This window comes from Enhydra lutris, unplaced genomic scaffold (assembly GCF_002288905.1).
Source record: "Enhydra lutris kenyoni isolate GAN:26980312 unplaced genomic scaffold, ASM228890v2 scaffoldscaffold20, whole genome shotgun sequence".
NCBI lineage: Eukaryota > Metazoa > Chordata > Mammalia > Carnivora > Mustelidae > Enhydra > Enhydra lutris.
The window spans coordinates 19,615,864-19,675,020 of record NW_019154104.1 but is presented as its reverse complement, the minus strand read 5'-3'; the positions used below and the strand labels follow the sequence as shown (position 1 = coordinate 19,675,020).

General features: G+C 51.8%; 2 protein-coding genes across 8 annotated transcripts; one reads left to right on the top strand and one right to left on the bottom strand.

Annotated features, from left to right (window-relative positions):
- Positions 1-548: 548 nt before the first annotated feature.
- Positions 549-16,067, top strand: LOC111148775 (visual system homeobox 2). Its single transcript, XM_022505576.1, has 5 exons — positions 549-918; positions 2,225-2,309; positions 6,165-6,288; positions 14,765-14,945; positions 15,742-16,067. The coding sequence occupies exons 1-5, from the start codon at positions 549-551 to the stop codon at positions 16,065-16,067; spliced, it is 1,086 nt and encodes a 361-aa protein (XP_022361284.1).
- Positions 16,068-29,700: 13,633 nt separating this feature from the next.
- Positions 29,701-45,112, bottom strand: LOC111148609 (ATP binding cassette subfamily D member 4). 7 transcript variants are annotated; one of them, XM_022505317.1, is made up of 19 exons: positions 45,019-45,112; positions 42,432-42,550; positions 42,152-42,279; positions 40,686-40,825; positions 39,350-39,466; positions 38,841-38,966; positions 38,185-38,235; positions 36,476-36,570; positions 36,106-36,227; positions 35,922-36,013; positions 35,679-35,768; positions 33,766-33,974; positions 33,136-33,227; positions 32,593-32,629; positions 32,146-32,195; positions 31,452-31,504; positions 31,093-31,169; positions 30,342-30,457; positions 29,701-30,170 (listed from the first exon to the last, which is right to left on the bottom strand). In XM_022505317.1, exons 1-19 carry the CDS (start codon positions 45,054-45,056, stop codon positions 30,102-30,104), a joined length of 1,821 nt encoding a protein of 606 aa, XP_022361025.1. In that variant the 5' UTR covers positions 45,057-45,112; the 3' UTR covers positions 29,701-30,101. The 7 variants fall into 7 exon arrangements, with proteins under 7 accessions (XP_022361025.1, XP_022361030.1, XP_022361028.1 ...); XM_022505322.1 differs by lacking the exon at positions 38,841-38,966 and having other exon boundaries at positions 45,019-45,111; XM_022505321.1 differs by lacking the exon at positions 29,701-30,170 and having other exon boundaries at positions 30,391-30,585.
- Positions 45,113-59,157: the final 14,045 nt, after the last annotated feature.

Genomic DNA, 59,157 nt, shown 5'->3' with positions numbered 1-59,157 from the left:
ACTTGCTCCCTTCCTTGTCTGCCTTTTACACAAGGATCCCATACTTGGTCTTCTTTGACCTTGTCAGTCTGTACTGGATTTAAGGGAGGGAGGACTCCCAGTCTCTAACATTGGCCCTCCGCCCATCCTCCCACCCCACCCCAGGAACATGTCCCAGCCAGGCTCTCCCCAGAATCCCAAGCCACCCAGCCTCCTGGAACAGCTCTGAACCTTGTTGTCTCATTTCAGCCCCTGGGGTCCCTGCCCATGGGCGTCCTGCCGAGTCCACCCTGTGCCCGGTCCCCAGCGCCCTGGCCCCTCGGTGCTGCCTGCGGCGGGAGCTGCCAGCTTTTTGGAATTCCTAATGCTCCTGGCCCCGGTGATTGGCTGCTCAGCTCTGACCCCACTTGGGCTGCCGCCTGGTTGGATAAAAGGGGAATCTCCTTGGGGCTCCAGAGCATTAAACACCGGAGGGGGCACCTGGGACCAACTTCGCAAAGCGGGGAGCCCGGCGGGGGGGTGGGGGGAGCAAAAGACCTGCGGCCTCAGCCCCTCCAAAGAGCCGGGAGATGACGGGGAAAGCGGGGGAAGCGCTGAGCAAGCCCAAATCCGAGACAGTGGCCAAGAGTACCTCGGGGGGCGCCCCGGCCAGGTGCACGGGGTTCGGCATCCAGGAGATCTTGGGTTTGAACAAGGAGCCCCCCAACTCCCACCCTCGGGCTGCCCTCGACGGCCTGGCCCCCGGGCACTTGCTGGCTGCACGCTCTGTGCTCAGTCCCGCAGGAGTGGGCGGCATGGGGCTACTGGGGCCTGGGGGGCTCCCCGGCTTCTACGCGCAGCCCACCTTCCTGGAAGTGCTGTCCGACCCGCAGAGCGTCCACTTGCAGCCGCTGGGGAGAGCGTCGGGGCCGTTGGACACCAGCCAGACGGCCAGCTCGGGTAGGTGAGGGCGAGGCTGCCCGGCTGCCCGGCTGCCCGGCTGCCCCACTGGGGGCGAGAGCCGGAAGCCCCACGCCGTCGGCTTTCGCTTGCACCGCAAGGCCTGCTCCCCGCGCAAAAGTTCGCGCCAAGGCCGAGGGGTCGCAGCTCCGGCCTGGGGCCGGCGCGCCCGGGGCAGGCGCGGGGAGGATGCTCCGGGCTCCCGCCTGGTTTCGGCCCCAGCGTTTCCGGCCTCCGCGCAGTTCTCCGGTCCCCGCGTAGGGCCCCGCTCTGTCGCGGCATACGGCGGGGGCCCCACCGGAAACCCAGCTTGGGATGTCGGAGCCCGTGGCGCGGGCTGGGGGCCCCCAGCTTAGCTGCTCCCCTGCACCCCGGCCTTCCGGAGGACCCGCGGTCCGGGGACCGATTCTGTTCCGTGAGCTGGTCGCCCAGGAAGCGGGTGTCCGCTTCGGCCCAGCCCTGGTATCCAAAGTTGCTGTTCCTCCCTCTTTTCTCCGTTCCACAAAGCCCATGTTGGTCAGCTGGGGTTTATTTTTCACCCCACGAGCTTGGACACCCTGGCCTCTGCGGCGGCAGGAGCGGCCACCATCCGATTCCACCTAAACGCCACAATCTAGCGGATGCCCGTGCCCGGCGGGGCCCCGGGACGACTCCACCGCGCACATCCCGAACTGCTTTGCCGGCCGCGCGTCCCCACCCGCTCGGCCTCCGGCTCGTGCTCGCGCTCGGCAGTTCCCCCGATTTTTCGTTACCTATGTATTTATTTATTTATTTTTATTTGGAGGGACAACGAAAAGTGGCGCGTCGCAGCCTCTCCAGTCTCGAGCGGGGGCGCATTCCGCAGGCACTGAAAAAGGGGCTCTGCCCGGGGAGACCCCACGCTTCCCGGAGCCCGGCTCCCTGAGTCCCGGCTCCTCTCCCGGAGCCAACTTTCGGGGCCCGGGGCGCCGGAGCTGCAGGCTCGGGGCAGGGTGCAGCGCCCGGATCCCCGCCCGCCGGCCCTGCGAGCCCCTGAGGCTGCCTCGCTCCACCGCCGCCCCTGCCCCAAACGCATTGGGGCCTTTGCCTCTCTTACAACGAAATCTGTGCAAAATCTCTGGAATGGGGAGCCGGCGTGGGTAGAGCCGGCCGGGGCTAAGCGATGGAGTCGACCTCTCGGAGGGCTCCCCCGGAGGGCCGAGCAGGTCCCCGCCGCTCCTGCAGTCGGCCCCGGGTGGGGCCCTCGCGGGCTTCTGGCGCCTGACGTCCCCGGGCGCTGCCGAGCGCTCCCCCCATTCTGCCGCATGTGCCTCCGCCCGCTTTTCAGATTCTGAAGATGTTTCCTCCAGCGACCGAAAAATGTCCAAATCGGCTTTAAACCAGACCAAGAAACGGAAGAAGAGGCGACACAGGTAAGGCCCCTGCGGCGCTTTCTGTCACCTCTTCGGCTCACCTACTCCCTTGCCAGATCCTGTTTGGGGGGTGGGTCGTTCCAACCCTCTTCTCACCGACTCCTAAGTTAGAAGTCCAAGGCTGCGCCAGGGCCGGGGACACCGAACGTTGTTTGGGGATATCCGCCCGGGACCCTGGCGTCCAGCCACAACGGGTGAGGATGGTGTGTGGCCGCCGGGGAGGCGGCACCCGCCGGGCTTTTTCCTTCTGCGGGAGAAAGGAAAGGCCAAAGCAAGGCCGAACCGGAGCCAGAAAGGGGCAGGCGGCCCCCAGATTCGATGGGGCAGAGTGACTCACACCTCCCGCCCAAGCTTGCCCCTCTGCCCGCTGTCCCCGGGCCCACATCCCGCTCCCGGCATCCCTGTCCGCTCTGCCACACCCTTGGCCTTCTGCTCCCACCGTGTCAAACACCTTGAGCGCGATATATGCGCTCGGATGGGAATTTTTCGTTAGGCTTCTGCTCTTTTGTGACCCTGAGAGGGTCTCTTTCCCTCCGCGAGCCTCAGTTTCCTTGTCTGTAAAATGGGGAGGGAAGGTGTGTGTACTGGATGACCCCACCAGCACCTTCTGGAGTCGAGTGGGCTGCATGGGGGTACCGGCTACGGAGAGAATTTTTTAAAATGAATCTTCAAATAGGTATTACTGGTACAACTTTAAAATTCAGTAGGTGCTGAAAGGTATATCCTGAAAAGTAACGCCCCACCCCAGATGCACATTCCCTTCCGCATCCGCGCCGCACCTGCTAGTTCCTTGTAGAAATTTCTGGGGGGGGCGGGGGGTTTAAGGAAATAAAGAAGTGAGCTCCCAAAATCTGTCTGACTTTCTGCCAGTGCTGCTTCCAGACTCCTCCCCTGTGCTCACCGGCCAGATCTGTTTCCCCAAATCTCTCCCTGCACCCTAGTCCAGGTGGTGTGTCCACAAGGTTCCTGCTGGCTGGTGAGACATTTCTCCCCTAGGAAGCTCTCCCAGCAGCCGCCCACCCCATCCTCTTCTCCCCAGTTTGTTCCCAGCCTCTTTGCACCCCTTCTCTGGGCACTTTTCTGCATTCCCCTCTTCCTTAGCTAGCTCTTGGAAACTCCAGTATTGGCTCCCACCTTTTGAAATGGCTCTTCCTGTCCTCTAAGCCCCAATAGGTTCGGGCTGGAATGAAGGTAAACTTTGACTTGGTTTCTCAGTGACCTTGTTTATTCATTCCCTTCAGGCAACATTTTTGTTGTGTTTCGCTTTGTTTTATTTTCAACGGAAACATAGATCCTTTTAGGTCCATAGATCCATAGGTCATTTTTTTTACATTCATTCATCCAACAAATATTTATTAGAGCATCTTTTATGCCCCCCATCTCACGCTGATCCCAGGGTGGGTAATCCTGTCAGCTTCCCGGGAGCAAGGGCAGGGGCGGGGACCATAGAGGGAGGATAGGTCAGAGCCACTGGGGCTGAACCGCTTCTGTGCTGGTGCGGAAGTGGGAAGAGGGGTTCACACAGCAAGGAGAGTCCAGGAGAAAGTATTCCCTGGGTACAAGAACAGTGTTTTTGCTCCAGGACGTCTCCTTGTGTGGGCAGTTGGACTGGCTGATCCACAGCCCCAGATCTCTGCGTAAGGCTCCTGACTCCGTCCTCCCCAGATGCTCTCCCCACTGAGGAGACGTTTGGGGGTTCCGGGTGAGACAGCGCAACTCACCACCTGTCCTCGGTTTCAGCGGTTTCTGGTGTACGCAGAGAGCAGATTATTAGAGAGATCAGAATGGCTACTGATGGCTGGTGCAGCTTTTAATTAGTTTTTTTAAAATGCTTTTTTCCTGAGCTTCTCTCATTTTGGGCATTTCAGGTAAGAGCCTCTGGAGTCTAGTAATGAGAGATGGGCATCTCTTTTTCTCCCAGAAATACGCTGGGCTTAGTGGGGGTTGGAGGGGGGGAACAGGGATGGAGCAGCCTCCTTGGGAGTCTGTGGGATTCTGCTCGTCTCTGCACTGGGAAAGCTCAGCTCCTCTGCAGACGGGATGCGGCCGCACCTGAAGAGTCTGGGATTCTGCATTAAGCCAGGAGCAGGGTTTGGATCACATTTGCGGGATGCAGAAGCCTCCCTGGAGAGCACACCAGCATCGACACGAAGATTAGCTCTGAGGCAGGAATGAGGGAAAGTTTGGGGGATTTGAGGTTTGGTTTGGTTTTTTTTTTCAATGAGAGTTCTCCCAGGTGGAGGCAGGCACTTGAATGATTCTAAATAACCTCTCATCCCCTCCCTTCTTTGGCGTTGGCCAAGCCACAATACCTATGTGCCTTGGTTTCCCTAGTTTTGAGAAGACTTAAAGACTTTGATTGTTTATTCTGACAATCTGTTCCGGGGCCCTTCAGTAAGTGGCAAGAGCAAAATAGAAACCAGCAGATCTTCAAAATTCCGAAGAATTCATTTTCTGTATACATAAACATTCCATTCCCTGCCTCCCAAGAGAATAGGAGAAACAATTTAGAATCAAACCAGTCATTTTCTATAAAGGGCAGAATCTTTCTTCCTCACACATCCCCTGCATCTTCCCTCAAGACATTAAAGCCAACAGCAGCACAAGGACCCAAAGGGGCTTCCACTGGGACTTTTTCCTGGTGTTTGGTGGGGGTGAGAATGAGAGCATCAGTGAAGGATTCTAACCCTCTATGCTGGTCCCCAGGGTCAGATCCCAGAGGCTCAGGCAAAGAACATACCATCTTTACAATCTGGGTTTGTGGAATCGGGACTACATTGCCCATTGACTTGATAAGGGTACAAGATAAAGGTTTCACCTAGAAATTAAAGTCTGAATAGAGAAGAACTGGTGCCTGTCAGCGGGTGTGTATGGTTTGTGGGGAAAGGGGGAGGTCTATGAAGCTGTGATAATAGAAGTAAAATTTTGTGTTGGAGAATATTCATTTGGGTGTTGTCCTAGGGCAAAAGGATGTAGCATTTACCAGATTCTTAAAACAGATTAGGACCCGAATAGGTCAATGTAGACTGCTCTGTGGGGAGTGGGGGCTGTGTAGGTAGGTTCTCTCACAGTGACCTGGATGGAACCCTCCTGAATGGGACGCCCCCACCCCCATGAATGGCTGAGCCTGGGTGTTGGAAGGCAGTTGGAAGGTGCCTCCTTGTCTTCTGAGCACTGGAAGTGGAGGGGGGGATCTGCGGGCAACTCTGAGGAGCTACTAGTTCCGAGTTGTGGCAGAGGAAGGGGAGGTGAGGAGGAGAAAATGTTGGGATGCGTGAGGAGGTGGGAGATTCAGTTCTCAGCTGTTCAAACACTAGGGTTGTGGTTGCATTTGACCTTCCAGTGGGACTTTGAACGTGGGTGTCATTGAAAAGATCAACCACTGCCTGCGAGAGGAAACGGGAAAGCAGGTCCCAGAGGGCCTGAGGCATTTATTTATCTGGTGAGTCCCTCACTCTGTGCTTGGAAGGAAGAAGAAGGGCTTTCTACAGCTTTCTAAAATTTCTGTCTGAACATGCTTTCCCCCAAATCAATTCCAGAAAGATTCCCTAGTATGAAGTGTCACCGAAGGCTGAAAGAATGTCCTCCCAAGAAGGACAGTGTGGATCCTCAGACTTGAATGAAGGAGAACCTAGAGTGTTAAGCTACGAGTGTGTGTGAACATATGTGAGTGTGAGTGTGGTGTGTGTGTGAGTGTGGGTGGTGTGAACTCTGGGTTTGAGTTTGTGTCTGATTGTGCTGAGCCAGCCCTGGGTTTGGGGTCTGTCTAGGAGGCTAGAGGAAGGTCATTCTGTTCTCTCTGAAACAGTCTCTTTTAGTTTCTGGGTCCTGAGTGTCTGGTTTTGCTCCCCTCAGGACAATCTTTACTTCCTACCAGCTAGAAGAGCTGGAGAAGGCATTCAATGAGGCCCACTACCCAGATGTCTATGCCCGGGAGATGCTGGCCATGAAAACGGAGCTTCCAGAAGACAGGATACAGGTAACAGAGCCCCAGGTCCTTCTCTCTCCACACTCAATGAGGTATTGTCAGCCTCAGGCTCCTGGATACCTGTGACCCCATCTCCCACCCCCTGCTTGTCCTTGTGAAGAACAGTTCGGTTAAGCTGACAGGTACTTGCTGAACACCTATCATGTGAGGTGGGCACTGTTGTTGGGGGGGGGGGGGGGGACGGGGGTTTGGGGGGGGGGGGGGGGTCATCATGGGTCCTCATGGGTCCTCAAGGGGGGACTCTGTGGTGGCAGGTATCTCTTAGGTACAGCTACATGTCTGCTCCAAGGCCAGAGGTGGGTAGAAGGAGAAAGTGGCTTCTAGTCCTGACCCCATTCTGTTTCCCTTCCTTCCACTCCCCCAACCCATGAAGAAAAGGTCACCTCCTCCCTTTCTCTCTACTCCCCACCACCTCCATCCACCTGAAACTCCTTCCTCTCACAATCAGACAGCTGGCCCTGCCCTGAGCTCCTGCTCAGGTCTGGCCTGGGATGTGGCCGGGGACTCTTGCCTGCAAGTGTGGCTCATTAAGCCCTTTTCCTCTCCTACAGAGTTGTTTTTGTTTTTTAAGATTTTATTTTTAAGTAATCTCTACACCCAACATGGGGCTTGAACTTACAACCCCCAGATCGAGGGTCGCATGTTCCTCTGAATCAATCAGGCACCCCTCTCCTAGAGACTTCTGCGCCATAACTGACCACTGGTCTGGACTGGGATGTTCTCAGCTGTGCTGGCCGCAGAGCTCCCTTTCATCATCAGCAAGACCTTTCCAAGGCCAGAACACACCTCACTAGGCAAGGGTGGGTCTGCTTAATGGTTTCTCTGGGAGATGAAGTCTGATGATTTTCTGGGCAGGGCCTAGAACAGTGGGTAGGAGGAACATTTCCAGAAGATTTGGGTTTGTCTTAACTGGATCACACCCTTGAGTGAAAGCTGTTTTCATCAGTAGAATGGTCCAGAGCAGTTCATAGCTAAGGCTGGGAAAAGTGAGGGGGAGCAGGGATCCCGACTTCCTGAAACCCCTCCCAGTAAAGAAAAGCCCTTGGAGGTAGGATGTGTGTTGGGGGGAAAGGGAACCAGATAAGTTATAGGTTGCTTTGTGTTCTCTCACTGGACAACCAGAGAACTGGAAATGAGACATGAGCTACTTTTCCAGAAGAGTCTTCCTCTCCCCTGGAAATCTATTAGGAATTTCAGCTAGTGGTTTTAGACATTGACACTAACAATAAGCTCAATTATTCATAAGCAGATTATCTGTTTGGTGCCTTATCCGTGGTGGCCTGGATCCATCAGCCCCCTACCCGACTGGGTTCCAGTGGGGTAAGCCTGGGGTGTTGATTCTGAATCCTGTGTTCATTCTGAATCAAGACTGTGTGTCTGTGTGTCAGCCAACGCCAATCCAGTCGAGGTGTCATGGTAACCCCTACCTGGCCTGCGTTTGCACAAAGTTGGCTATTACAAGTGGACAGGGTGGGGTGGAGGGCTGAGAAAGTCTCCTGCTGGGAGGCCTCCCAGCGGCACTACTGACCAGTAGGAAGGAACAGCTGCTGCTTGCATTGAGCTGTCCGAAAATCTGTTCGGCCGTGGCCGTGGTGGCGGTGGGTGGGGGCGCGTGGAGGATTCTGGGGAAGGCTCTCGCTCAGCTGTTACTGCATTGCCACAGACGCCCCAGTAGGCAGATGCCAGGCTTCTCTGAGTTGTCGGGGGGCAGGGGGCAGGCATCTGTCGGGTGGTGTCTGAAGCTACAGGGGCCAGCAAGGAGGAGCTAGGGTGTGGAGTCAGTTGATTGCCCTGGGACTTTGAGGACTCTAGATCTAGGAGAACAGAGCCGAGAATCTCTTAGAGTCTTTGAGCAACACAAGGTTCTTTGGCTAAATGCTGCCTTCCAGAAGGTGTATGTGAGCTGTCACATAGCCTGGCCCAGGTGGCCCAGGCAAAGTCTCCACATGTTTCAGCGATGATCACAGCTATCATTTACGGAGCAGTTTCCATGTGCTAGGTGTTCTGAAAACACAACACCCATGGGAGAGGCAAGGAGGTACAGTGGTTAGGGACGCTGTTTCAAAGCCAGACACATCCTGGCTCCACCGTTCCTGGGACTGAGTGACTGGACAAGTGGACTTCACCCTGCAGAGCCCCTGATTCCTCACCTGTAAGATGGGGGTGACGGTGAGCCCCGCCTTGGGTGCAGGTGCCATAAAGCCTCATGTCATGTATCCTGAGTGATGCCCGGCAGGTGCCCTGGGCTCACTCGACTTCAATGCTGATCTCAGTTAGTTCTGGAGACGACCAAGGAAGCAGAAGGACAGCCCCTGGCCTAAGGCCACACAGCTAGGTGGTGGGGGACACGGGGATCTAACTCAGGTCCGCCTCAAAAGCGCACACATTCACCACCTGCCTCTTGAATCTGAAGCCTGTGTTTTGACTTGAAGCTGGGAGAGCAGAGACGGTTGGAGGTCAGGGGGGGAACCTGTATCAAACCTTCATAAAGATACTTCCTGAGTTCCAGGCATTGTTCTAAAGAAAAAAACCTCAAAAACTCACTCATAAAAAATTATTTTTTGAGTGGGCAAATTCTTGTACCTAAGCTCATGGCCTGGCTCCTCTGACTAGTGTTGTTCACGTTGGCCTCTCTTAAAGGGACACCGGCCCAAGGATAGGGAACGAAGTTTGAAGGGATTCTATTCCAGATGTTAGAGGATATGCAGCCGGTCTCAGCCTGGAGTACTTAGTAGCAACACAGGGCAGCTTGTGAAAAACCCACGCGGGGCCCCCCTGCCCAGCCATTCTGACCTAATTACTTTGGTGTAGAGTCCTTGACATCTGTGTATCTTTAAAACTCTCCAGTGATTGTGGACAGCCGGCATAAAAATCCTGCGTCAGAGACTCTGGAAAGGAGTTTCTGCATTTCATGTGTGTTCCTATGAGTGGAAGGAAGTGTAGTTTGGGGGGGACAAAGCGGGATGAGGGACAAGATGACCTGTCAGGTGTGCCGGGAAGGATGCTGCCTTGGCTGCCAGGAAATGTGGGCAAAGCTGCCCCCTACTGGACATCAGAGGCTGCAGCAAGGCCCGGCTTCTCTGAGCCTGAAGACACTGAAATATGGTGTCAGGAATGCTGACTGCATGTGGAGTGTTAAGTCATTAAGTCACTGCTGCAATGAGCTCAAATTAATCAGCTTCCAGCCGGAGGAGAGAAAGAAAGCTGGGTGAATGTGATGGGACTCGCCACATGGCTGACAGAGCCAGGCCTGATGGTAGGAGGCAAGATCCGAAAGCAGGGCCCGGGGAGGCAAGCGACCAGAATGTACAAAGAGCATTCATCTTACGAGATGTCTTCTTGAGGCTGGCAATCCTGGGACGACCACAGAGGTTCTCCTGGGAGACCTTTGAGAGAAGGAGCCGGGGATATGGTGTCCTGTGGAGATGCCAGGATGGGAGCTTACAGGACAGGAGCTGTGTGATGACAAGAGAGGCCATCTGTGGGCACAACTGTAGCTGTTCTACCCACACCATGAGAGAAATTGCTGGTAGGGTTGCTGGCTCTGCTCCCAGTGTGCTCTATAGCAAGAGAGCACCTGTTTGGCAAGTACCCCTCCCCAGGTCCTGTCTGTCCTTGGAGGCACAATCTCTTGGGACCCTCACTGCCAGCTGTGGAGGCTCCTGTCAGACCCGCTATGGACTGCCAGAAGCATTCTGAGTGCTTCTAGGGCGACACCTCCGAGGGGAAATGCAGGAACACAGACCCTGGGTTCCCAAGCTGGAAGATCTCACCTGGGAGTGCCAGACCCGGTGATGCTTGCTGTCCCTTTTGGGCCCCTTCTCAGGCACTCAGAGCCCTAAGGTGTAAGGCAGAGCTCTGGTCCTCCCTGTGGCCTTGACACAGGTTCTGCTCAGGAGTTCCAGGCCCGACTATCACGTGAGAGGGCAGTCTCCTCTAGAAAGCGGGCAGCCAGAAAAGGGAAGGCGCGAGAGACTGAGAGATCACCAAGACAGTGAGAGGCAGGACAAGGAACTCCAGCCAAGGCCTTCTAGCTCCCGATCACAGCCAGCTCCCAGGGAGTCTTGGGCACTGCGTGGGGTTCTCGTCCATTTGAGCCTCAAGGGCCTGGGAGACATTAGAGATGTGCTAATAGCAGCAGGGGTCTCCGTTGGACCCTCGGGATACCTAAAGGGGAAACAGAGGCTAGCTGTATTAAAATCATACAGCTTAAAGGTTAGTTCTGTCCCTCTGCCCCTCTCCTGGAGTTATTATTGTTTGTCAGTCCAGCCTTGCTAAAGGGCCTGCCGAGGAGGCCAGAGGGACAGGTTGATTAACCTGCCCTTGGTTTTCTTTGCCTCCACTGAAATAATAGTAAGTAGCACTTTTTGAACCTTCTATGTAATAAGCGTGGGTTCTGGGACCATTCTAGGGAAGTTCTAGGGACTTTCTAGGACTTTCACTTATTGCATTAATCCTCAAAACAACCCTGGAAATAGGCATTATTTTATGTTTGAAGAGACAGACTGAGAAAAGGCAAGGAACTTGTTCAAGATCACACAGCAATTTTTTTCACAGCTAGGAATCCAGTTCAGGACTGTCTGACTTCAGTGCTTCTTGTAACCATCAAGTTCTGTGCACATGCTGGTTGCTTCCAGGAAGAGAAGCGAAAGGCGGATATGAGGAGTGGCTAGGGTTAATGCTAATCCCTTGTCCACTTCCCTCCAAGGCATCAAGCCACAGCTTCCCTGCCAACTGTCCTAAAAAGAAATTGTTTTGGCTGTCCGGGTCTCCTCCATAAATTGGAGCAGCATCTGGTCTTTGCAGAGAGCCAAGCATTCCAAGAGCCCATAACCGAGGGTCCGCATGACTCCTGGTTTGAACGACCAGCTGGCACCAGCTCCCCTGGGAATGGCTGCGGGCAAAGTCTGATCTCCAGACCAGTTATTCATGTGCCCAAATTAGGAGACCCAGGAAAATGGTTCTGTTTATAGACCCCAGAGAGCATCCGAATCCCAAGTCTGCACCCCCGTTCTTTAGTGTTCCAGTAAAGATGTGGTTTCCACGTGAGAGCTCTGCCCTCCCCGACCCCACCCTCCCCCGGCCCCAAGCACCAATGCTTATGGAATCCAGGCGAAGCCAGGACAGCGGATCCTCCCAGGCATCCACACTGGGGCGGGTAGGGGATCTCTGCCTTTGTATACTCCGCAATCCAGTGTCCAGAATCCATTGATCTAAACCATGCGGAAAACACAGTTCTTTCCTAAGTGAGTTATCAGAACTCACGAGTGGCCAAACCCAGACCTGACTGTATGGTCTTTATCCCTTTCAATGGGAATATGCATGTTTTGCCTCAAAAATCAAGATGAGTGAGCTTGGCTATGTTGGGCTGCAGCTGCGTGTCACGTAATGTGGTATGCGCATCACCTCTCCCTTCTACAATCCCAACGTTGTGGAGTCTGGTCCCATGGGTTCCAGTTAAGGGGCTGAGGTCTTGCTATTTTACAATGCACTGTTTTCAAGCAGGAAGGTTATTTCCTGACCAGGAAGCAGATGTCTTACTTAGGTTCATAAAGAAAGCCTTCCCAACCCCCTGTGGTCACACTTGGTGCTGGGAATTCCATCCCCAAAAGCTTCACGCTTTTGTATTCTCTGAGAGGTGGATGAAACCAGAAGTCACATAGTTTTTTGTGGATCAGTCCTTCAGATTTTTCCTCTATGGGAGAAGGCAGCTTGTGACAAGTGGGTATTTATAGAGGGCCACCAAGTGCTACTGGGAAGGAAGATGGGATAGGGCAGAGGTCTCAGACAAACCGCAGGCGCTGGGTTTGGAGAGCCTGACGGACAGGCAGGTGGCGCTGGGGAGGGATCTAAACATAGCGCGGAGCCCGGCCGGGGAGATGGGCGAGTTAGCCCGGGCCCGCATCGCTCATCGTCTCTGCTCTGTAGTCCCCAAGGCGCAGCCATCTAGTGGCTTTCAAACTGCATAAACCCTTTCCTTGGCAGGGGTCCCCCGCGGCGGTCTGGGTCCGGACCAGGGAAAGGGCCCTGCACAATGGCTTCGCAGCTCTCCAGGTGGGCCTGAGCCGGAACGGCAGGTGCCAGACCCGGTGGTGGCAAAGGTGCAGCTCGCTGCAGGCGGCGCCACCCAGGGTGGACCGAGCGATCGTTTTCTATCGGAGGTGGCGAGGCCCGGGGAGTCTTGGGGCGCGTCTCTCCCGTTTTTGTGGGTTCCTGGTTATTTACAAATGGAGACATTTCAAAACAGGTATACACACATTTCGATCCATTTAAAGGCGTGCGTGGACCGCGCGGTCTTAACGCAGCCGGGCAGAGCCGGTCTGCGGCCGCGGAGCTCTCCGAGGGTCCTCGGGAGGCGAGGCGGGGCTGCCGGGGCGCCCCCTGCTGGAGGCGTCCGGCCGCGCTCAGTTGTACACTCGGGGTTGCCTGGAGCCGCTGGGGCTCTCACTGCGCCACATAGCGGCAGCGGCGGGAACGGCGGGGGCGCGCGGATCCGAACCCCCGCCCCGGCGTCCCCGCAGCAGAGGCAGCAAAGGGTTAAACTGTCAGCGGCGCGATGTTAAACAGGTGTCAAAGGCGCCCCATATATCTGCAGATTGAAATCAAATTCTTTGCCGTATAAAAAGATAAATTACCCAGGCGCTGCCGCGCGTCCCACTCATCACGCCAGCGCCAGACGGCAAGCAATTTTTTTTTTTAATGTGCTAACGACCTAATCAAGCAATCAAGTCGGAGAAGATTGCAGAGTGACCCGGGCAGCCATCTGCCGGCGAGCCCCGCATTCATTTCCCGCGCCCCCGCACAGGGTGGGGGCCGGAGAGGGAGCTGCCGGGGGGAAGAGGGGGAAAAAATCCTAAACAAATTAACACCCAATTTTCCCCGTCTAATTAGTTAAATGAGAAGTGTTTGGGGTCCCCCGGGGAGGGGGAGCGGCTCGCGGCGCGGCTCGCGCTGCCTCCCCAGCATTAATTAGTGCGGGTCAATGCCGCGGCTCCCGAGAGAACAGCCGCTTTAATTTCCCGTGATATTTCAGTGCCTGAGGCCCATCGATTCAAACAGAAATTAACTTATTTTTCAATCAGCCCAGGGCTGCCCCTGGGGGTGACTCTTCTTTTGCCGCCTCCTGAATAGAGCTGGAGCAATTTTTCATCAAAAGCTGAAACCTCCGCCTCCGGGGGCGGGGGAGGGGCCCAGAGGGAAGGGGGCGGGAGACCCGGCTGAGGCGAGGGAATGGAAATCGCAGAGGAAACTAATAGATTTTCCCCGAACCCGCCTCTGTTCTCCCCCTCATCTCCCTACTTCCCGGGGCGCCTTGGGCGTCTCGCCATTCCGGAGGTCAGGGCCCGGAGGGGCTGCGAGGGGACGGGAGGGGGCCGCTGGTTGGGCCTGGGATCCTTCCAGAGCCCACCGGTTTCTCGAAGGCCTTTCACCTGCCTGGGGACAGTGCAGCTGCCCCTGGCGCTGGCTCCTGTCAGCCGCCGGAAGTCTTAGGAAAGCTGCTTTGGGAGACCGAGAAATCTCCCTTCCCCCAAGCATGACAGGGACCGCTCCGAGCACGGGGCTGGAGCTCTACCGACACCTCCAGGGTACCCCCGTGCCCTGCACCAGTCAGCTTTGGGGCCAGAGAAACATTCTCCAGGGTGTCCCCATGCAGGGGTGCAGGGCCCCCCACTGCACCCTCCTAGGTCCCCATGCCCCTTTCTCTGCACACCAGAAGAATTTTGTCTTCCTTGCCTGACTGAGGGATGGCTGCCCAGCTCCTCTGCATTATCATTCAGGGTTAGGGCCAGAACTGTGGGGAGCTGGTGAATGGAGGGCACTTAGGAGGGCTTAGAAAGGAGGCTGACTTGGGCCTCCTGGGGGTGTCCCCCAGGGTTCCTGCTACCTGGATGCCATGCCCTTTGATGCCTGAGTCCACACCTGCCTGGCTTCAAGGCCGGTTCGGCCCCTGGGGTTCTGGTGGAGAGGGAGACCCGAACAAGATGCATGGCTAGTCCAGCCCCTGGAAGGAATGTGTCCCTCTGCAAGTCAAAAACGGGATTCTGTCTGTACGCTGGAGGTGTGACCACTTTCAAGAGAGCTACCCAGGTGGGGCTTCTCGGCAGCAAACCATTTCCATGCTGGGAACTGCCCATCTCAAGAGCCTGACCCAGAGGCCTCTGCCCGTCATCCTAGAACTGCTTTGATTTAAAAAAGAAAAAGAAAAAAAAGGACCCATTTCACCCATCACGTTCTTATAGGACTGAGTGACCTCCTTCTAGGCATTCTGAGCCTGGAGAATCCCCAGGGGGGTACCATGGAGTGGGGAAAGTTCAATGAAGGCACCCTGCTGGAGAAACTAGCAGTCCTGGGGATGCAGCCCTAGCAATCAAAGGAGTGGGGACCTGCACAGGGGGCCTCCGGGGTAAGGGCCTGGCCTCAGTGCCCCTCAGAACACACCCCTAGCCCTGTTCATCCTCACTTGCAGGTCTGGTTCCAGAACCGCAGGGCCAAGTGGAGGAAACGGGAGAAGTGCTGGGGCCGGAGCAGCGTCATGGCGGAGTACGGGCTCTACGGGGCCATGGTGCGGCACTCTATCCCCCTGCCAGAGTCCATCCTCAAGTCCGCCAAGGACGGCATCATGGACTCCTGTGCCCCGTGGCTGCTGGGTAAGAGCCCGCAACCTCCTTGGGGCCCTGCCCCTGTGGTGAGGAGAGCGGGCTCCCTGGAGGAGGAGGCAGAGCTCTGGAGCAGGGAGACCCGGCCACAACGGGCCACCTAGCAGGACAGACGCACTCCAGAGCAGGTCTCCTAGATCCGCTCAGGAGGCTCAGCGGGGCAGGCTGGGCCCGGGGCTTGCTGTCTATGCCCTGGGCCCCTGGGTTCTTTTGTACTGTGAGAAGGGTATGGCTGTTGGCCCAGGGTCTGTACCCTTCTCTTCACTTGGCCAGAGGTGGGCTTGTGGTGAATGAAACAGCTTCTCTTGGGGCCTGAGGGGACCCCTCGGACCCTCTGGCCACCATTCTGGCTTTGCCCAAAGGACTTCTTCCCCCTGAAATCTCTCCACGTGCCATCTTCCCCCCACCTGCCCTCGGGGCCTATGTCTGGTAGCGGCACCAGCTTATCTTGGGTTTCTATGATCTAGAATCCCAGGAGGGAGGGACGGGGCGCACATGCTACGCTTGGGAAGGGGCAGAGCAGGCGGTGGCCAGGTGCCCAGGGACCTGACTTGAAGAAGCCCTCGGCAGGCCTGGGGCCCAGCTGCTGGTCTGCAGCGCCAGCCCTAGCCCCTGGCCACCCTCCCGCTGCCCCAGCCCCGGCCCCTGGGACTCGCGTGACTGCGGTGTGTGAAGTAAGGCTTTCTGCTCGTCCTTAATTCTGGCCTCTCTCTATCTTTGCCGTTTTCAGTTCAAGATGGCTTTCCCAGGCGCTTTTCTAAACCCGAATACCAACAATTCTTTTTAGGGATGCACAAAAAGTCGCTGGAGGCTGCCGCGGAGTCGGGGAGGAAGCCCGAGGTGGAGCGCCAGGCCCCGCCCAGACTGGACAAGATGGAGCCGGAGGAGCGGGGCCCCGACCCTCCAGCGGCCATGTCCCAGGAGGAACTGAGAGAGAACAGCATTGCCGCGCTCCGAGCCAGAGCTCAGGAGCACAGCACCAAAGTGCTGGGGACTGTGTCTGGGCCCGACAGCCTGGCCCGGAACGCCATGGAGCCCGAGGAGGAGGAGGCCATGGACGAAGACAGGCCCACGGAGAAGCTGAGTCCGCTGCAGCTGGAGGACATGGCTTAGATCAAGGGCTCCCAGATCCCGAGCCCCAGGACTCTGCTCTCCTCGGGGCCTGGGGTGTTGGGAGGTTTTCTTGAGGCAGGGCTCGGGCCTGGCCTCTGCCACCCTCCTCCTGCCCCACTGGGGCCCCCATGACCCCCGGGCTGATTTCAGGCACAACTCAGTTCTGGCCAAGGATTTGGGCCGTGCTGAGACACCCCCTATTTAGTCTTGACCTCTCCGGCATCTTCCTCCTCATCCCAACATTCCTGCCTCAGAAGCCTTCTTGCTGCCCCAAACCATCCCCTCAAGCCACTTTCACTCAACCCCTTGGTGACGCTCAGTGTCCAGATCCACCCCTCACTCTCTGTTCTCTTGCTTGAAAGAGGCCCCCCACCCCCGCTCCCCAGCTCTCTACCCCCTGTGGATTCTGCTCTGCCCAGGCCCAAAGCCCGCTGCTGTCAACCCATTACCTGCCGCAACAGTACCAGGGAACGAGGACCTGCATTCTAGTACCAGTGTCCTGAGCTCCCCAGGCTTCAGCAAAACTGTGCTCCTCGGCCTGTTCCCTCCTGAGGGCCTGGGCCTCCACAGTGTGGATATTACCCCCCCAAACACACACCCATAGGCCCAGGCTCAGCCTCTGCCCCACCCCATCGATGGGGCCCAGATTCCAGGTTAAACTTGGAAGGTGTCCTCCTGAGCCCCTCAGCCCCCCTCCATCTCATGTCCTCTGTAGTCACCCTCGTGAACCTGCCTGCCCTCTCCACACACACCCCCCCGCCGCCTGCCCCACCGCTTTCCCCAGCATGAGGCCACGGACAGTAGTACCTGTAGAGTCCAGGGCCTGTGCCCTGCAGACAGCAGGCACCTGTCACAAATGCTGTGGTCAGGGCACTGTTGGGGAGGCCAGACTCTTACCCAGAGCCTTTGGGCCTGCGTTCTGAAGCATCCTGACCACCCCGCCATATACTACCCACGACTCTGATTTGCTGTGCAAGACACCCTTCTAGAGCTTCTTGCTGTTCATTGGGGCGCGTGTGTCCCGCCTGTCCAACCCGATCTAGCCATTAAATGAACACACGGGAAGCCACAAATCTTGGCTCGACTTGATCCAGGCCATCCCTGGGAGGTGAAGCCTGGAGCGGACTTGGAGTTATTACAGGCATCAAGGAGTGGCCACAAAAAGGGTACGAGAAAGGGCTCAAAGGAGAGCAAGGCAGGAGCCAGGATTAGACTCTAACTAAGCAACAGGTACACGCACCTGCCCGGTGTGTGCTGTGGCATCTGTCTGTAAGAATAGGACGGACACGGTGACCGTGGAGGAATAGGGGACTGGGGGCTTCTTCCTGTCTGGTGATGGGAGGAAATTCCACCTGGGATGTTCTCTCCGAAGCTGCCCCCTCCAACCCCCAGGCCAGGCCTGGGTCACCCTCATGCCCTTGACATTTCCCTCTACCGTTCCACCCACCTTTGCAGGGAATACCTCGCAAGAGAAAGGCCTGAGACAGTGAGTTTGGATTTTAATTCCGTATCAAAAGTTGATTTCTTCCTCATTCTGTTCATGGAACCCCCCTCTTCTCCATGTCTTTGTCCCCTGTTGGTTTGAAGTGTTAGAGACTTTAGCCCCCGGTGTGTAAATACTGTACATAGAAGTGGGAAGAAAGAAACTTGATATTGAAGTGTTTGAAATATGGAAATGTAATAACTCTAGGTATTCTAAACCTGTGATTTCTGTGCCATTTTCTGTAAAGATACAAGTAAGAATAAAATTGATGTAAAAACATCAGGGGAGGGATCCAGGAATCCTCCGTGGGTGAGGACGGTGTATGAATGGGTAGCATAAAAAGTAAATCCATGAAGACATTTTTAAATCAAAATTACCAGATTCCTCTTTTGAAATGACTCCAACTTTAAAGGCATAGGGGCCTGTCTTTCTCCGCTGAGCTGACACCAACTTCCAATGACATTTGTCACTGTGATAGGAGACCCTCCTCCACTGTAGACACAACTGAATTATCCCAGCCATGGAGCCCCTAAGTTATTACCTACGACTCCCCGCTGCTCCCCACACAACGGATTAGCTAACCTTTCCCTCTGGCATAATTTACTTATTAACAACCCTATTTCCTTCATGCCTCATCCCACCTTGGCCCCTGAGAGTCCTGACTCCCTCCTTTTGTGTCCACGTGTGCACTCTAGAATCTTGCCTACAACTCAAACACAACAACAACCAGTGGGAAAGGCAGTGTTATCTGGAACTGAAGTCAAACAGACCTATGCTAAGAGCCTGTTAAAGAGAAGGGAAGTAAACAGGAGAAGGCGCGGGGAAGGACTGCAAGAAATTGCCGGCAGACAGCGGAGACCCATCGGCTCCATGGTGTGTTGGACGGAATTACAAGAGGAGAGGGAGGGAGCAGACCAGATAGGTTATATTTGAGCTTTGGGCTCAAGAAATCTCATAAGATTGTTTCAGATTGCCTCAGATGGGGAACGCCTTCTCAGAAGAGATTTTTCTGGCCGGCCGTCATCGGAGGAGAGTGACAGGTGATCAGCAGTCCCTGTATACTTCATTGGGAGCTGATCTAATCCTTCTGAACCCAGAACCTGGAGGGCCCATGTGGGACATCTCCAAGTGCTATGCGGTGAAAGGACAGGTCCAAGAACCTGGCTTCAAGTCCTGCCCACACACACTCCCGTATGCCTTCCCTGAGCATGTCAGGTCCCCGCAGGTGTCCCTGTTGGCTTAGCAATGCCCTTCCTCCCCACCCTGCCCATGGGCACCCCTCCAGGAGACACACTGACACTTCTCCCTCAAGTCCCTCCTCCCTGGAGCCTTCCTGATCCTCCAGGGAGAGTTTATAACCTCTGTTCTCCCCCAGCACCTGTGACATCCCACCATTATCGCATTGTGTGTGTCATACTGTATGCTTGTAATTTACATGTCCATCTTCCTCATGAGACTGATTTCTTCAGGGGTGGGGATCATATCTTATTCATCTTTTATTCCCAGGAACCATCAAAGGGCCTGACAGTCTACTGTTGAATGAAGGAGTGAATGCTCTTTCTCTAACTTGTCCTTTCAATAATTTAGAAACACTGATTGAGCATCTACTGTGTACCAGGCAGTGAGGCAAGACACTGGGGATACAGTGGTCCCAAAGCATCTCACTTGGAGGGAAAGATAGACAGAATTCAAGTAAGCACACAAGGAAAACACAAAATTGCACGTGTCCTAAGGCCTTGGAGGCATGAGGTAGGGGCCATGAAAGCGTGTCCATGGGACTTGAGTGAAGGTGTTGACCTCTGTGCCTCTCCTGGAAATGATAACATCTGCCCCTCTGGTGTCCTTCCTCCAGAGAGGAAGCAGCAAGGATATTGGCCAAGGAGCCACATGAAGGAAGGTGGCCACACCAACATAAACTTCTCAAATCCGGCAGCCAACTTTGGCATCTGTCCCCCTCAGTTACATCTGGGGGACGACTTGGACACTGAAGGACTTGGGAGATGACAACCACCCCGGGGGTTGACCTTGGGAAGAGGCATGCTGCTTTCTGCTGGGGGACAGGCAAGCAAACCCACAGGTAATCAGTGAAGGGAGAGGTGGGGACACTGCTAAGGGAACACACGGGCCAGGAAAGGAAGGGCTTGGCCAGCTGGGAAATAAACAAAGGGAAATCTCCAGTGCCGCCTGTACCCTGGCAAGGACTTCTCCCCACGGATCTCAGAACTCGGCACCTGGGAGGAGAGCTTTTTCCACACTTCCCAGGCCCAACAGGCTGCCCAGAGAGGGCTACACTCGCCAGGACAAGCAAGAGAGTGATGCAACGGCAGGGGGACTGATATATGTGGACTGCCAGCTGCTTGGAGCTGCTGAGCATGGCCAGGCATGGATAGATGACGAGTCTGCCTGGTGGCAGGAGGTGACAAGGGAGGGCAGGAGATTGGAGGGACCATGGGGATGGGTCCATTCAGCCTCCTCTGTCTCCTGTGCCCCCAGCTCACCAGGATCTCGGAGTCTTCCTCCTGCTCTCACCAGAGGGATAGTCCCATCTCCTCCCCGACTCCCCTGGGGACCTAGGGCTGTGACACCTGGGTCACCAGCGGTAGCAAAGGTACCATACTCGTGGGAGATGTTAATCATAAGGAAACCTGGTGAGGGGCTGATGGGAACTCTGTGCTAGCTTCACGATTTTTCTATAAATCTAAAATTATTGCAAAAAAATTAAGTTTACTTAAAAAAAAAAGATAAACTGGTTTGTTTTTTCGAGGGAAAACTACAGATGGCTTCTTTGGGTTAGAACAAGTGCCAGGGCTGCCCCTTTCCCTGCTTTACCCCAGGGCTCTGCTTACTGAATGTCCCTGTCCCCGATCTCCCCAAGACCACCCAGGCACCCCCACCCCCACCCTGGGGAGCTGAAACAGGGTCTTCTGCTCTTTCCTCAACTCCAGCAGCAACGACGTCTCTGGGTCGTCACAGCTGAGCGGGCCCAGCAGTGCTCTGCTCCCCTAACTTCTCACTCAGATCAATCCCTTCCCATGCTAACTCTTCTCAGTGGACCTCAGGCTCCTCCCCACTGAGCACCTCGCCTCTGAACAAGGGCCCCCTAGCTTTACCTGCAAGGCTCTGCTCCCACATTGGACTTCAGGAAGTTTGACACAGGAAGGAGTCAGGGAGTGAGAAGCTGGCCTCCTGCTGAGCTGCCGAATGACAAAAGCCGTCTGTGTGCTCACAGCCTTGAGCCTGGATAACCACCACCTCCCAGCCTCGCTTGGTGCTCAGGAGGTCAAAGAACAAAGGTGGGTTGACCAGGGTGACCATGGTGAACCCCTATGGGAGAGGGAAGAAGAGGAAAATTTGCCCTATTTCCTCCACACAGCTCCGGTGAGAAGAGACCAGTAGACTGCCCAGAAGTAGAAACAAAGGATTAAAAACCAAATCTGGGGACGCCTGGGTGGCTCAGTTGGTTAAGCAGCTGCCTTTGGCTCAGGTCATGATCCCAGCGTCCTGGGATCGAGTCCCACATCGGGCTCCTTGCTCATCAGGGAGCCTGCTTCTCCCTCTGCCTCTGCCTGCCATTCTGTCTGCCTGTACTTGCTCTCTCTCCCTCTCTCTCTCTCTCTGACAAATAAATAAATAAAATCTTAAAAAAAACAAACAAATAAAAAAAAAACCCAAATCTGAGCTCAGCCAACAGACCTTTGCAGCTGAGTTGATGATCCAGGAATTTGGCTGATGGGCGCATTAATGAGCAAGCAGCTATTAAGACAAGTGCTGAGGGCGCCTGGGTGGCTCAGTGGGTTAAAGCCACTGCCTTCGGCTCAGGTCATGATCCAAGGGTCCTGGGATTGAGCCCCGCATCGGGCTCTCTGCTTAGCAGGGAGCCTGCTTCCTCCTCTCTCTGCCTGCCTCTCTGACTGCTTGTGATCTCTGTCTGTAAAAAAAAAAAAAAAAAAATTAAAAAAAAAAAAAAAAAAAAAAAGACAAGTGCTGAGCCGAACAGGGGTAGATAGAGGAGAACGTTGGAGGACCAGCATGCCCTCGAATAAGAGCACCAGGTTCTCCTCCTCACATACTTCTGTCTTCCGTGATGTCCTGTGAGCCATCCATGCAAGGGTTCCACGCAGGGGGAGCAAGAGCCCACAGCCCTCTTCGAGGCGGGGACCACCCCTGTCTGTCAGCCAGGCCCACCACTCGGGGAGACACCCCCAGGAGCAAAGGGTCACCAAAAAATGGAAGAACGTGTAGGTGGATCCAGGACCCCTGAGCTGAAGTCCGACCTCTGCTATCCTCTTGACTTCCTGGACGCTGGTGCACTCATCCTCAAATCTGCAGTCGGAACACGACCTCGCCACCTCACGGGGATGGTGAGAAGAGTGAAAGAGACAATGAGATTGTCCTCTACTCCATGGGCAACAGAGACAATCACCCCAAGCATCAGAGTCTGCTGCAAGGCAAGGGTTTACTCCCCCAGGCTCCGGCCTCCTCCAAAGCTGGAGGGCCAGGACAATTTAAAGGCAAACAGAAAGGTCTGGATAAAATATTGTGGCTGAGGGGAGTCCCATTAACCCTTTAGTTACTGCTGTCGAGATGGTGTGCATTAAACTCTATTTCTTCTTTTAGTAAGTTTTTGTTTTTATTTAAAAATGTTTTTCCGGGGCACCTGGGTTGCTCAGCTGTTAAGCATCTGCCTTCGGCTCAGGTCATGATCCCAGGGTCCTGGGATCCAGCCCTGCCTTCGGCTCCCTACTCAGTGGGAAGCCTGCTTCCTCCTCTCCCACTCCCCCTGCTTGTGTTCCCTCTCTCTCCTTGTGTCTCTCTCTGTCAAATAAATTTAAAAAAACATTTTAGAAATAAAAAAATTAAAAATTAAAAAAAAATGTTTTTCCCAGGGGCACCTGGGTGGCTCAGTGGGTTGAAGCCTCTGCCTTTGGCTCAGGTCATGATCCCGGGGTCCTGGGATTGAATCCCGCATCGGGCTCTCTGCTCGCCAGGGAGCCTGCTTCCTCCTCTCTCTCTGCCTGCCTCTCTGCCTACTTGTGATCTGTCAGATAAATAAATTTTTAAAACATTTTAATTAAAAAAAAATGTTTTTCCCAGGGGCACCTGGGTGGTTCAGTCAGTATGGCTCAGGCTATGATCCCAGGGTCCTGGGATTGAGTCCTGCTTGGGGGGAGGGGGCCCTCCCTCCCTGCTCAGTGGGGAGCCTTCTTCTTCCTGTCCCTCTGCCTGCTGCTCTACTTCTGATCTCTCTCTCTCTCTTTCTCTATATGTCAAATAAATAAAACTTTTTCAAAAATTAAAAAATAAAAATAAAATAAAAAATGTTTTTCTACCCTTTTTTGGGGAGTGGGGGATTTTGGCGAAATTCTTGAGTTGAACCCTTATTCATTTCTAATCTTTCTTCTTTATTAATACAGACACTTAAAATCAAATCATACACATCCAAGTTTTATTGTAGTTGCGTCTCCGAAGACTGTGGAGCTTTTACTGTTTTCAGTTTTACGTATTTACTTTTTTTTTCACTTCTGATTATTTTAAGTGTTTAAAAATTTTCCAAGCATATGGGATTTTCGTGGGGAAAGAGGTTATCCTTCTTATTGACTTCTAATTTTATTATATTGTTATTAGAGATCATCATTTTCATCCTCTTGATCTTTTGGTATATATTGAGACTGGGTTTAGATTAATATGTGGCTAATTTGTAAATATTCCATGTGTGATTAAACAGAATATGTTTTTTCCAATTTCGGAATGCAGTGGTTTGTATAGCTGTTAGTGGGGCTGTTTGAATTCTATATATGGCTATTTTTTCCTGTTTTGATTATGAAGAGAAATATATTAAAAACCTTCCACTCAGGGCGGGAGGGAAAATAAATAAATAAACATTCCACTGCCAATTTCTCCTTGTAATTCTGTTTGTTGCATTTGCTGACTCATGGTATATTGCTTGTGTGTTTTGTAAGATGTGACAAGCTTTTCTCTCTTTTTCTTTGAGAATACTTGGATTGTTTAAGTGTTCTTTCCAGTCCTCACCTCAGTTTTGGTCTCCTGCGCTTGCATGGGCGTCTAAAATGCAAGTTGCTCTCGCCTGTCACCTGCTGACCCCACACCCCCATGGTGGCTCTGGCTCTCACAGTTGGGATTTCCCTTTCTGGTTTCTTAGTTCAGTCCTGCAGCAGGCTTGTTTTTGCTGTTGTTTATTCATCTCTAGGTGTGATATGTAGTACATGTTTGGTTAGGCAGAGAAACCATGAAAACATGAAGTGTATTTTCTCCCAGTCTTTATTTCTGGCGGGTTGCAGTTACGTGGAAACATGCATGTTCTCCCAGGGGCACACAGGCTGTATATCTGGTACCACAGTCAGGTAGTTGGGGAGCGGTGGGGAAGGACTTACTCTTTTAGTCGTTACTTGCTTTTAACTGAGTTTTAAAATCCTCATGTGATTTTTAAATTTTAAAATGAACAGTTTAAAATAAATAAATAAAATCTTTAAAAAAAATAAAAAAATAAAAAAATAAAAAAAATAAAATGAACAGTTTACAGGGCACCTGGCTGGTGCAGAGGAGCGAGAGACTCTTGGTCTTAGGGTTGAGTCCGAGCCCCACATTGGGTGTAGAGATTACTTAAGATAAATAAAATTGAAAAAATAATAAAATGGCCATTTTATTACATTGCCTTATTATTCTCTTGATATATATATTTTTACATTTTTTTCCTAAAGCATTTGAGAGCAAGCTGAGGACATAATGTCCCATCACTCTTTAATACTCAGTGTATACACTTCTTAAAATGAAGACACCCTCCTACATAAGCACTATACAACCAATAAAATCAAGAAATTGACACTGATTCAATACTTCATCCAGGTTGGGGCTCCTGGGTGGCTCAGTGGGTTAAGGCCTCTACCTTCAGCTCAGGTCATGATCCCAGGGTCAATCCAGCCCCACATCAGGCTCTCTGCTTAGCAGGGCGACTGCTTCCTCCTCTCTCTGCCTGCCTCTCTGCCTACTTGTGATCTCTGTCTGTCAAATAAATAAAAATTTTTAAAAAAATTTAAAAAAAAGATTCATTTGTGGGCGCCTGGGTGGCTCAGTTGGTTAAGCAATTGCCTTTAGCTCAGGTCATGATCCTGGAGTTCCAGGATCAAGTCCCACATCGGGCTCCCTGCTCCGTGGGGAGACTGCTTCTCTCGCTGACTTCTCTCCTCTCATGCTCTCTCTCTCTCTCTGTCTCAAATAAATAAATAAAATCTTTTAAAAAAAATACTTTATCCAGTCCCCAGAACACTGAATTTTCCAACAACACCCTTTATAAGTGGTGGATCCAGTCCGGCACCACACATTGGATTTAAGTTGCCAAGTCTCTGTGGTTCCCTTCCAAGTGGGAACCGTCCTGGCTTTCCTTGCTTTCCGTGACTTTGACAGTTTTGAAGATTTCAGGCCAGTTTCTTGATGGCATATCCACAATTTGTGTCTGGTATTTCCTCGCGATGAAGTGGTAAAACCTGAATCTAATCGTGAGGAAGCGTCAGACACAGACTCACCACAGCCCCTTCCCAGCTCTGCTTGCGGTCCCCCACAGCCCCCCGCCGCCCCCCTCCGCCCCCCGCGGTCTGCACAGGGGCTCAGGACAAGGGGCGTGGTGAGCAACCTACTGCCAAGTCCACCTCGTACCTCACCCCAAGTCCACCTCGTACCTCACCCCTGTATGCTCTGCTGCGCATGCCCCTAGGGCTGGCGGTGGCCCGGTCCTTCAGAACCGCAGGTACAGGGGGAGGACGAGATGAGACGCGGTGTGCAGAGTAAGGCAGCACCTCAGCGCACAAGCTACAGGATGAGGGGCCGCAAGGGCCCAGACAAGCCTGGGCAGGACAGACTCCATTTGTTCCCTTGTCCGTTAGACATTTATGGAGCACCTACTGTGTGCCAGTGCTGTGACAAAGGGAGCAGGCACAACCCCTCCCTGCCCCCGCGGAGTTTATGGCAGGAGACAGAGACAGAGGAATATGCCAGGCTTCCCTAAAGAAGGGGGGTGTTTGGTTGGACACTTACCGAGAGCACCCTATGACTGAGTCCCCTGATTGATGACCGGGCCTGATTCTGGCAGGAAGCCAGAGTGGGTTTGGGATGCGGCTGGTCTCTGGATGCGCAAGGCGGTAGAGGAGCAGAGCCCCCTGCAGAGGTGCCATAGGAGGCAGTGTGGGGGGCAAAGGCCAGGGTTCTGACTCTGCTGCTGGCCTTCCTATCCTCAGGGCCCTCCCTGCCATCCTGCACGCCTGGCTGCTGGACCAGTATCTGGAGGATTCCTGCCAGCCTCCAGATTTGCCCTGCCAGAAGCAGCCGGTGGCCTTTGTACATGGCAACCTGCCTGGCTTGGACCTGGAATGCCGTGTCCACCTTTTCCAGAACCAGCTCCAGTGCCAGCTGTAACCCCAGATCCAGAGCTAGAGATGCCTTTGGCCCCGTGTCAAACTGTTGACCTCCAGTGAGAGTGGACTGGAGAGCTAGAACCAGCACCAGTACCAGCTCCAGAGCTAGAGGCAGCCCCAGCCCAGATCCAGTGCTCGCTCTACCATAGCTCCAGAGCTAGAGCCAGTAAGAGAGCCACCGCCCAGAGAGAGTGAGCCCCAGCTCCAGCCCCAGCTCTACCATGAGGGCCAGAGCTTGAGTCAGTTGTCTGGCTAGTGCAAGGTTTGGGGGTACAGCCCATTCCTGGACCAGCTTTAGCACCAGTTACAAACCTAGAGCCAGTACCATCTCGAGCTGGAAGCAGTTCCAACACCAGATCCAGCCCTAGTCAGTGCTAGGTGCAGACCGAGCTGTTGGCTTCAGCACCAGGGCCAGAGCCAAAACAGCTCTCAGGTTTCCTTTGACGATCGGAGCATACTTAAGACCGTTGGTTTAAAGCTTCATCTAGTAAGAGTATACAGACTTCCTCACAGATGGTTTCTGTCATTGCCACCCGCCCGCCCCCGCCCCAGCCTCGTCCTTTGAATGGACCAGAATCCTGTTTCTTTTTATGATTTGCTTTTGTTGAAAACTGGACATTCGAATATAATATAGTAACTAGAAACCAGTTCCTCCCCTTCCCCAGGGTTTGCTGTTTTTTTATTACTGAAGGCTGCAGACATCTTTTTGGCCACTTTCTCAAACTAGTTTTGCAAGGACTGTCATCCTTACCACATGTGGTCACTTGAAGTCCCTGTTCAGTCAGTATTTTGGCAGAGATTTCCTTGAATACCAGGACCTCGAACAAACAAAACCTCCTTCTCTCCCCAGCTTTCCAGACTGACTCCGTGCGGGGACTCTAACACTGAGCCAGCTTAACTCTTTCAACTCTGTCTTAGCCTTTACTTCCAGCTTGGACTGAGCCGAGAGGACAGCCAGAAAGGAAAGCTCAGGATCTTCTCGGGTCTTTGATGAGCGTGCATCCTGTCCAGGCCATGCATGCGGCTTTCTAAGTTCCCTTGTATATGAGGTCACTTTTGAACACTCTAATGTCCTAAAGAAACACTCTCCCTTATGTGAACACTGCCATGTTTTGATTACCATACCTTTGAAGTAATTTTTGAAACCTCCAAGTGTGAGTCCTCCAACTTGGTTCTTTTTCAAGATTGTTTTGCCCATTTGAGATCACTTGCAGTTCTATATGAATTTTAGGATCAACTTTCTCATTTCTGCAGAAATAGGCCAATGGGATTTTGATAGGGATTGCATTTAAATTGCAGGTCACAGTAGGTAGTATTGCTATGGTAAGCAGACATGTGATGGGGATGACAGAAGATCATTTTGCTCTGTGTCCCACAGCCCTAGGACTCCTCAGAAGGGTGACAAAGGGACAGACTAATATTTCTGTATACCATCGACTGGGTCTGTATAGTTCCCTGATTGGTAGAATGAGATGGAAAGTTATTTGCCTGGTTGATTTGAAAATATTTATTTTTTTAAAAGATTTTATTTATTTGACAGAGAGAGAGAGATCACAAGTAAGCAGAACAGCAGGCAGAGAGAGAGGAGGAAGCAGGTTCCCCGCTGAGCAGAGAGCCCAATGTGGGGCTCCATCCTAGGACCCTGAGATCATGACCTGAGCCGAAGGCAGAGGCTTAACCCACTGAGCCACCCAGGTGCCCCTGAAAACATGTAAAATAAACATTTTGCCCTTGTTCCATACTGAGGACACATAATCAGACTTGTATGCAGGTGTGTACGGATTCATCCAAAACTCTCAGTAGCCTCCATCTCTGAGATGAGTGATGGGCAAAGGCGGGGTCTGCCCCTAAGAATAGCTTTCTCCTGCTAGAGCTTCTACAAGGGAGAGCCCTGGGCACTCAGAACAGGAACAGCACTCAAAACATGTCTGAGACGGAGGAAAAGCAAATACCAAGACCCGGAGTTAGGCACCAACTTGCTCTTCCAAGTCATCTGCTGGCAGCAGCCTCTGCAGGAAGGCTTGGGCGCTCGAGGGTCTAGTGAGGAGGAAGCGGGTCCGTAAGGCGATGCTGTCAACAGAAAGGCCGGGGGGAGCTTCCTATATTGAAAAAAAGTACAGAAATTAAACTGTTGGGGGGGGGGGTCTGTCCACACCCTGCCCCCGCAACGTAACAGACACACACCCACGGGGTGGGAGTCTGGGGTGTCCTTAGTCCTCAGGGAGACAGGGTCCCCTTAACCTGAAAAAGAGCTTTCTTCAGTTAGAGGGGTCCGAGGCTGGGTGGTCCGCAGGGCTAGATGTGTTTGACTGGAGGCCAGAAGACGCTTGGCAGGATGCGGTTGGGAGATTCAAGGATGGGAGGGCTCCTGGAGCAGATGCCAACCTTGATGGTCCCTCCCAGCGCTGGGAGAGGGCTGGACACTGGCTGCAGGGCTGCCACAGGCCTTTGTGGACCTGATGTCCTGCAGGTTCCTCAGGAAGCTTCACCGGCGACGGGCCCTGCCATCAGACCGGGTCAGGTGGCCACCTGAGCTCTCCCGGCGAGGTACCCGGATGCACCATGCTAGCGCCCCGACGCGGTGGAACTGGGGAACAGGCTCCAGGGCTGCGGGGCAGCCAAGCCGGCAGGGGAGGCGCCCGCTGTGTAGACAGCACCTCCCCAGTTTCCCTTTCTGCGGTTTCCCACCCCACATCTGGCATGTTCAGCGGGACCCACAAGGCAATAAATAACCTCAAGTCTTAGAGTGAGGAAGTGATTTCCCCAGCAGTTCCCATTCCAGGTGTCTAACTTTATTAAGGAGAAAGTTCTTACTTGGGTGCCGGTATGGCTAACTCTCCTTGCAACATCCCTTAACCTCCCTTTGTACAGAGAGCAAGCCTCAGGCTCAGACTCTCCAGGCACAGTACCAAACTGCAATTTCATAACATTGTTATGAACATGGTTCATTTTTACAGTTCCATTCTATTTATATCAAGTACCTTTAAAAAAATCAATTAGGTTTAAAGAATGACTTAATTTTAAAAATACTAGCTAGGGGCACCTGGGTGGCTCAGATGGTTAAGTGTCTGCCTTCAGCTCAGGTCACGATCCCAGGGTCCTGGGACTATGTCAAGCTAGTCTGTTTCTCCCTCTGCTTGTGTTCTCTCACTCTGTCAAATAAATAAACAAAATCTTAAAAAAAAAAAAAAAGGTATTTCACAGTATAAGAAGTACAGAGATCTGGCAAAAATCATGAGCGCACTATCCTGACAACTAAACTCTGGGCAACATTGTTCTAGAATAAGGGCTTCGGGCTCGGTCGTTTTCCATCTCAAGTTTTTGTGCTTTCTGGGTTTTGTCTGTTCCCTCTGGTTGTTGCTGTTTCCTCACAAAGATTATTTTTGAAGGATCTCTGACCTTATTTTAGGTCATTGACTGACGGGAAAGAGATTTATTTTTATTTTTACCTGGGTTAGGACAAGAAAAACAGAAGGGCCCTAGAGGTTAGTGACTCAGGTACAACCGGCAAAGGGAAACTACAGGTGTGGAGTGAAGTGAAAAACCAGGCGTAGAATGTTCCAGTACAGTGGAGAGTGCATCTCCCTTCCCCTCAAGCTCCCAAATAAAAGTCTGCAGATTCAATTTAAAAGGTCACCTTACAGTGGAAAAGAAAAAGGGAGAAAGCTACAATTTGTAAGAAATGCTTATTTTTTTTACAAAAAGTTATAAAATTTAAATAGTTGATTAAAGTTAAAAAAAATCTTGTACAAAAATTAAAGGATTTAAAAGATTTCTGGATCTCTTGACTTTAAGCCCAATATTCTTTCCACAATGACCCTACATTTCTCATAGATCCCACATTTCAGGTTTTTGTTTAGAAAACACAATCTGAGGTTGTTTGTAAGCAATCAGCTCTCCAAGTGCTGGGAGCTCTGGCTGAGGCAGCAGGAGGCGCCCTGGCAGGACAGAGCACCCCACAGAGAGCCACACCCCGGCTGGGCCCTTCTCCCAGAGCTCCCCACACGGGGTCCGGGAGGTGAGCCAGGGGTCTCCCTTGCCCCGCAGGCCCCCCAGTCTCTCTGGGAGAATGCCGATCGGCCCCGCGCTGGGCACTTCTTCCCATGGCCAGCCACACCCTTGGCTTCACTCTGCCTTGATTCTGGTCAGTTCCCATCTTCCTTCTCCACAGAGTTTCAGAACCAAGGAGTGAAACTGCAAGAGGCCAGCACAGACGCAGATGAGGCTGTGCTGGCCGCACAACAGAAGGCCGTCCCTCCCCTGCCCCCTCCACACCCCCGCTCCCCATTTTGAAGGGCCCCAGGCCCTGGCTAGGGGCCTTTGGGCTCTTCCTCCTCCTCAGGCCACCTCCAGGAGCTTGGGTACCTTCTCGAGGCTACGTCGATGCCCCACACTGATGAACGTCATGCCCAGCTGCTGGCCGATGCGGTAGAGCTCGCCCTCCACCTCCTCGGTCAGGGCACTGGTGGCTTCATCAAGCACTGAGGGCAGAATCCGGCAGGAAGAGATCAGCTCCTGGCCCTGGCCCATCTCTGTTCTCCAAACCCGCTCACCTCTGGCTGGGACCCAGGGCGAGGCTGGCCGAAAGCTGCTCTGGCTTCCAGGAGCCCTGGCACGGGAAGAGAGTGGGGCAGAAGAGCAGAGGGCGAGGCCCCATCCACTTTCCAGTGGCGGGACGAAATCCCCCAGCTTCCCAGAGTCTGCGCCGGCATAGCCTAGAACCTCACAGGCCAATGCTTCTCAGCTCCCCCAAGGACAAGGACATCAGCCCCTGAAGAAGTTCACACCTGTCACCCCTCTGCCAGGCACAGCTGGGGGTGCTGCCCACTTATTACCGGCAGACGCTGAGGAGCGTAAGAGCGCAAGCTTTCCAGGCTGGCTCCAGCTGCTGCCATGGCAGAATGCTCGAGAACTGGTGGTGTGACATGTCCACAGCTGCTCTGGGGACACCAACCTTGCTGCCACAGGGGCAGAGCCCTGCCATCCTCCCATGTAGGGACAGAGGTGGCTGGCCATGCAAAGGGGTGCTCTCCAACACGTCTGAATGCCCCGGTAGTCACACACACACACACACACACACAATACTGGGTGTGCGCATTTCCGGGTCACACCTCACCTGCATACTTGGGCTGTAGGTAGAAGAGCCGGGCAAAGGAGAGCCTCTGCATCTCTCCCGGGGACAAAACGTCGTACCTGAGGAACAGGAAGGAGAGGACCCCCAGAGGAAGGAGGATGGGCCTGGCTTTTGCACAGAATGGGTCTAAGCAAGAAGAGGTTCTTGGGCAGAGAGGCTGGCCCCGGGACAGACGGACATCTCCCTCCCCTTTCAACCACAGTCCAGCCCCGCCACCCGCGGGAGGTGAGGCCAAAACACTGCTCCTGAGGGCGTGAACGTGCCCCTGACGGGCCAGCAAATACCCAGAACCCACTGTGTTTGGGGGAGCTGGCTCTGGAGCACCCCGACTCCCTTCTTACCAGTTCCAATCGACCTGCTGGTCCAGACCCTCTGTCCTTGTCACCAGACTGGACTGTAACACACCCAGAGCGAATGTTGTCCGTCAGAGGACCCACCCCTGCTCCCAGTCATCCCACCACACACGCCTCTGAGACAGCGAGGGCCCTGTGGCGCACACGCCGTGGCAGGGGCTATGGGAACAAGCAGCCCCCAGCAGAGAGGAAGATCCCATCAACTACACCGTCTACATCTGCTGGAGCAGGATGACAAGAGAAAGCAGACTTCATTTTATTAACATTTTAAAGCTCACTACAGGGGCGCCTCAGTGGCTCAGTCATTAAGCCTCTGCCTTCGGCTTAGGTCAGGATCCCAGGGTCCTGGGATCAAGTCCCGCATCGGGCTCCCTACTCAGTGGGAAGCCTGCTTCTCCCTTTCCCACTCCCCTTGCTTGTGTTCGCTCTCCCCGTTTCTCTGTCAAATAAATAAAATCTTTTAATAAATAAATAAATAAATAATAAAACTCAATATAGACAACGCACCCCCCGTCGCCTGTCTCTGGCCAGCTACTCCCATCACCACTTTCTACTCCCACTCCCACAGTCCAGGCTCAAACTGCCAGTCCTGGGCCCCGGGCACTACGCCGGCTCTGCGTAGTGCCCTTGTGGTCAGTGCTACCAGGTGGGCCTGGGTCCCAGGGTCCCTGCCCACACTCACCAGGCCTGCCAACTCCAAGAACCTCAGGATCCGCTCATCATCAGTAGAACCTGCCAAACAGAGAAGCTTCTTCAAGAAGTCAGCTCCCTCTGGGCAGCCAGAAGAGACGGGGTACATCATGGAAGGGGGCAGGGGTGGGGGCACCAGAACCTGGACTAAGGTTCTGCAGGGTGAGGGTTACAGCCCCTAATACATAAGGGAAGGGCCAGGCGAAGGAGCAGTCCCTTCCCTTCCTCCAGTGTGTGTCTCTCCTCAAGGAGGGGAAGACAGAACAAGACGAGGTCAGGGAACAGCCCCCCAAATAGTAAACACTTGAAGGAGGAGAAGAAAACAACCTGAAACCAACAGCCTTGCTGGAGCCTCTGCCAAAGGGCATCGGTGAGGCCCCAGCCAGGCAGAGGAGGGATGATTTAGATGGGAGGACGCGCCCAAGGAGGGCCAGCTCACCTGAGTCTGGGTAGATTTCCTTCAGCGGGTAGATCACCTGATAAAACAAAACCACACAGGTCTAAGATGAGGGCCCATGAGAGGTGGTGCTGTACACAGCCTATCCTCCCCTGCAACAGCCTCAGGAACTGCCAGGGGCCAGGCACCTCTCCACCTGAGGACGGGGAGGGACACCCAGGCCAAGGGCCAGTGGGGGAGTCTGGGCCAGCAGACAGCGGGGCAGGGTCACTGCAACCTTCAGATGTGGGTCTGAGGGGAGAGTCTGTGAGCCTCCTAAGGCCAAGGCCTCCAGAATCCAGTCTGGGGGGCAACAAATGTATGTGATATTTGGTTTTGGCCCCCACAGGCTAACCTGCCCCCAGGAGCTGCTCTACTATGGGGGCCCAATCCTCAGAGGGGAATAAAGCATTCTTAGAACCAGGGAGTTCCTGGGCAGGAGCCATTCACTGCCCCATCTTCTGGCCTATAACTTTCTAGAGCTGAGACCTGTCACACTGCCAGAGGTCTCCATTAGGGTGGAGGTAGAAGTGGCCCCAGGCTGACCTGCTCCCGAAGGGTCCCGTCAGTGAAGAATGGCTTTTGAGGCAGGAACAGCACCCCATGGGGTCCAAAGTCCGTCAGCATCTGCACCGAGCCTGCAGAACCCACAGAAACCTCCACTCTGAGATCTCCCAGAGAAAGTAACTGTCTCTCATTTCCTTTCCCCAACAAAAAGGCCTGGATTGGGGCACCTGGGTGGCTCAGTGGGTTAAAGCCTCTGCCTTCAGCTCAGGTCATGATCCCTGCATCGGGCTCTCTGCTCCGTGGGGAGCCTGCTTCCTCCTCTCTCTCCACCTGCCTCTCTGCCTACTTGTGATCTTTGTCAAATAAATAAAAAAAATTTAAAAAAAAAAAAAAAAAAAGGCCTGGATTTCGGGGCACCTGGGTGGCTCAGTTAAGCATCTGCCTTCAGCTCAGGTCACGATCCCAGGGTCCTGGAATCGAGCCCCGCGTTGGGCTCCCTGCTCAGCGAAAAGCCTGCTTCTCCCTCTCCCACCCCCCCACTTGTGTTCCCTCTCTTCCTGTCTCTCTGTCAAATAAATCTTAAAAAAAAAAAAAAAAAGGCCTGAAGGTTTATACACACGCACGCACACACATACACCCGCATCCCACCAGGCCAAGGCTGGCTCTCACCCCGTGTGCTTGCCCAGAGGCCGCCCAGAACCCGGAGCAAGGAGGTCTTGCCCGTGCCCGTGTTGCCCGTGATAAGCAGGCTCTGCCCCTCGGAGATCTTCAGGCTCAGATCCTTGATTAAGGGCTTGTTAGAGGCCGGGGCGCAGATGGAGACCTGCTCAAGGAGAAAAGCTGTGTCCGCTGGCTCTGCGACTGGCCACTCTGGGGCCCTGCGATCAGAAGACGAGAGGAGAGAAGTAGTGTCAGTCCTGCAGGGGCAGGGTCTTCTCCTTGGGGGGCCTCACCTCTGGACAGAGGAGTTGTTATGTGCTAAACTGTGTTCTCAAAAATCACAGGCTGAAGTCTCACCCCCGGTACCCCAGAAGGTAACTGCAGTTAAAGAGAAGGTATTAAAGAAATGATTATGTTAAAGTGAGGCTATCAGGGTAGGGCTCTAACCCAATATGCTGACGGCCTTCTAAGAAGAGACACACCAGGCATGCTCATGCACAGAGAAAGTGCCAGAAAAGGACACAGCAGGAAGACGGCCATCTATCTGCAAGCCAAGGAGAGAGGCCTCAGGAGAAACCAACCCGACCAGCACCTTGATCTTGGACTTCGAGCCTCCAGAATTGTGAGAAAATAAATGTCTTGTGTGAGCCACCCGGCCTGGGGAATCTTGTTACGGCAGCCCAGGCATACGAACACAGAAGGAGGGCTGAGGGCGCCTAGTCTGTGCCAGGCTGTGCAAAGCCCTGCCGAGACTGATCTTAATCCACTTTAACACCCATGGATCGCAAACAACATCCCCACTTGGCAGATGAAGAAACCAAGTCAGGTGGCTAAGTGACTCACTCGGGGTCACGGAGCTGAAACTCTAGCTTTAATCCTGGGGGGGTATGTACAGCGTGTGTGACCAGCGGCTAGGACAGGACAGGCGTGGTGGTCGTAAAGGGACCTGGAGTTTCTGGCTCTGCACAGATGCCCCTCTCCCTGGGAGAACAGCACCTCCGGTGTCACTCGCCCTCCCCAGCCCCAGGCCCACGGCCGCATGAAGGCTGAATTCTAAATGGGGCAAGAGTTCAGACTTTAGTCGCTCAGAAGGCAGTTGCGTGTAGGCCCCGGAACTCAGGCTGTTTCCATTTTTGAAAGCTTACTCGGTGGCCACTGTCCAAGCACTTTCCAGGGACCGTGACAGTTAAGCCTCACAACTACCCTGAGAGGAAGGTTCCATTACTGTTCCCCTCACAGAGATGAAGAAACTGAGACACAGAACAGCTGAGTAATTAGTGAGCAAGAGAGCGAGGACGTGAAACAATCTTCAGTGCCCAGAAAGGTCAGAAACCTCACAATGCATCAAGGAGGCACAAGTAAAGGGCGTCTGGGTGGCTCAGTCAGTTGAGCGTCTGCCTTCGGCTCAGGTCATGGTCTCAGGGTCCTGGGATCGAGCCTCGCATCGGGCTCCCTGCCCAGCAAGCCTGCTTCTCCCTCTGCCTCTGCCACTCCCCTCCACTCATGTTCTCTCTCTCTCTCTCTCTCAATCAAATAAATAAATAAATATAATCTTTAAAAAAAAAAAAAGGAGACACAAGTAAAGACACATGTGGAGGTGAGCGAGGCCTGGGGAAGAGAGAACAGGCAGGCCCCGAGGAAAGGGGCAGGCGGCAGGGCTCAGTGGGAGTGAGACCACTCAGATTTCTGTTTTGTCATCTCGTGCCCAGGTGGGAGTGTGTACCAGGGTTCCAGCAGCCGGAGGAAGGCGTAAATGACCATAACAGATGCCAGAACAGCCCCACTGCCTGCAGACACCTGCAGCGTCCCTTACACCAGGCACGACATGGGCTCTGCCGCCCGGCCAGGGAAGAGCAGGGCTTCAGGCCGAAGCCAAGCTGGGCACACGCACCCTGGCACCGCCCTGCCCGCCCGGCGCTCACCTGTCCGTGTCCCACTCGCTCTCGTCCAGGATCTCGCCAGCCCGCGACCTCAGGGACATGTCCAGCAGGGTCTCCTGAAGCTCCCCGATCCTGGGCAAGAAGTGAAAACCCGAGGTGGGTCTGGGGGCCCAGGGGAATGTGATCTTCCTTCCCTCACATCCACTGGCACATGGCTTTTCTGTCCCTTCTCTCATTCAGCTCCTCCTCCCAGGAGCGCCCGCTCTGCTCAGGACGCAGCCTCACCTGTGTGTGTAACCAGCCACATCGGAGAGCGTGCTGGAGAGGTCGATGAGCCCGCTGAAGCAGCTGATGAGGTAAATGCACACGAAGGCATTCTGCACAGCACAGCGAGCCGTGAGCACCGGCCTGGACGCCGAGGCCCCAGACAGAGGGGACTGCGTGAGGGGTCCCCGGGAGGGAGCCTCACCTTGCTGACCAGAGTGCTGAGCTCTGTGGGGCTCAGGTCTCCGTAGACACCACTGAAAATAGGGATGGCGATCACAACGTAACTCAGGATGCTGCCCAGATAGTCGAAGGTGTTGACGCCGACTGCAGGCGACAGAAACACAGAGGTTAGAGACCTGGGAACCACTGATGGCTCTGAGGGAAGATGCCGCCAGACAGGACCAAGCTAGTCCCTGGGGCCTCGTTCTCCCGAGGACACTCCTGGCAAAGGCAGTGGCTCCCCGTGGTTGATTCCTTCATGCCAGCAGACTGATTAGTGCAGAGAGAAAGCGGGGGAAGGGAAGACTATCCCGTTCCTGAGGTTCCTGCCTCCCCGGGCTCCGTCCACCTACTGTACAGCCAGAGCTCCTTGGACATCAGCTCCCGCTGGGTCTGAAGGAGTCTCTGCAGCCTGCGGTCTGTCCTCATGTGCTCCACATGCCCAGCCCTGACAAGGAAGGCTGGGATGTCGATGGGGCCCGCAAAGCCTCATCCAGGCTCGGGGAGACCCTCTGGCCCTCACCACACTCTCCTCTGGGGACCAAGCCCATCCCAGTGGTCTTCATCTTAGACCCTTTCTGCCACGAGCCTCCATTCACTGCTTTACTTCCTCAGCACAGTGTTGTCTGGGGAAAGAACATGAACTCTAGACTGGGCAGGCCTGGCTCAAACCCAGGCTCTGGCCAACTGCCAGCTGGGTGACACTGATTAGTGCCTTAAGCCTCCGAGTCTCAGTGTCTTGTTCTGTAAAATGGGGCTAATCATACCTACAAAATAAGTTACAGAATTTCTTTTTTTTTTTTTAAGATTTTATTGATTTATTTGACAGATAGAGATCACAAGTAGGCAGAGAGGCAGGCAGAAAGGAGGAAGCAGGCTCCCCGCTGAGCAGAGAGCCCGAATCGGGGCTCGATCCCAGGACTCTGGGATCATGACCTGAGCCGAAAGCAGAGGTTTTAACCCTCTGAGCCACCCAGGTGCCCCAGTTAGAGAATTTCTAAATAGAAAGTTCCAGACAGAAGAGGGGCCCTTAGTAAGTAACAGCTGTTACTCAGCAACTACACACGGAGCAGTTGCTCGGTGGCAGGCTCTGTGCTGGTTAGCCAGTGAGATAAACAAGGGGATGAAACAGTCCCTGTCCCTGAGCTCCCAGGTTGGGGGGCAGGCAGACACACTGCATTCAGTACCTGGCACCTGGAAAGTGTCAGAGGGACAGAGAAGCCACAGAAGAACCCATCTAGACTCCAAGAAGCAACCTGCCTTCCCCAGAGCCCAGAACTTCATGAGAGACTGCAAAAATCCAAAAGCCCTCGGCACAGCCCCAGCCCTATGGCCACACAACCAAAGCCCACCTCAGAGTCCTAGTATGCGAGGCGCCCCCAAGTGGCAGCAGCTGCAAACTGCAGCAAAGACCGACAAGGGCAAAGGTCCTGGGGCTATTAGCTCCAGGCGATCCAAGAGCCGCTTCCACTCTTTCAACACACACCTCTGGGGCCTGAGTTCTCTCTCTGGGGCCTAACGATGACTCCAGAGGCCTCACAGAAGGCAGGGCCCAGGGACCTACCCTGACCCTGAGGGAAGGAATGAGATTTCACAATGCTGCTGATACTTCGTTCTACTTGGACAGTGTTTGTGGGGAGCGAGTCTCCTGATCTCCTGAGGCCTCCTTTCCCTCCCATCCTGCAGAGACAAAGGATCAGTCTTTGAGACTCTGATCGGCCATCAGGCACTGGCAGGAAGCCATTTTACAGAAGGAAAAGTGAGGCAGAGGCAATGCCTTATAGTCATCACCAAGACAGGAAGCATTCACTCGTTTCAGTCTTGGAACAAATTTACGCCCCCTCCTGGGCCACTAGAAGGAATAAGCAGCTTCAGAAGCAAATCCCTGGATCTAAGGATGAGGCAGACAAGGACAGGGAGAGACACGGGGTGGGGGTCACAGCCCAGTGTAAGGGTGCTCAGCCCCACGGCTCTGTGAGGGTGGGAGGGCCGGACAACTGGTCTTTCCTCTTCTGTCATCTCCACTATCAGCTCCGATGCGGCAGAAGGAAACCCGACTCACCTGAAAAAGGCAGCAGGCTCAGCATTCACCCGGATCTGCATGTGCTTGAACCTGGGCAGGCCAAAGAGAAACGTATGCGGACGACCGGCGGTGCTGGCCCCTCTCCTTTCGGAGGCCTGGACCAAGACCTCCAGACCTGGCTCCACCTCGAAAAGGCCCAGCCCTTCCCCGAGCTGTCTCAGGGCTGGAATCCCAGGGCCTGGGTGGGGTGGCAGGAGCCGTGCAGACGGGGGAACCCCTCACCTCCCCAGAGGACAGGTGCATTCCTGCCCACACCACCTCCTCCCAGGGCCCAACCTGAAGCAGGAGGCCAAGAAGCACAGCACAGGCACTGGATCTACTGGCTGAGCCATGACAGGGAGGTTGGAACTGAAGCACAGGAGAAGGCCAAGGGACGATAATGGCCAACCAGACACGGTTCTCGGTGCTTCTCACCTAGAATCTCAATAATGCTCCTCACAATCCCCTCTGTGGACAACAGTACAATCCCCATTTTAAAGACGGGAAAACTAAAGTTAGTGAGGTTCAAGACCTCACCCAAGAGCACATGCCTAGCGACTAGCGCAGGCTGGGATTTGAATGAGGCGATCTTACTCCAGACCCTCATTCCTTAGCCATGATGCTCAACCCAGAAAACTCAAGCGAGGGGAACATACCTAAAATCCCCCTCCAGCTTCTCCTGCTGCACCAGCTGTGCCACGATGGGCCCCATCAACATTCTGTTCACCAGGGTTCCCAGGATGAAATACCCGAAGATGCTCACAGGCCCGAGCCAGCCCGTGCTGGAAGGCAGAGAGGGGAGCGTGGGGGTGTCACACATTGTCGCAGGCCTCAGCCCCGATTCCTGTTCACTTTCAAGCAGCCCTCGTCCAATTTCAGCCAGCAGTCCTGTGGGACCTCTGCTCCTGTGTGGGGGCAGCTGGCACCTGGTCTAGGTTGTCAGGGTCCCAGAACCCCTGTGACACTGAAACGCCCCATGTCCAAAGGGAGGGGAGGGGCCTGAGCACAGGACAGAGGAAGCCTTCCTAGGCTGCAGGTGGGAGGAGAGACCAGCCTCTTCTGGACCCTGACCTGGGGGAGGTGAGTGGGTGGGTGAGAGACCTGGGGCGGGGTGGGGGGGGACCATCTGGTCGGGATGGTGGAGGGGAGAAGGGAGAGGCTTCACCTTTGGAAGCACTGGTAGGTGTAGTAGATGAGGGTGAAGGGGGAGATGATGAGCTTGCTGGCCATGCTGCTGAGCTGCCGGCAGAACCGTTCCACGTCCTGGCTGATGCGCTGGTCCCTGCAGCCGACAACACAGAGCAACTGGACCGGGCAGCAGGGCGGAGGGCGGCGAGAGCGGAGAGGTTACCTCTTACTCTGACCTTGCCTTTTGGCGCTGTTAGCCACGACCCCAGGGGGAGATGGACTCAGACAAGCACTGGTTTTCCTAGAGGCACTAAGGCCCTTAGGAACTTTAAACAGGGTTCTGAAGAGCTGTTTCTTGGGGCGCCTCAGTTTACCCCTGAGGAAAAGTAGCAAATGAAAGGGCCAGTACCCAGGGGTCCCAAGCCTGTTCTGAGCAGCACCGAGAAAGACCGGAGTTAAAGAGCAGAGTCTCTGGATGAGCAGGAAAGCCGTCCTCTCTCTCCAGCTCCTCCCAATCTCTTCTGCGAGCCTGAGTCTGCCCCCATTTTAGCTATCTGGCTGCAGAAACTTCACAGGGGTTGAGTCATGGAGGAGCCCAGAAGAGAAAGATAAGAGGCAACAGGAATCCCAAGCATCTTTGCTGCAAAGCTCAGCTTAAGCTGACAAAAGGTCACGCCAGGCAAGAAAGGGCCTGGGGTGGTGAGTGGAGAGGGAATGTCTGTGAGGAGAGATCCCCACTGCACCACGGGGGCCACACTGACTCCCATTTCCAATGAGAGTCATGACCTTGGACAAGTCACTTGCATTTTCTGGCCCTCGGTTTCCTTGCCTGTAAACTAACCAGCGCTAACTGGCACTGGGACACTTCCCACATGCCACGCGCTGCGCAGGTGCACTGCGTGAATATCCTTTGAGGTATTCTTGAGATAGGAACTATCATCCCCATTTTCCAGAAAGGGAAACTGAGGCTCCGTGAATGGAGGCCTATCAACCGGGAGGTGAAAGAGTGAAGGTCTGAGCCTTACACTGAGCCCTGGGCAGCAATAATTTTGCACTGCTGAAAATCCAAGGTCTGGTTTGCTAGCAAGGACACTTTCTTTGGAGAGAAACCCGCAGCAGAGGTTGGGAAGCACAGGATATAAAATGGACAAAAGGGAGCCGCTCCTATCTTTTAGTTCCCTATTCTCAGCCCTGCAGCTGCTCAGAGGTGCCTCCATGGGGCTGCAGGCCCCTTGAGATCATCCCTATGGTGCTTATCAACATTTGCAGAGACCTGGGGATGATCTCAAGGGGCCTGCAGCAGGGACTCTCCAAGGCCGAACCAGACCCACAGAAGCCTGCAGAGGGTAGGGAAGACGGAGAGGGGCGCCTACGGGTTATCGACGTCATCCCGCAGCACATTGAGGGTGTAGTACACGCGGCCTCGGAAGTAGAAGCGGTGAAGGTGCTCAGTGAGGTCCTTCCTCCAGCTCACGTACAGCAGGTTGCAGGTGAACTGGTCAAAGCTCTTCAGCTGCGCAGTGGGGGAAGCGAGAGGCAGTGAGAGAGCGGGAGGGATGGCTTCTGCTTGTCTCAGCGAGGAGCTCAGGGCTAGCTAAGAGAGCGTCTGCTGACCGGCCCCAGCCCATCCCGATTAGTCTCTGTCCACTCAGCACTTCTGCCATGTTAAAGTGTCAAGTCAGGGAATTCTCCCCTCCCCCCTCCCTCCCATGCTCATTCCTTCACCAAGCACAAGCCTCTGGCCCCTTTCTATTGTATGGTCTTATCCTGAGAGCCGATGAGCTTCTGGAAATTGGGGATGATATCTTTTTTTTTAAAGATTTTATTTGTTTATTTGACAGACAGAGATCACAAGTAGGCAGGGAGGCAGGCAGAGAGAGAGGAAGAGAAGCAGGCTCCCCGTTGAGCAGAAAGCCTGATGCGGGGCTCAATCCCAGGCCCCTGAAATCATGACCTGAGCCGAAGGCAAGAGGCTTAACCCACTGAGCCACCCAGGCGCCCCGGGGATGATATCTTCTATGCCATCTACGTTCTCACTTTTCTTTTCCCCAAAACTTGGAAGGGAGCTCTGTATACATAGGGGTTTCACTGCCAGAAGACCCATCCAGACTAAGTGTGATGAGAAGGGGCTTCCCCGAGAAAACAGGTGGCACAGGCAGACAGAGCATCAGGAGACCTGACTCATTGTTCAGCACTGATGGAGCGCCTACATGCTAAGTCCGAGGCAATGACAATGAGCTCAGTCTAGCAAGGAAACAATTACAGGGTGTGAGGAGTGTTACAGCAGAGGCTAACTCCAAGTATTAGCAAAGCAGAGAAGAGGGCAGGTGGAGGAAACAGGAAGAAGGTTAAGGAGGACTGGAAGGCGGTGACAACAGCAGAACCTGGAAAAGCGAGCAGACATTAACTGCGTGAATGAGGGTGGGGACGGAGGCCATCTTGCAGGAAAGCAGCGGGTGCCGAGGCTGGGAGGTACGACACAGCGCCAGGCTGAACCATGGTCTCAGCCCCACAGAGAAGCAATAGCCCCCTGGCTGCTGATCCTAGTTTTCAAATGCTCGGAGTTCCCTGAAGCAAGAATAATGGGATTGGAAGGGACAAGGTCATTTCTGCTAAATGCTGACCAGAACGTCATGGCCTAGTCCTGGGAGCTGGAAACATCCCAGGAATTGGGCCCAACAGAAGATCAATGCCCTGCACAGGGTTTTGACCTTTAGTTCCCAGAAAGGGAGGGAACACACCCCACAGCCTGATTCCTGCTTCCTGGTGGCTAAGTCCCAGTCGGCATCGTGCTCATGCCAGGCTGGAGAGGAAGACAAACGCAGGGAGAAGACCTTACCATGGAGTTGAGAACGATGAGCACCACAGCCAGGAATGTCAGGCTCTTAAACCCATCCAAGTCTTTGTTTCCCAGGACCCCATAGTACTGACTGGGGATCAAGCCGACCTGGTAGATCACCAATTGTTCTAGGGTGGGGAGAGGGGTTCGAAGTCAGTGATGAAGGGGGAGAAAATGAAGAGAGAGGCTTCCCCTTGAGTCCTCGCCTTATCAACTCCCCAGAAAGAAGGGACCCCAAACCATTGCTGCCCACCCCGGTAGCCTGGGCTCACTCACTCACTCAGTAGGGTGACGCACAACAGGGTCAGGAACATCAAGGCATTCTGTGATGACCAGGAGGGAAACAAAACCTTCTGTATTTGTAGGAACCGCTGGAGAAACTGCAGATCTAACCTGGGCCTGAAGAAGAGATGCGGGAGAAGCTGAGCGAGCCCTATGAGGGCAGGGAAGCCTTAGAGAGCAGTTAGCAGGTTGACCTACATCGTTCTGGGGAGGGGTCCGGCCCATGCAGGATGCATGGCCTCCCGATGCTGAAGGCGGTAGGCCTAGGCCTGGAACAGACCAGGGAGAGAAAGGAATTTCTCTAAGCTGGTAAATGCTATAAAAGGTCATTTACCAAAAATTGACAGCAAAGAAACATAGTTAATGAAGAAACTTTAGCCACATCCTCTTTATGGTCACAAACAGGACAAGAAAGCCCATCAAGGATTTTAAGGTCCTGGCTGAATCAATAAAGAAAAATAAATGAGGTAAAAGAATTAAAAGGGGAGAGATTAAATTGTCTTTATTTGCAGATAATGTGATCATTTACACAGCGAACAGCAGATCAATAGACAAATGCTGGGAATAAAAGGAGTTCAGCCAGATATAAGGTTAACATAACAAATATCAATAGTGTTCTATATCAACAATAACCAACTGGAAAATACAAAGAAGATAAGATGATTAAAACAATGGTAAAATATCCAGGAATTAACATTTAAAAATAATTTATAAGACTTTTTTTTTTTAAATAGGCCCCCACACCCAGCATAGAGCCCAGTGTGGGGCTTGAGCTCACAGTCCTGAGAGCAAGGGTCAGAGACTTAACCGACTGAGCCAGCCGGGTGCCTCACATTTTTTTTTTTAAGATTTTATTTTTAGGGGCCTTGGGTGGCTCAGTCAGCTAAGCCTCCGACTCTTGATTTCAGCTCAGGTCATGCTCTCAGGGTCATGAGCTCGATCGATCTATCTATCTATTTAATATATATATATTTTAAAGGTTTTATGTATTTATGAGAGAGAGCGAGATAGCAAGTGAGGGGAAGGGCAGAGGGAGAAGCAGACTCCTTGTGCCCAGCAGGGGGCCTGACACCAGGCTCTCTCCACCCATCATGGGGTTCAAGCTCACAACCCCGAGATCAAGAGTTGCTAGCTCTACTGACTGAGCCAGCCCGTCACCCCAGGATAAGACATTTTAGAAGAAAAACAAAAGCTCTACTATAGGATGCAAAAGAAGATTTAAACAGACAGAGCTGGCATGACTTAACATTATAAAGACCTCATTTCTAACAAAAATAGTCTATAACAAAAAAGCAGAGCTTCTCTTGAGGAACTTTATATGAAAATATAAAGGCCCATGAGTAGCTGAGGGCAACTATGAAGAATGGGAAAGGAGGAATCGGAAACACAAACCCTCCATTAGTAAGAAATCAGGGGCGCCTCGGTGGCTCAGTCGGTTGGGCATCCAACTCTTTGATTTCAGCTCAGGTCGTGATCTCAGGGTCCTGGGATGGAGCCCCCGCATCAGGCTCTCTGCTCAGCAGGGAGCCTGCTTCCCTCTCTGTCTCTCTGCCTACTTGTGATCTCACTCTGTCAAATAAATAAATAAAATCTTTAAAATCTAGAGCATACGAGGAATTCCTGCAAGTCAGGAAGACAGGAAATCCACGGAGAGTGGGAAAAGAATACAAACAGGCAATTCAGAAAAGGGGAAACCCAAATGCTTAATACATGAAAACACAATGGGATGTCACCTTACAACCCATCAGACCGATAAAACATCAGAAAACCAAACAATACCAAACATTCCTGGAATGTGGGGAAGCCAGAACCTTTATGCAATGCTATTGGAAAGTATAAACTCAGATGACCTTTCCAGAAAACAATTCCGCATAATTAGGTATGACCTAGCATCCTACCTTGGGGTGGATAATCCAGAAAAATATTACCCATATCCACAAGGAGACAAGCGCCAGCGTATTTGTGGTGGTTAAAAACTGGAAGCAATCTAGGTGTCATCACCAGGGGACTGTATAAGTAAGTGCGATCCAAAGTACATAGGGTAGTATCATGCAGCCCTCAGAAACAGAAACTAGATCACTACTGAATGTATGATCTCAAAAACACAACGCTGAGTAAAAAGGTTTTTTTTTTTTAATCACAGCATATTATCATTTATAGGAATTCAAAAACCACGATCATTCAAGGTAGACACGCAAACTTATATAAACTGGGCTGTACACTTGGGTGGGAGTCGGAGAACGGGGGAGAAACGGGTTGAGAATAAGGAACGAAGAGAGGAACACAGTAATGTAAAGCACAAGAGAGGCCCTGCGCTGGATTACAGCGTGCCAACAACTGGGGACGATTAACTCAATTCTGTGCACTTGGAGGTTCGGGGCGGCGGGGGTGGTGGGAGGAATGGAAAAGCCAGTTCCAAGGGAGAGGATCCCACAGCCAGAGTGCTGGGCGCTGCCTCGGATCGCGCGGGAGGCTGGGCGCCCCTTCCCGAGCTCCTCTTTCGCGGGGGCGGGGGCTCTTCAAGCCACACAGCCCCAGGGAAGGCACCCAGGGGCCCGGCTCGCCTCCCCAGCCGCCCTGCTCACCTGGCGCCAGCCCCGGCCGCCGTCCCCGGGACCGCCATGGGGAAACTTCCACCTTCCTCGGGAGGACCGCTGCCCCGGACTCGGCTGCGGGAAGAGTCCAAGGGGCGGGCCCACGGCGACCACGGAGACGGGCGGCTAGAGAGGAAGGTGCCTGGCTACGAGGCCACTCCCGGAAGCGACCCACCCCTCGAAAAGAACCAGAGAGTGCTGAGTGTTACATTCTGTCGACCCTGCGCCTACGGCGCCCACTGCTGGATCTAGGAGGTTTCCTTTTTGACAAGAACAGCGGAGAAAAATGGGATTATTTTATGACAAGTATTTCAGACGCGGAATGTAGATGTTTCATACATTCTCCCACAGAAGCCACCGTGATCTTTTACCAACATAAATCAGGCTTCCGGATTGCAGTTAGAATAAAGTCCAAATGTTTCCATGGCATAAATGATGGCACCTTTCCCTTACATTTTCATTGAGCGGCCATTGTTTCCATCTCAGGGTCTTTGCAAGTGCAGTAGTCTTGGCCGGGAGCTCTTCCACAGATGGCTTGTTCTCAAAATTAGTTCCAATGTCACCTGGTCGCCCAACCTAGAATATGCCATCCTGCCCACATCATTCCCGATTGTATTACACTTTGTTTAAAAATAATCTCTGCACCCAGCTTGAAGCTCGAACTCAGGACCCCAAGATCAAGAGTTGCATGCTGGGGCACCTGGGTGCCTCAGTCAGTTAAGTGTTTGCCTTCGGCCCAGGTCATTATCCCAGGGCCCTGGGATGGAGTCTAGCATCTGGCTCCCTGCTCATCTGGGAGTTGCTTCTCCCTCTCCCTCTGTCCTCCCCCATGCTCATGCGCCCTGGTGGTCTCTCTCCCTGTCTCAAATAAATAAATAAAATCTTAAAAAAAAAAAAAAAAAAGTTGCATGCTCTACCGACCGAGCCAGCCAGGTGTCCCACTTTTATTTTCTCCATGATAATTATCACTGTCTGAAGCCATCTTATTTCCTTGCATATTGTTTGTCTTTCTCTCTGAGAATAAAATTTGAGCAGGGACTCTCTGTCTTGCTCATAGCTGTATTCCCAGTACCTAGAACACTGCCAGTATTTAGTAAGTGCTTAGTAAATATTTGTTAAATGTTGGAGAATGCAATGCTTCATCTGATTACTGTGCCCAAAGGGAGATGGGAAATAATTCGGAGAACAAGCAGCTTGCGAGAAATACCATGTGATTTCACTCATATGTGTAATTTAAGAAACAAAACAAAAGAGCAAAGAAAAAAAAAAGGGAGAGGCAAACCAAGAAACAGGCTCTTAACAATAGAGAACAAACTGATGGTTACCAGAGGGGAGATGGGTGGGGGATTGGGTTAAACAGGCGATGGGGATTAAGGTGTGCACTTATCTATCCTTATGAGCTGTAGGTGATGTAAGGAATTGTTGAATCACTATATTGTACACCTGGAACTAGCATAACACTGTAAACAGGGACGCCTGAGTGGCTCAGTTTGTTAAGCGTCTGCCTTCCACTCGGGTCATGATCCCAGGGTCATGGGATCGAGTCCCATATCAGGCTCCCTGCTCATCAGGGAGCCTGCTTCTCCTTCTGCCTGCCTTTCCTTTCCTTTCCTGCTTGCTCTCTCTCTCTCTGACAAATAAAATCTTTAAAAGAAAAATAACATTGTAAATAAACGCACACAAAGAAAGAAATCAAGCAGCATGATCCCCTGGGGCCCTAAGTTTGAATCTGGATGTACCTCTTCGCCTTCCTTTGATCCTTTTTTTTTTAAGATTGTATTTATTTATTTGACAGAGATCACAAGTAGGCAGAGAGGCAGGCAGAGGGAGAGGAAGGGAAGCAGGCTCCCTGCTGAGCAGAGAGCCCGATGCGGAGCTCAATCCCAGGACCCTGAGATCATGACCTGAGCCGAAGGCAGCGACCTAACCCACTGAGCCACCCAGGCACCCCTTTTTTAAAAGATTTTTAAAATTTATTTGAGAGAGAGAGAGAGCAAGAGAGAGAGCACAAGCAGGGGGCAGGGAGGAGAAGCAGACTCCCCACTGAGCAAGGAGCCTGATATAGTGCTCAGTCCCACGACCCTGGGATCATGACCTGGGCCAAAGGCAGAGGCTTAACTGACTGAGCCACCCAGGCACCCCTCTTCCTTCAATTCTTATTAAGCGTCAACTATATGCCAAACACCCAACAAGACAGATGTATCGCCTGTCTTCATGGAGCTACCCTCTAGCTGGGAAGGCCAACCTGTTGACAATTACAGTTGTCTTCATGAAGACAAAGGTACCTACATCAAGTTTTCACAACCATGACAGTGTTGACTTTTGAGGCCGGATAATTCTTTGTTGGGGGAGTAGGAAGGCTATTGCGTGTATTGTAGGATACCGAGTGGAATCCCCGGCTTCCACCCACTGGCTTCCAGCAGCACTCTCTCCGATCCAGCTGTGCAACCACTAATGTCTCCGGACGTTGCCAAATATCCCTTGGTGGGTGGGTGTGGGGGGGAACAAAATCCCAGCGTTGCCCAGCCCCCGCATTTTGAGAACCACTGCCCCAGAGCCTCAGTGGGTGCCATCCAACTCAGGATGGGGGAGGGGAGTCCAAACTTTGTGCAGGAGATAACTGAGCATTTCTCAGCGATGGCATGAGCTTAACTTACTCCCAAGTGTGATTTCCAGAGTATGTCTTTGTCACTCTGAAAATCAAATAAACATGTCAGGATGCAATCTCTGAAAAATTAATAAGTCAGCCGAAATATTAAGGCAAGCAACCTCACCTGGCTAGGGCAATTCCGGTTTCCAGCTCTTGCCACCTTTTACACTCAAAAGTGTCTTACTTTGGAGTATGGTGGCATTACTGTCCCAGGGTCCCTCAACACTATGTGTTACTTTAAACTTTTAAAAAGTATTGTTCCAACACCGACTGGATTTAAATACGATCTCAACTATGAAAATATAGATATAAATATCTGCATAGGAAAAACTATAATGAGGCATAACAAATGCTATGTGTATCATATCATTCATTAATATATTAGTTTACATTTCTAAATTATCTACCAGATAATTTCCAACTCTTTAAGCCGGCAGTGGGGATAGTGGAAAACCTGCCAGAATACCTAAAAAAAATATTTTTAAGTTTTTATTTTTATTTATTTATTTTTTAAGATTTTATTTATCCATTTGACAGACAGAGATCACAAGTAGGCAGAGCGAGAGGGGGAAGCAGGCTCCCTGCTGAGCAGAGAGCCGATGTGGGGCTCGATCCCAGGACCCTGAGATCATGACCTGAGCCGAATGCAGAGGCTTAACCCACTGAGACACCCAGGCTCCGTACCTAAACATTTTTTAAAATAGTTCCTAAATATCAAATATACTGTGTTCAAATTTCTAGTTGTCTCACAGATGTGATTTTTTTTTTTTTTTTAAACAGCTAAAAAAAAAAAGTCAGGATCCAGGGCCGCGTAGCTGGCACAGTCAGTTGAATCTCTGACTCTTGGTTTCCGCTCAGGCCGCGATCTCAGGGTCATGGGCATGAGCATCACGTGGGGCTCTGTGCTCAGCCCGGAGTCTGCTTGGGATTCTTTCCCTCTGCCTCTCCCCCCACTTCTGCCCCTCCACCCTTAATATGAGGACATTCACTCTCTATCTCAAATAAATAAATAAATAAATAAATAAATAAATAAATAAAATCTTAAAAAAAAAAAAATCAGGATCCAAATGAAGTCCTCACCTGGCATTTTTGGAGACTCTTTTAGTCCACAGGCTCCTCTCCGCCACCTTAGGCAAGCCTCCTAGCCCTTTTCCCTACTTATATTCTTGTTCCTGCTCTGATCCAGTCCCTACCTGGCAGATGAGAATCTGCAAAAATGTAAATGAGATCAACACCTCACTTAAACCCTTCAGTACTTCGAAAGGCTCTAGGGCCCCCACCCCCCCCCCCCCCCAAAAAGGCTCTAGGGCCTTGGCCCCACCTGCCACTCCAACTTCTTTAGGGGTCGGGAAACAGCCTTCCTCCCTTCAACTCTTCTGTTAATTTCGACTCTTCCTTCCATCCCCAGTGCAACGTCTCTTCCCCAGAAGGTCCTCCCCTGACCACCCTCTCTAAAGAAAGCCTCCATTATTCCCTCCCGCAGCACTCCATTTTCTCCCCCATAGCATTTCTTGCACACTGTTGTTATATTTTCACCCTGTGTTTACTTCGTTAACGTCTCTCTCCATAGACTGTCTGTCCCATGAAAGCATAGACCATGTCTGTGTGTGTGCCATGACTCTGTCTCCATTGTCCCAATGCACTCAGGAAGGGCACAATAACTATTTGTTGAACAAAGATGAGCTAGTCGACCTCACAGAGCACGCAGGTCAGTGTCTCTGCTCATTCTCTTTTCATCTAGGACCAAGCTTCCCCTTTTCTAGCTACTGGACTTCTGGGCTACTTCCTCATTCTCATACATAGGGGACAAGGGGAGAACACATTAGTGAAATAAAACAATGGGATGTAATTTGGCAATAACTACCAAATTTTAGACAATGCAGTGGTTTCATTTCCCAGACTTCTCTTATAAATGTACTTACCCAAGAGCACAAAATGTTAATCACAAGGGTGTTTCTGCAGCTGGGTAGGTAATAGTCAAGTCCGAGAAGCAACCAGAATGCATATCAAAGGAGGAGTGGTTAGATAAAGACAATCACTTGGTAGACTACACTTTGCAGCCCTTAATCTGGAGGAGAGCAGTGTCCTCACAGATGGTTAAGAGCTGGGACTTCAGGGGCTCCTGGGTGGCTCAGTGGGTTAAAGCCTCTGCTTTCGGCTCAGGTCATGATCCCAGGGTCCTGGGATCGAGCCCCGTATCGGGCTCTCTGCTCAGCGGGGAGCCTGCTTCCCTCCTCTCTCTCTGCCTGCTTGTGATCTCTGTCAAATAAATAAAATCTTAAAAAAAAAAAAAAAAAAAAAAAAAGAGCTGGGACTTCAGACCCAGGTCCCATGGATTCAAATGCCTGTTCCACCACCTAATATCTGTGTGACCTTGGGAAAGTTGCCTCAGTTTCCTTATCTGTGAAATGGAATGATTGAGGGTTGTGGGGCATAGTAAGTTAATACATGTGAACTATCTAAACAGTACGTGGCAATGAGAGTTATACTGTATATAATGTATAGTAACACAGGAAAAATGCCCAGGCTATGTTGTTTAGTTTATTTTTAATTAACTAGGTTTTTTTTTTTTCTTTAAGTTTGTTTTTGTTAGTCATCTCTACACTCAGTGTGGGGCTCGAACTCACAACACTGAGATCAGGAGTCACATGTTCTACTGACTGAGCCAGCCAGGTGCCCCAATTAACTATATATATATATTCTTTATTTTTTTAAGTTTTTTTTTTTTTTTTTTTTTTGACAGAGAGATCATAGGCAGGCAGAGAGGCAGGCAGAGAGAGTGGGGGAAACAGGCTCCCTGCCGAGCAGAGAGCCTGATGCGGGGCTCGATCCCAGGACCCCGGGATCATGACCAGAGCCGAAGGCAGAGGCTTAACCCACTGAGCCACCCAGGCGCCCCACCGATTAACTATATTTTTAACTGAAAAATTTAAACTGAACACTTTCTATGTGCCAGGCACTAGTTAATTGGGGCACCTGGCTGGCTCATTCAGAAAAGCATGTGACTCTTGATCTCAGTGTTGTGAGTTCGAGCTCCACACTGAGTGCAGAGATTATTAAAAGGAAAAAAAAAAAAGAAAGAAAAAAAATTTTAAACACCAGCAAAAAAAAAAATTCACACAGGATGATACGGTAAATAATGAAAAATAAGTCTGTCTCCCATCCCAGAGAGAGCCACTGTTCATGGTTTCTTAGGAATTTTTCCAGAAATGTTTTATATATGTATAAACTTATACGTGTAATTATTATTCTCTCTCTCACACACACATATACATATACCCATCTTTTCCTTTTAAAAACTCTGTCTTACAGCTTGCTTTTCACATTTTTAAAAAAGATTTTGTTTATTTATTGAGAGAGAGAGAGCACACACATGAACAGGTGGACGGGGAAAGGGAGAGAGAGAATCCCAGGGGCGTCTGGCTGGCTCAGTGGGTTCAGCCTCTGCCTTTGGCTCAGGTCATGATTTCAGGGTCCTGGGATCAAGCTCCTCATCGGGCTCTCTGCTCAGCGGGGAGCCTGCTTCCCCCCCCACCCCACCTCCCGCCTGCTGCTCTGCCTACTTCTGATCTCTGTCAAATAAATAAGATCTTTTTTTTTTTTTTTTTTTAAAGATTTTATTTATTTATTTGTCGGAGAGAGAGAGAGAGAGAGCGAGTGAGCACAAGCAGATAGAGTGGCAGGCAGAGGCAGAGGGAGAAGCAGGCTCCCTGCTGAGCAAGGAGCCCGATGTGGGACTCGATCCCAGGACGCTGGGATCATGACCTGAGCCGAAGGCAGCGGCTTAACCCACTGAGCCACCCAGGCGTCCCCAAATAAATAAGATCTTAAAAAAAAAAAAAAAGAGAGAATCCCAAGGAGACTCCCCCCTGAGCATGGACCCCGACACAGGGCTCGATCTCACAACCCTGAGATCCCGACCTGAGCCGAAATCAAGAGTCCCCCGATTAGCTGACTGAGCCACCCAGGCGCCTTAGCTTTTTATGCTTTACCGTGTAGCTTGGAGACTGTTCCATACCATACATACCTATCTCATTTTTCTCCCCCTGTCAAATACACCACCTAAAGAGAACTATTTATCCAGTTCCCTACTGGAGGACATTTTAGTGGGCTTTAGTGTCTTGTTAATACACAGACTCCAGCAATGAATATCCTTGGATATAGCCAAAATATGGTTAAGTTTAAAAGAAGCCAGAGTCTATATTTTATTTTATTTTAAGATTTTATTTATTTGACAGACAGAGATCACATGTAGGCAGAAAGGCAGGCAGAGCGAGAGGAGGAAGCAGGCTCCCCGCCGAGCAGAGAGCCTGATGTGGGGCTCGATCCCAGACCCCTGGGATCACAACCTGAGCCAAAGGCAGAGGCTTTAACCCACTGAGCCACCCAGGTGCCCCCATATTTTATTTTTATAAGGCATGTTTGTGTGCGTCTAAGTATACACCCATTGAAAATAATTGGAATCTGTAAGAATTAGGAATGCAAGGAATAAAAAGAACAAAAGAGCCAGCATGTTTAAAGTGGGCTTAAAAAAAAAATGTGTCACCCACACAATAAAACCTTCCCAAAAGTTGTCTCCCAATATAGGAACAATCTCATCACCTTCTCTCAACTCTTGGTTCACACCTCGGTTATAGACAGAATATTCCTGCCTAGTGATCCTTCTGTCCGGCATGACCCAGCCCAGCACCTGGCACATAGAAAGTGTTCAGTAAACACTTTTGGAATGAAGTTAACCCTCTAACCCCCAGTTTCCCTGTATATTTGGGGTGGTGTGAATGTTCTTGAAAAAGACAAAATAGGTGCCTAGGCGGCTCAGTGGGTTAAGTATCTGCCTTAAGCTCAGTTCATGATCTGAGTCCATGGGTCTCCCTGCTCCATGGGGGATCTGCTTTTCCCTTTCCCTCTGCTTCTGCCTGCTGCTCCCACTGCTCCCACTGCTTATGTGGGTTCTCTCTCTGTCAAATAAATAAATAAAATCCTAAAAAAGACAAAGATGAAACAGTGTATAAAAATACTCAAGAATAGGGGCGCCTGGGTGGCTCAGTGGGTTAAAGCCTCTGCCTTTGGCCTAGGTCATGATCCCAGGGTCCTGGGATCGAGCCCCACATCGGGCTCTCTGCTCAGTGGGGAGCCTGCTTCCTCCTCTCTCTCTGCCTGCCTCTCTGCCTACTTGTGATCTCTGTCTGTCAAGTAAATAAATAAAATCTTTAAAAAAAAATACTCAAGAATAATCACTTAATCTGAAATGTATCCTATGGGCTGACAAGGTCAAAATACCTGCAGTGTAGCCGGTTCAAAGGCCTGAGGCAGCTTCCCCGTATGACACCAGAATGTTCAATTTGCTTCCAGACAAAAAGAGGACAGAGCAGGAGGAACAGAGTTGTTAGCTGAGCAGAGTCCTGCTGTCATGTCTTCTAGATTCAAAACCATCTGGGCTTGTTCCCAATCCAGAAGTAAATCATTTTTGAAAGGTTCTGCCCCCTGAGTTACATGTCTGTTAAAAAGTTGGAGCCATGGGGCGCCTGGGTGGCTCAGTGGGTTAAAGCCTCTGCCTTCGGCTCAGGTCATGATCCCAGGGTGCTGGGATCGAGCCCCGCATCGGGCTCTCTGCTTGGCGGGGAGCCTGCTTCCTCCTCTCTCTCTGCCTGCTTCTCTGCCTACTTGTGATCTCTGTCAAATAAATAAATAAAATCTTAAAAAAAAAAAAAAAAGTTGGAGCCTTGGGGCGCCTGAGTGGCTCAATCCTTAAGGGTCTGCTTTCAGCTCAGGTCATGATCCCAGGGTCCTGGGGTCAAGCCCTGAATCAGACTCTCTGCTCAGCAGAGGAGATTGCTTCTCCCTCTCCCAGTCCCTTTGCTTGTGTTCCCTCTCTCACTGTCTCTCTCTCTCTGTCAAATAAATAAATAACATCTTAAAAAAAAAAAAAAACAAAGATTAAAAGAAAAAATGTTAGGGCCACCTGGGTGGCTCAGTTGCTAAGTGTCTGCCTTCGGCTCAGGTCATGATCCCAGGGTCCTGGGATCATGCCCCACATCCGGCTCTTTGCTCAACAGGGAAGCCTACTTCTGTCTCTGCCTCTGCCCCTGCTCATGTGCTCTCTCTTCTCACTCTGTGTCTCTTGAATAAATAAATAAAATCTTAAAAAAAAAAAAGGATAATTCATTCAGGAGTGCCTGGCTAACTCAGTTGGTAAAGCATGCACTCTTGGTCTCAGGGTCATGAGTTCAAGTCCCACACTGAGCATGGAGCCTATTTTGAGTAAATTAAAAAAAAAAAAAGATTACTCTGGTTGCTGCTATATGGAGAAGGAGGAGAAGAATGGAGGTAGGGAAACCAGTGAGGAGGTTACCTGGTAGGAGGGAATAATGGTTGAAACTAGGGAATGGTAGCTGTGGAGACATGGTTCTCAACCAAGCTGATTTTATCCCACCCTGTCCATCCCCTACTACCCAGGCCAGGGACATTTGGTGACAGCTGGAGACATTTTTGGTTGTCACAACCAGTAAGATGCTACTAGCATCTATTGGGGAAAGAGCACAGATGTAGCCTAGCATCCAGCAACAGAGCACAGGCTGGCTCTCAGAACAATGAGTTGCCTAATCCAGAACGTCTGAAGTATGGAAGCTAAGAAACCGTGCTTCAAGGAAGTGAGAAGTATCCGATGTGGGATGCCCTTTGAAACTGGAGTGCATAGGGCGCCTGGGTGGCTTAGTCAGTGGGGCGACTGCCTTCAGCTCTGGTCATTATCCTGGAGTCCCAGGATCGAGTCCCACCTCAGCTTCGTGGGGAGTCTGCTTCTCCCTCTGACCTTCTCCCCTCTCATGTTCTCTCTCTCACTCTCTCACTCTCAAATAAATAAGTAAAATTTAAAAAAAAAAAAAAAAGAAAGAAACTAGAATGAAAATAATTTGAGTTTGGGGGTGGGGAATGAGAGAAAGAGGAATCAAGAGTGATTCTAAGCCTTTTGGTCGGGACAACCGAGTGAATGAGGGTACTATTTACTGGGATGGGAAGCTCTGAAGGAAGAACAGATTCTGGGTAGGGACAGGTGGTAAGTCATGAGTCTGTTTACAGATGGGCTGAATCAAAGATGCCTACTGGACACCCAGTGGTGATGTTACACAGGCAATGGGCTGTTTAGGCTTGAGTTCAGGAGAGATATGAGTGGGTGCTATCAACGTGGGAATCATCAGAAAAAAGGTGGGATTTTAAACCAGTAGATTACAAGAGATCACCTAAGAAGTGACTATAGACAGAGAAGGACTGAGCCCTGTGGACTTTCACATCTAGGAGTAGGACCAGGACAGGAGGAGGAAGAGGCAGCCAAGAAGATGGGGAAGCAGCAGCAGAAAAGGAGGAGGAGAGAACCAGGTGAGTGTGGTGCCTGGGAGCCAGGGGAAGCAAGCACTACCGGCTGCATCGAATACTGCTATGGGGTTAAGGAGACAGAATTGCCCACTGGAACTGCATTGTGAAGGTTAGCAGCAGCCTTGCCAAAGGCAGGTTCCATGGAGAGAGTTCAGGAGAGAGGAGGTGAGAAAGTAGAAATAGACAATTAGGAAAAGGTAATTCTGAGTTGTGCCATTAAAAAAAAAAAAAAAAAAAGGAACAGACTATGTACCAATAGTCAGAGGAGGATCGGAGGGTAAGGATGGAAAGATAATACAATGCATTTGTAGGCTGAAGGAAAGATCTAGAAGAGAAGGGGAAATTGTCAATGTGGACCTCCATTGTATCCTTACTACTTTTCAGGAGCTGTGGTAGGCATCTTATTTTTTATATGGATTCCTTAATTGTACACCAAACCAATGAGGAAGATAATGTTGTCATCCCCATTTCCCAGAAGATAAATTGAGGCACAGAGAGGACGGGTTAGTACATGGCCACGGTCTCATGACCAGTAAGTGGTGGAACTTGTATATAACCAAGAGGTCTGACTCTGGAGCCCTTGTGTTCATTTTCTCCTTCATCTGAATTTATCTCTTATGGCAAGATATAACCACTGGCTAAAATTTATATCCGTTATCCTGTGTTATATCCCTTCAGAGGAAAACAAAACTACGGACCCTTCATAAAATTTTTTTAAGATTATATTTATTTAGTTGACAGAGAGAAATGCAGCTAGAGAGGGAACACTAGCAGGGGGAGTGGGAGAGGGAGAAGAAGGCTTCCTGCGGAGCAGGGAGCCCAATGAGGGCCTTGATCCCAGGATCCTGGGATCATGACCTGAGCCTCCCAGGTGCCCCACTATGGACCCTTCAAGACTTGGCTGAAGCGAATCTTCTGGAATTTGTATCTGACTTCTCCCACCCCGACCCCCTCTGTTTTGGACCAAATATCTATCATCCACCACCCACCTAATGCGTCTGTTTACTTACCAGTCTGTGCTCCTCAAGGGCAGGGGCTGCATCTAATTCATCTTTTTATCTCTGGCTGGCAGGACAGGCCCTCCAGCTGTAAATACTTGTCAAGGAGTTGAATGGATGGATGACTGAATGAATGTGAAGAGTGACTAGGAATGTTGGCAACCATAAGACCGCAGAATATGGGCATCTAAATTTGCAAGCTGGGTACATACCGAAGTGTTCTCAAAAGTCAGAGCACAGGGGGGCCTGGGTGGCTCAGTGGGTTAAGCCTCTGCCTTCAGCTCAGGTCATGATCTCAGGGTCCTGGGATTGAGCCTTGCATCGGGCTCTCTGCTAAGCAGGGAGCCTGCTTCCTCTTCTCTCTCTGCCTGCCTCTCTGCCTACTTCTGATCTCTGTCTGTCAAATAAATAAATAGATAATCTTAAAAAAAAAAAAAAAGACTTCTTTAAAAAAAAAAAATTCAGAGTGCAGAGGACTTCCTGAGGAGTGGGGGCTCGTGGCTGAGGGTGCTTGCTAGGGATGTAACTGCCCCCAGACCCTTTACGCAGCATGTCTGAGGCGGAGCCCAAAACTTAGTATAAGAAGGTGCTTCCCTTTTCAAAGAATCCCATGCGCGTACTTTGTGGTCTTACCACTGGAAGGCGCCAGGCAATCAGGAGACTTGGATTCCAGTTCACATTCCCCACTTACGTGCGTGTGGATAGAGTTGCCAGATAAAATACTGCATATGCAATCTTTGAGGTCTGCTATATTAAAAAAATTACTCGTTTATATGAAATTCAAATTTCACTGGGCCCCTACACGTTTATTTGCCAATCTGGCAACATTCCAACTGGGTGACCTTGGCCAAGCTACCTAACAACCCCTTCGATCTTCAGGATCCTTATTTATAAAATGGAGACATTTTTGAGCTTTCCTCATGCTCATGAGGATTAAGTAAGGTCTTTAAAGCGCTTCATCAGCAGATGGCACATGCTAAGCGCCCAATAAATGAGTTAGAATTTACAACATTTATTTTAATTTCCTTCTCTCCCAAAGCATTAAAATACAATCTATCAAATTAGATTTACACACAACTTCTCAGAAACGCATCAGGTAAATGGTCAGTTAATGTGAGTCTGGGCAAATGGCTGGGATGGGGACTATGGAGAGATCTAGTCAGCCCTGAGCCCCAAAGAGAGGGTTAATGGAGGACCTCCACAGTCTCATTCAGCTGCTAATTTCTCAGTCAGATCTTGGAGCTTTCCCAAATCAGCCAGCCAGTAAAAGAAAGTTGTGATCCTTCCAGAAACCAGTAGGTGGGAGTGTGTACATTTGGGGACAGAAGTAGGATTCGGCAGGATCTGTCAAACACCGCAGCTTTTTCCCGTTTGTTTAAAGAACAATGGAGGGTTTGAGAAAGCTCCGGGCGGGGCACTGGTCAAGGGGAGAGTCATTGCGGCCCCCAAAACTGCCAACTAAATCACCCTATAGAGGACCCCACCCTTATAGGCAGATTTGGGCGTACACTGTGTAGAAAGAAAAACAGACTCTGTACGTTGAAAGACAGCAAAAAGCCCAAAGCGGGGCACCTGGCCAGCTTAGTCGGTAGAAGACTCCCTCTTGGTCTCCGGGTTGTTGTGAGTTCAAGCCCCACGTGGGGTGTGGAAAGGACTTAAAAATAAAATCTTAAAAAAAAAAAAAAAAAAAGCCAAAGCAGGTAACGGGCCAAAAGAAAAAAATCTGCAGACTGTATTAACAAAGAACTTCAGAATGTATAAAGGTGTTCCACCAATTATTAAACCAAAGACCCAAAAAAAGCCCATAAAACCCTAAAAGAAAAGTGGATGCCCTGGGTGCCTGGGTGGCTCAGTTGTTAAGCATCTGCTTTTGGCTCAGGTCATGATCCCAAGGTCCTGGGATCAAGCCCCGCATAGGGCTCCTTGCTTCTCCCTCTCGCATTCCCTCGGCTTGTGTTCCCTCTCTAGCTGCATTTCTCTCTGTCAACTAAATAAATATAATCTTAAAAAAGAAGAAAAGAGAAAGATGGACGGCAGATATGAACAGACAACTCACATAAGATATGCAAATGGCCAATATACATACAAAAAAAGATTAATCTGTCTAGCAACAGGGAAATAGAAATCGAAACAAGACTGTAGGGAAGTTCCGCCTTACTTTCCTAGGATTGTTATGGGGAATAACTTAGTATTCATTGAGCATCTATTCTGTGCCAAGAATTGTGCTAAGAGCTTTCTAAACATTAACTCAGCGTTTAATTTGTACAAGAACCTTGAGAGGGAAAAACAAAGGGAATTTCCATTCTACCTACAGAACACTCAGGCTTGGGAAGGTTTGTGACTTTGCCTTGAACACACTCAACTGGGACCGTCAGAGCAGAGTTCGGACTCAGGTTTGTGTGGTTCCAAGTCCTTCCTCTCCCCACACTGCTTTTTCTAAGAATTTGGTCCAAGCAACATCTAATGCTTGAATGTGGTGTTTTGGAGAAGGTGCTGGAAGCCAGAGAGGAGCAGACAAAGTAAAACAAACAAAAACCTCAGAAAATCAAACGGGCTTGGGAGGAGGCCTGGCGAAGCAGCGTTCTTTGGCAGAGCGAGCAAAGCTGGGATTTGGGACCCGGTGAGAGGGGCGGTTGGAGGCCAACTGGGGGGCGGGGAACCAGTTCACGGCCGCATTCAAAGCAGGATGGAGTCTGGCTGGCCTGAAGGTTCACAGCCTTAGAGGGAGAACCTGAGGAATCTGTTTGTCAGTCCACTGCATGCTGAGTTGCAATTCTTATTTCTAAACCTTCCAGGCCAGAGTCCGCATCTCCCTCCCCCATCCTCGCACCTGCTGGCAGCAGGGGGGCTCCGATGAATGGACAAGTTCCATGGATTCTTGCCCCTTCCCCCACCTTTTACATAGCCAAGACCAGGGACAAAAGGCGCCCGGGGTCTGGGGCTCCCTCCTTGGGCTCTTGCCAGCTCCGGAGAGTGCCAGACAGCTGGAGCCATGCTCCGTGCTGCACCATTTACATTTTTTACAGCTTCCCCACTGCCAACGCCACTCCCCTCTTTCCCACCGGGCCACGGCCAGGGCCACGGGTCCACGAGACCCCTGGACCCTCGTCC

Bases quoted from the DNA above. Each gene is read 5' to 3' on its own strand.
- LOC111148775 (XM_022505576.1), top strand. From the start codon at position 549: ATGACGGGGAAAGCGGGGGAAGCGCTGAGCAAGCCCAAATCCGAGACA. The intron at 2,310-6,164 runs GTAAGGCCCCTG...TGCTCCCCTCAG, and splicing joins CGGAAGAAGAGGCGACACAG to GACAATCTTTACTTCCTACC. The intron at 6,289-14,764 runs GTAACAGAGCCC...CCTCACTTGCAG, and splicing joins TTCCAGAAGACAGGATACAG to GTCTGGTTCCAGAACCGCAG.
- LOC111148609 (XM_022505317.1), bottom strand. From the start codon at position 45,056: ATGGCGGTCCCGGGGACGGCGGCCGGGGCTGGCGCCAG. The intron at 33,228-33,765 runs GTGAGAGCCAGC...TGGGTTCTGCAG, and splicing joins CCTCTGGGCAAGCACACGGG to GCTCGGTGCAGATGCTGACG. The intron at 31,170-31,451 runs GTAAGAAGGGAG...CCTGTTCCTCAG, and splicing joins CAGCAGGTCGATTGGAACTG to GTACGACGTTTTGTCCCCGG.